The following is a 69,676-nucleotide window of genomic DNA, read 5'->3' as shown; positions in this document are numbered from 1 at the left end:
GGTTTCAGGGACACTGAAATGATCATTAGCAAATGCATTTGAAGACTCCTTCCTCTAATGAGTGGAGGCAGAAGTCGTGTATAATCACTTGGGGGACTGTAGTATAAGCCATAGCTCAGCAAAAGGACACATTCAGAGGAAGATGTTTTTGGTAAATTCTATAATCTGGAAAAATACAGAGTAATTCTCACCAAATGGGAGGACTGGAGAACTAAGTAACCTGAATCTCTGTCTTCCAGGGGTATAGATCAGGTTGTTTGAAATCTGAGTATTGTTTTTTTCCTATAAAAGCATTTCCTTCCCAAAACAGCAACAACAAAAGGTAAGAAATAAATAAAATATAGTCTCTGAGAAAGTTTATGGTATTTAGAAAGAAAAGCACCCAGTTGAGTTAGGAAAATCTGGAAAACTCTGTAAAGGACACAGCCTCACCAAAGTTGCTGGTTATCATAATTCCCTTCCATGAATTTCCAAGAATTGGTTTCTACTAGAGAAATCCCAGGGCTCTAAGGTGAATATTTTTTTGTTTGTTTGTTTTGTTTTTGTTTTTGCATTACGTGGGCCTCTCACTGTTGTGGCCTCTCCCGTCGCGGAGCACTGGCTGCGGATGCGCAGGCTCAGTGGCCATGGCTTATGGGCCCAGCCGCTCCGCGGCATGTGGGATCTTCCCAGAGCGGGGCACGAACCCGTGTCCCCTGCATCGGCAGGCAGACTCTCAACCACTGTGCCACTAGGGAAGCCCTCTAAGGTGAATATTAATTCAGCAGAGAGATCCTTCTCCTGCCTGCTACAGGGGCTGGTGGCCCAGACGCAGCAGAGTCGGTGGAGCCCACTGGTCTCATTTTCTGGATTATAGTTAATAATGAAGCTCACATCTTCTCAACTCCTAGAGCCTTGAGGATAAAAATAGCTCAGGACCAGGGTGAATGATGGCCTCAGCTGACCCTGATTGATGATCTCAGTGCTCAGCACTGTAGGGAGATTCCAGAAAAGGAGAAGCCTCTTGAAAAGAACCTCTGTCCATTTCTGTGCCACCACAAATTCCCCTTTCCCTGCTGAGGAATCCTTTCTGCTCCATGGTTGCTCTGTACTTGATGGTTTGGTGTGTGTGGACAAAGGGTGTGGTTGGTGAGTACTCTTAACTCCAAGTGAAGCTCAGTTAAAATGCTAACTACTTCTCTTCAGTCCTCTCAGAGTTGGTGCAAAGCCCCTAATGCCAGACTTTCCCCTTCATTGTGTACACGTTGTTAGTTATTAAGAACTCAAGAATCAAGGTCAGAGTGGTGCTTCCTGATGGTCTCAACCTGTCGATAGTGATGCTATCAGCCAGGAATGCCCGGGGGCACTCACCTGGGCCTGTATTACAGACATTTCTCCATAGGAACCAATGTTGTGGCTGGACTGGCCTTTGTGGTTCTTATTATGATCGCAAAGTGCACTTCAGCAACAACCATGTTGATGAAAAATTAATCAATAGTAGATCTAAGAAAGAAATGGAAATTTTTATTCAAGCCAACCTGAGGATTATAATCTGGGAGACAGTCTTTGAGAAAGCTCTGAGGTTTGTTCTACCAATTAGAGGTCAAAGCTCGGTTACATACTTTTTTTTGAGACAAATAGTTATGCATCATTTGACAGTTTACAGATCAACATGTACAAAATGAGTAGTGGGTCATGGGTCATAGTGGCCCCTTATGAGGTTAGGAAGGAAGGTTATCTCCTAAGGAGGTCTGGTTAGTACAAATGCATAATACACACTAAAGGGGAGGGAGGAGGCCGAAACAGGCAAAGAAGAATTTTACGTTTTTTTCACCTTGCCATAAAATATGAATTTTATTTCATCAACCATCACAAAACTCTGTAAAAAACAAGATTTATTATTCACAGGTCCTGGAGGATACACACGGCAAGGCTGCAGATAGAGAGCAGAGACCTGGGGCTCTGCCTGTATTGGGGTTGAGGGTGAGGTGCCTAGGGTTTCACGGGTTTACTTTTTATTGGTGAATTTAAACCTAAGAGTGGGAATTTAGGCACATGAAGGAAGAAGTAGGGTCACTCAAGGGGTCAGTTATGTAGGTCACCCAGGGCTTTCCAATAGGGGAACTTCATGGGGGTTGCTGGATCTTTAGGTAGTTGTGTAGCTGGCAACATGTTTATTTGAGATGCATTCTTTGACATGGATGCCTTAACAATCAAAAGATTAATGTTAAGCCTTTACATTACTCTCAGAAAAGCTAATTGTCAGGCACTTACACAGAAGGTGATGAAGCGCAAAGGGCAAGTTGTAACGGAATTCGATGGGTGTTTTAAAAGGGCCACTGGACTTGGGAAAACTACTGGTCCTTGCCCTGACCTGAGATGAGTCACTTTACCTCTGGGACTCAGCTTCTTATCTCCAAATGAGAGAGTGGGACTAGACATTTAAGTTTCTTCTAACTCTGTGACATTTATGAATCTTTCTTGGTCTTTAGGGAGTAGAATGCTAAGCTCAGAGATTTCCTATGATCCAATCAATGTTAATTCTCAGAGAACCCAGACTTCATAGTTCAGAATCCAGTTCCAAATTGTTACGGGAATTGGGAAAGGTATTAAGCAACTTCACTGAATTCTTCCCAGCACAGTACTGCTGCTGTGGCTGTGATCTAAAGAGGTCATCACCTCTAACACACAGAAACCCTCATCATCACCTTAACAGCCAGGCTGGAACTTCCAAGGGATTCAGGCTGGCAAGGACTGTGAGCTTCCTGAACATTTAAGGAGTCCCTTAATGTGGTCCCCAAATTAGGAAAGTTGTGTTGCAGCATATGCTTGTGCTTCAACACAAATTTCCTAATTTGGGGACCAAATGTATCACCTGAAGCTTGGAAACTGGGCAGTCCCTGGGCAGACTTCAGAGACCTTAAATATTAGTACTTCCTTCTAGAAAGCAAAAGGATGGTCCTCCACCCTCCACTCCATGGGTTGATACATGTGCCAAGGAGGCTGGGCGAAGGGGTGGGGTGATTTTAAACAGCTAAAACTGACCCTGGGCAACATTTTCTTTGGCTTTCCTCCTCCCCCATAAGCATCCCTTTCCTCTCTCCCTTTTCTCCTTTCCCTGGCCCCTCTCTCATGAACCATTCTGGCTCACAGATGACTACAACTGATTAGGTATAACTGACATGCTAAAGGTACCACCCTTTCTGAGGACATCTGCAGCACAAAAGGAGATCCTTGAAGAAGGACCATAGGGAACAGCTTGGCAAACCATTTCTGAAAGATTGCTAATCCCTGGAAGCAAGCCTCACTTTCCTTCTCAAAAATGTTAGAGAAAGAGTAAATTCCTCCTGTGGATTTCACCATCATTCTGTTTGTCTCCTTTAGTCCTCTTTTCTATCTTTGGCTCGCCTCTTTTTGTGAATACTCTTTAGAGAAGCCAAATTAGAACAGGGTAGGCAGAGGCAGGAATATACCCAAATTTGGCAAGACTTGATCAAGAATGGCTGAAAGCCTTGAGGTGTGAAGAGAACCATCTAGTCATTCCAGGTCTTAATCCAAGATACTCATTTTCAGGTTATGCTCAAGTTATATGATGATTCCAACATTTATTGTATTTATATTATTTTCTATGTACTTTGCTAGAAACCAGTAATACAAAACTGACATTTTCCAGTACAGATTAGTAGAGAACAGCCATGTACACAGTCAATTATAAGATAGTATATATAATCAATGATGGGGGGGAGAGGTATAAAGAAGGGACCAGGGAGATATAAGTGATGATAGTTCTTCAATCTTCTGGAGACTAGAATTATTACATTGCTCTTCCTGTCAGCCTCGACATGATTTGAACAAGTACCTCATATTGACTCCACTGTCACCAGAGTCAATGGCTTTTGGATACTCACAGTGTAGGTACTTCTTCTCCTGGGAACTTCTTACCTCTCCCGGATTTAAGAAGTTGTCCAGATGTCCATGAAAGGATGGTGGCACTAATATTAATTCATTCATAAACACTACCCCCTTGCTGAAATAAACTAAAATGAACAATAAGCATGAATTTATAGAAGAAAACTTCATCAAGATTGAAACTAGGGAATAGCTTTAATCTCAAAGCATGAACTTTGAGTAATGTGTGTCTACTTACTATCCCCAACTTGGGGAAATTGAGCACTAGGAAAGATAGGAAATACACTTGTAGTCTATTGCTCAGGCGAGGATCAGCTGTAGCTGAGAGGCCAAAGTTAAGTGACATGGCTATGCCCTGCCCTTCGTTCCCTCTAACTTCCTAATTGGAGGAAGGAGGTTTGGAGATAAGGGTATATATATATGCAGGATGGAGTTGGTTTACAGCTAGACTGGAAAAGCTCTGTCTCTGGGGACATAATGGTATCTTTTTCGACTCTTGGCCAAACTAAGGGCAGTGGGATTTATGATGTGCTGTTTAAAGTTTGAAATTACCCCGGGGATCCCCAGGGTTAATTTCTTTAATGATGGTTTCCAACTGGCCTAATAGATTACGAAAACCTGACTGATTAGCTGGCTAGAGAGGCCATGAAAAGCCTGGGAAATTCTACTTTGAGCTCTCCCAAAGTCAAGATTCCTCCCACAGATCTTGGTAGCTCCAGCTGGAGACAGTGGAGACAGTGCGGTCTCTGTGTAATAAGGACCCTGGGGAGCTCAGGCTTCGGCTCTCTTGGAACCCCAGTGTTTACACTCTCCTTTTCTTGCGGCACCATGTCCTTCGCCTTAAATAAAAGTCTTACGTGAGTGTCCTCTGTGGAGTCTGGTGAGTCCTTTCAAATATATGAACATGGGAAATCTTTGCAGCAGGGCAGTGTGTATAAATTTTACATAAAAAACCTTACAGAATATGAAATGTTAAAATATTTTATACAATATGTTAAGTGTCTATAACATATTAAATGTAAGAATATATACAAATATTATATAATTATATATAAGTATACAATAGAAACATTCTAGAAGCAAATTTCACAGTTGTAGAGAAAGTGTGTGCTGCTTTCAAGGCACTTCACTTAGCCTGACTTCTTATCAAAGCAGGGGGCTCAGTCTCAAACAGAGGAACAAACTAAAAGTCAAGTGATACCCTCTCCTCACAACAGGAGACAGTACTACCCCTATCTCTATGGAACTGGCACTTAAAGCAGGCATTTCAACAGAGATAGAGGAAAAGTACACACCCAGAAAGTTACCTCGTTGCAATTTTCTATGGTCCTGCTTCCCTTCCACCTTCTTAAAACACCTTCTAGCTTTAACACAACTTCAAAGATGCCATTCAGGGTCCAGGTAAAGAGCAATTGGGTAAGGGAGATTGCACCTACACCATTTTGTGGGAAATACTGGGACTGATTAAAATTTTGTTTAAAGATGAGTACACAGAAATCTTAAAGAAAAGATCTGTACGGAGGCATCCATGCACCCAGGCTTAGAAATCAGCTCACCTACAAAAATGGGGAAAAAAACCTATATATATATATATATATATATATATGTGCATATACGCATACACACACACCTAGACATACATATACACATACATACGTACATATGTAATAGAGCAGGGAAACAACTTTTTGGCAACACTAAATGATAAAAAAGGAGATTTCTGGGCTTCCCTGGTGGCGCAGTGGTTGAGAGTCCGCCTGCCGATGCAGGGGACACGGGTTCGTGCCCCGGTCCTGGAAGATCCCACATGCCGCGGAGCGGCTGGGCCTGTGAGCCATGGCCGCTGGGCCTGCGTGTCCGGAGCCTGTGCTCCATGGCGGGAGAGGCCACAACAGTGAGAGGCCCGCGTACCAAAAAAAAAAAAAAAAAAAAAAAAAAAAAAAAGGAGATTTCTAAATGGAAAAAAAGGTGACTTAAGAATTATTTTTCAGACAAGCCATTATTTATATTATATTAAATAGCTATAGAAAGTAATAAAAATGCAAAACCTCTGAACAATAATATGACTCGAAAAAACCTGCAGTTAGTAGTTATTAGACACCAAAAAATATTAAAACCTCAGGAAGTGTATCAGTCGAAAACACTTCCGGAAGAGAAAAATCTATTTTAAGACAGCTCCCAGCTGAGAGATGAACTGGCATTTAAAGTTATGAATAAACAAATTATGTCATGAACGAATAAAGTTTAATTCGCTGTGATAATTGGGATTACAAACTAAAAGGCAAACTATTAATTCTTGAAGGAAAAGGTGCATAATAAAACATTTTAAAAAGAACTTCCAGGGCTTCCCTGGTGGCGCAGTGGTTGAGAGTCCGCCTGCCGATGCAGGGTACACGGGTTCGTGCCCCAGTCCAGGAAGATCCCACATGCCGCGGAGCGGCTGGGCCCGTGAGCCATGGCCACTGAGCCTGCGCGTCCGGAGCCTGTGCTCCGCAACGGGAGAGACCACAGCAGTGAGAGGTCCGCTTACCGAAAAAAAAAGAACTTCCAAATTTCATCATATCCATGACAACATCAAATCTAAGAGACACCACTATTTCATGTCCTGCTAAGAAAGTCAATTAAACATATTACTTTCTTGTCATTTAGAATTTTCATTTTATATCTCTTTTTAAAGAGCTTTTAAAGACTTTGCATTTATCATGTAGCATTTTCTGATTACATAAAAAGGGAAACTATAAGTTAAATAAATTAAGCTATTTTTAGAATATCTTCACATTTTGAGCCAGAATCTCTTGAATCACTTTTTGACGCAGAGTCGTAGATGTCTGAGGTTTTCCAGGCAGATAGTTCCCTGCACCACTGGGAGACGTGATGATGATGAAGCATTTTAAGAGAGTTTCTCTGCTGTCTCCAGGGTCTTCTTCCAAGCTATTGACACTTATTCTGTAAAATTTGATGCTGGCATGCTCTTGATCTTACCAGGAGGTACCAATGAAAGATTTTCAGACAACAACCAGAACTCTTATCCTCTCCTCAAATGGTCTTTAAGTGGCTTGTTGACTGAAACATCAAGAAGTTGTATGCCCGTGCCAAATGCCTGCATGTGCAAGCAAAGACAACTTCATTACTGCCAGGAGGCAGCAGCTATATTAACATGCCATTGCTTAACACACCCCAATTTCAGAGATGGTAATGTGAAAACATATGAGTCCTAGAAGAGATGAAATACAGCATAGCAGACCTAGATAAAATTCTCAGAGCTTATTAAGAAAAACGAGGAGTTGGCAGGAAATATAATAACCTAAGTTCCTCATCTTTCAATGAAAGAAGTCAATGACCATATTTTAATTTTTGAGGTTTAAACATTTATAAATAAGGTTCTAAGTTTGCTTTTAAAAATGTAGAAGTAACTACTAGCAGTGAAACAGACTAGACATGAAAGTTGAATAAATCTAAAATATGACAAGAAACTTTCAAACTGGTTCAAAATATCAAACCAACATCAACTTTCTCAAAAAAGTTTTTACACAAAGGATGAGCCAAACTACAATAATAAATTCAATAAAAATATGCAAATAACAACAGGAAGAGCACAGATCTCATTTTCCAACCAAGTGTATAAAAACTAGAAATTAACAAAAGTATGAATAAAATCCTCAATGACACTACTCTTGACTCGAAACAGAATTAGAAAAAATAACAATGATAATGCTATATTTTAAAGTCTTTGGGGACTGGCCTGGAGTCTACTTACTTTAAGGAATTTTTCTACTAGTTATAAACATGTTCATTAACAAACAAGGAAGAAAACAAATACATTTGAAGAAGATGGAAAAAGAACAAAACAAACTTTAGAAAAACAGAACATAATAAATTTTAATAAAGTAAAAATTAGAAGCTGCTCATTAACCTATTTTTTAAAAAACCAGGAGACACCATTCATACACAAAATCAAAAATGAGAAAGAAAACAACTATAGTAAAAGAGGAAATAAGTAAAAGGATTATGAGCATGATTCACGAATTCCTGTGCAAATAAATTTGAAAATCTGGATGGTTAATTTTTTAGCAAAATATTGAATATAAATGATCAAGAGTGAATCAAGAAGAAGAGGAGAGGAGGAAGAAACAAAGACTGTTGTAGGGAAAAAAGTACTCCTCAAAAAAGTGCCAAGCCTAGGCAATTTTATTTGTGAGTTCTTTCAAAGCTTCAGGGAACACATAAAGCTGACGTTTTTAAAATCTTTCCGGGGCATCGCGGCCAATGGGAGCTGGCAGCTTGACGCACACCACATCCGTATGGGATTGTTAGGGACATGGGTTGATAAATCCCAGCAGGATTAAATGCATTACCAGCATTGTCAGCAGGTTTCAGTTATCTTTCTTGGCAGAGACAGGATGGTGCTTGAAGCAAGTAAAATAGCAAGTGAGGACAGAAGTTCTGCAGATCTGTTAGGAAGTTTACTGTGATTCCATTTGAGCAAAATATCACCTTCTCACTAAATTCCTATTTGAATTGAAAATGTACTGCTTTTATAGCTTTATACTTTCATTGTAAATTTGTTTTGGTTTTCATATAAAAACTATAAGAAGTTTATACTTTATGTTCATACGCATTTAAATTACAGTAAAGTGAAGAAAAGGTCAACACTGATCTGTGAGAGGTTTTTTTTGCCTTTAAAGGAGGGACATATATTACTCAGTATTAGAAAGTCTGCTCTCGGCTTTAGAGAAGGAAAACCACTCTCTTTCCTTTGGGTTTGACTTTCTCTGCCCCTTCACCATACTAGAATGGTAAGAGTTCGCAGGAAAAATCAGGACTTAAGTAAAAGGAGAAGTTGCCAAGGAGGACCTGGGCTGTGTCTGGTCAAGGTTGGGCCTGTACAAGAGCAAAAGGTTTCCCTGCAGCCCCACATAGTCTAACCCAGGTCACCAGCAACAGGGCTTCCACATGTGGATTCAGATGCAAAAAGCCTTAGAGTTATAAACAAAGCAACTCTGCGCTGAGTCTCCTCTGCATATAGACCTTGAAAACCTATGGCAGCAGGACACAGATGGCCAAGCATTTGGGATCTGGGTCTAAGCCATCTTTCCCTCTATAACCAACAGCCACATCCTGCTTCCCCTCAGGATTAGGCACATTGCTGGATAGAAGTTTGACCCTAGGATCAGTGACAGAGCTGGAATCAGGTCACTGTAGGCCATACTTGTGGTCTAACCAAAGGCTAGTCAGCTCATTAGTTGTAGGTCAAAACTGCTTAGAAGAGAATCTAAAAATAGGAAGGGACTTTAGAAATCACTTAGTCCAACTTCTATACCAATGATGGAATCTCTTCTAAAACATACTGCTGATACAATCTCTCCTTAACACTTCAGTGATTGAGAATTTACTACTACTCTCTACTACTCTTCAGGAAGGCCTTCTCCATTATTGGAAAGTATCATTTGTTAGGAGAGTCTTCCTTATAAGGAAAGAATAACCATCACCTATAACTTGTTCTTTAGAACAGGAAAGAAGTCTACTTCTTTTTCCACATGACACTCGTTCTCCCCAGATTACACACTTGATCCAAGAGCACCTAAGATGATAGGATATGGTTTCTAGACCTCTCACCTTCCAGTTACTCTCCTATTAAAATAGCAGCGCCCACAAAATACAGTTGTCCCTTGGTATCTGTGGGGGATTTGTTCCAGGACCCACTGCGGACCAAAATCTGAGGATGCTCATGTCCCAGAGCCGGCCCTCCATATCTGCAGTTATGCATCCGAGGATTCAACCAACCGGTGATTGTACAGGACTGTATTTATTGAAAAAAAATATGCACATAAGTGGACCCGTACAGGTCAAACCCGTGTTGAGGGGTCAACTGTAGTCCAGTGCATCCACATCAGAACTTCACATTTCAGTCCCAGCTCCTTCCCTCTCTCTACTTAATTTGTAAATTAAGATGAGTAAACCTTCCTTTGGGCAATAAATGCTTTCCTGAAAAGGAGGGTGAAAAAGCAACTGTAAATGAGAAAATCAATCTCCATGAATTAGTGGGATCTGCTATTTAATATATCCCGTAGGCAATACCTTCACAAGTAATACTGTTGCAATTTTATGTGTTTAATAAGTATGTTTTATATGCTATATTTCCTAAAAGTGAGGTCTTCCTATAGCTGATTTTCTTTACCTTAAAATGAATTGCCATAATAAAGTAATCTTTCTGTTTCACATTACTCTGATGGAACGCCTATGATAAGGTAAAGTTTTGCTATTCTCAGAAGTCAAGATCTACTGAAAAAGAGACAGTTTTAAAAGTTCTTTTGAAATTACGTTTTGAAATTAAAAATACTCTGCATTCCATCTCATATAACAAAGTGGCAACACAAGGTAAGTGTTTAATAGTTATTTTATTTATAAATTTCCACCAACTCTTGCCATTCATATTGTTCTGGATATCACAGATGGATTATGTAATAGTATTATCTTATATTTATCTGTATGAAATTTAGGGGAAAGAAGAGATGTACAGACTGCATGAAAACGACAACTTAAAGCTCACATTTACAGTGTAGTGCTCTATAAACACACAGGTCTATTAGCTGAAGCCAACACTTGTCCCATCACCATCCACCATATGGCCTTGGGCAAGTCATTTCTGTTTTCTCATTTTTAAATTATCTATCACCTGACTTCCTACCTCATAGACTCAAGTGGATGCATGCAAAAATACCTCAAAAAATACCATGCAGTTTAAGGGTGCAATATGGTTACTATAAAGTGCTTTATTTATTACTGGCCTTCCTCTTTTTAGAGTAATACTATTCATATTTCAGTAAAAGTCATTTGTTTGCAAAGTGACTCTTTTAAAAGAACTCTTCGGCAATAGTCTTACTGACAACCTGGCATGATTCTGAAGCCAGTGTCTCAACCTTTAGGAACAGAGTATGATATAAAGATATAAAATAGTCATAAGTTCTATTTAATAACTAATAAAAGTGGCTTATTAGTTCTCCAAAATAGAGTAATTCAAGAGTCATGTGGTCAAACTGAGGAGAAAAAACCCACCATAGCTCGTTTAAGTGATGTAAAATACAAGTGATAACTGTGGGGACTGGAAACCCACTTTCACCTAAATGGAAGCTTATTTGTGTAGAAAAACATCAAAAGACAACCACTAAAAATAAGATTTCCCACAAATTCCTAAAAATTAAAATTCTGAGATTTTTCTTGAAAAATTTGCTTCTTTGGCAAAACATTTAGCACAGACTACACTACTCTCAAATCAATGTTGTGGCCAGTTATTAAGGTCCTTCAACCACATTTTTAGAGTCTCATTGCTTTTTAATTACAAAATGACTATCTCCATGGTCTCAAAATTCAAGGGTCAACCTAGGTGATATTTATAACGATAAAAAAGGGAAGACTATGGCATGCAGAGCAGAACTACACAATTCTGAAAATCTGGCAAACTGATCTCTATTTGTATATTTATAGGGTACAGCTAACATGATTATTACAAGTTTTCTGGAATGGAGGAACAAGGAAAATAATCTGCAAATATATCTTGACCTACTAAGTACCAGGCCATTAATGCAGTCTCCATACTATTATTCTTAGGTCAGTTCCTTAGAACTTTTTAGCCTTTGGGTACTCTAAGCTTTGGTTGGAATTATTTAGGGAGCGGTTAGATATATGCAAAGAGTTTTATGCTTTAGAAATGTTCTTGGTTTATCAAAGTGGAAAGATAAATATCACACATGCTGAAAATGTGAAGATAAGGTTTATGAGAGCTGCCAACTATTTGGGTACCAGTTAGAAAGCATCTTCATCTGATTCAATATCACTCTTGGGTTTGGTAAGTCTCTCCAGTTCTTCTCCATCCTAAACGGAAACATGAAATCAGTAATTAATTAGGACAAAACTAGAAATGTCCCATTTTTAATGATTACTAAGGAGAAACCTTACTAACAAATCATGGATTTTATTTAATTAAACTATAATCTTGTTAAATGAAATTAAATAAATAAGTTCTTGGAAAGTTAACCGCAGGCATACAATGAGATAAAAAATTGGAATGCACTTCAGTACTTTTGAATTTCAAAGTTAACAAGAGCCAAGTAAGGAGCGGCCTCTGCTGGTCTTGGAGGGAAATGACTAAAGGCTGCAGAAATAGGTATAAACTAGGCCTTGTTACCTACATTGATTTTCTTCTACCTAAAAAAGTAGGGCAAGCAGTGTTATTAGACTGTTGGAAAAGAATACAGGATTTCTAAATCTATATTCTAACTGATATCAGAGCAGGCTTCTAATTTTTTCATCTTAAGAATCTGTTGTAAATATCATCACTTCAGAGGCATTACTGAGGGAAGCTTTGCCATGAACTGTATCTAATAAGAAATAGGTTAACTTTCCCGAAGAGTAAAATGTTCATTGTGTGAACTATCTCATATTTTGTGTTGTCATGAAAACTGTAAATTTAAACCTAGATAGAGGACTCCATTTCATGTTTTATTTAAATATATATCTCGTAACTTGAGCCTCCAAGAGATCACTATGCATTTGCAGCGATCCTTTTGGGAACCTTGGGAACCACCGTCTTAGCGAGATAAACAAGGTTGCCCTTCTGGCACACTCTGGTTTACGAAAAGCTACAGCGAAAAGAAAGAAGCCAGGCTTTTGACTTATATTTAACAAGACTTACTAATGTCAAAGATCAACTTTTCTTACGAATGAGGCTTGTTTCCCCAACTACAGTGGGGTGGAAAGAGTAATGAATGGGTTTGGCACCAGTTCTTTCACTTACTATCTGTAACCCAGTTAGCCTCTCTGAGTCTGTTTCCTCACTTGTAAAACTAGGAGACTAGACAAGATAACCTGTGATGCATCTTCTGGTTCTGTGACTGTAATATTCTATGATACAACTAATGCATAAGGTCCTTGAGGCTGTGATTTATACTTTTTCTCAACCCCTGACAGCATTATCATGAGCCCTTATACATAAGGAGTCCAACAAATGTTTGTTGAACGGTAAGTCACAGAGAGATCCAATACGCCCTGTGCCAAATCAGCACTGATCTATTTCTTTTCTTGTATAACTACACTTTGAATTTGGGAAGAACAGGCAAAAATGCGGCATCGTCACAAACTTACCCCACTGGAGCGCTCCCAAAGACTGCCGCTTAGATCTCGGATCCCTTCTTGCCTAGGTGCGTATTCCAGACCTTGAGGCTTGCTGGCATTATAAATAAATATGGAGAGAAGAACTGACGGGGCTTCTATGAAAAACTCCAGGGAGGGCCTGAAGTCAAAGACCAAGACAGACACCGTTGTGATGACGACAGTGGTGACCTGGGCCATCAAGACATGGAACATGTTATCCAGGAACTTCAGAATAAAGGCCACTGAGAGGCCCTGGAATGCAGTTACAAAAATAAGGGCTACTGAAAATGCATTGTGGCCATAAAAAAACCCACAGTTCTTAACCTGATCACGGTTACTGCTCTGAAGGCCCAGGGTCAGCCCATTAAAAAGAATGCCAAAGAAATAGAGTTTGCTGTTCTGTACAAAGATGCTTTCAGTGAGCTGGTTCCCTTCCTTCAGTATCTTTTCATTATAGATATTGGCCATCGAAGAAATAAAACACTGGACTATAATAAGAACATGGCCCAAGCCAAGACGGATATGACTGAAAACCCTGGCCGTGGTGTTCCACTGAGCTTCAGAAAAAGTCCACTCCTTTGCCGTGCAATTGTCTTTTCCGGAGCACTCACTTCTGAAAAGAAGACAGGAATTGGATGGGCTGAAGAAGGCATCGTGATGAAATCCATGTCCTGCCAGGTTATGCTGTGAGGTCTCAGTCCCAGAAGTGAGGGCCACAATAGACAAAAACAAAATCAGGAGGGAAGCCCACTGTATCCAGTTTAGATGCCTCCTGTTCAAAGATGAAAAAAGAGATTTTAATACTGGTCTTTTTTCCTCCTCCCCTATCAACTGTGTCTACTGAAAACTCAAATCACTTGAGTACTTGGTTGCATGAACCATACTGTTTTTGCCTGCATTCCCCACAATTCAAGTTCAAAGGAAACCCGTCAGGGTGTGTCTGCTTCTTGAACTTATTATTATTATTATTTTTGGTACGCGGGCCTCTCACTGTTGTGGCCTCTCCCGTTGCAGAGCACAGGCTCCGGACGCGCAGGCTCAGCGGCCATGGCTCACGGGCCCAGCTGCTCTGCGGCGTGTGGGATCTTCCCGGACCGGGGCATGAACCCGCATCCCCTGCATCGGCAGGCGGACTCTCAACCACTGCGCCACCAGGGAAGCCTTTGAACTTATTTATTTATTTTTTGCAGTACGCGGGCCTCTCACCGCTGTGGCCTCTCCTGTTGCGGGGCACAGGCTCCGGATGCGCAGGCTCAGCGGCCATGGCTCACGGGCCCAGCCGCTCCGTGGCATGTGGGATCTTCCCGGACCGGGGCACGAACCCACGCCCCCTGCATCGGCAGGCGGACTGTCAACCACAGCGCCACCAGGGAAGCCCCTTGAACTTATTTTTTATCTGCTTTTATAGTAGCTGTCCCTTAAGGCCATTCAGTCATTTCTTCTCATTTTAAGTTTCTTTTTAACCTATAGGTTTAACTAAGCCTCCTTCCTACCTTGGGAACTGATCTTAGATGTTTGGTACGATCACTTTTTAATCTCGTGATAAAATAAGTTATAGCAGAGATTCTCAATCTAGTTTCCATGAACCAGAAAAAATGTGACGAGCTTAGGATATCTGTGAATTCTTGCAGTGTGTGCCAAATCTTCTACATAGGTGAATTCCTGGTCTTCCCCACCCCCACCAGGTGATCCTTCAAAGATCCGTCAAATTTTCAAAGGTATTCATGACTCAGAAATGATTTAAGGAGGAAGCTAGTTCCCAGATTCATGGCCTGATCATAAAATATTATACAGCAAACTGTTTGATAAGGCAAGGAAAAAATATTTTCAGTGTTTCAGTTGATGAAGTCCTAACAATGCTTTATTTATTTCTTTATTTTTCCTAACAACAAACTTTTCAGATATGGAGGATGTGATGATTATTATTCCATTTTGCAAATTCATTCAGTTCAACAGACATTTAATAAGCAGCAACTATGTGCCAGGCACGCTGGGAAAAGAAAAAAGACTTGGTCTCCATCCTCAAAGAATTTACACTTTAATACGGAGTGAGCCATGGAACTAAATAATGACAATATAATGTGTGACATATGATACACAGAACAATTGGGGTACACTGAGGAACAACACCTGAGTCTGGAAATAGAGTCAGGTAGTGCTTCAAAGAGGAAATGACACTTAGGCTGAAAGATGAGAAATAAATTGAAGTTTCTCATGTGAAAAGGGAGTTGGCAATATACCCAGGAAGAGGCAAGAGTCTATACAAAGGCTACAAGAAGGTACATTGACTAAGGAAAGAGGGGTATGGGACTCAGGTGGGGGCATCCAGGGAGGCTTTTGGGGGGAACACCTTCAAGTTTGAAGATCGATTAGTCAGGTGGAGAAGAGGCACACCAAGCACAGAGAGTAACATGAGCAAAGGCAGACATGTAAAGCAACAGGTGAGAACTGAAGTTGCAAGAATTTTGGAGCCTTTGTTGAGCACCTACTATGGGTCAGGCAGTTTCCGTTCTAGAGGAGGAAATGGTTCTCAGAGTTTAACTGACTTCTCTAAGGTCATGTATTTATGAAAGAGCAAGGAAGGAGTCTGAGCCATGGTTTTGTAAGTTCTCCTTCTGGACCAATGCACCTCTTAAGTATAATTCTGAGTTCCCAGGATGCCTGTACAGGAATATGTGTCTGATTTCACCAATGCTTCCATAGAGCTTCATGCTGTGAAACTGCTAACTGCACAGATAGCACAGGCAGCAGCACACCTGTGCTCCCTATATGTCTTCTTGTGTATACACTTTCATATAACCAGATCTAGCATGCAGTGATGAGACCAACATAGCCTTATAGTCCATGAGGTCAGAAACTGTCAGCTAGTCACATACATTTCTGAAGGTGCAGGTGGTACACATTAAGTAGTAGAAAGCAAATGGAACAGAAACCGAAAAGACAGAGATGAAAAATGGGTGCTCAATTTATAAAAATCATTATATAACCAAGTACTGTAAGTCAAGATAAATGAGGCAATGATATACTCTACAGGTCCTTTAGAAGTTTTCAATTCTGACGGCTATAGATCTTCCACTAATATTGACATGGAGAAAAAAGAATCCAAGGAAATAAAGCCTTAAATAAGCTAACCAGTAACTACTGCAAATAATTACTCATTCAAGATAATGTTCTAGGAAGGTAAAAATTATTAAGGATTAGGGTGAAAACAGATTTTTAGCAAAGAAAATAAAACAATAAATCATCCTATAAAGGCAGCTGAGGATCTGCACTCTTATAAATGATGACTGATTAGGCACCAAAGAGTTTGAAAAAGTTTGCTCCTTACGGCTTAGGTGATTCAACAGTAGAAACTCACTTAACCGACCTCTCCACTGCCCCAGTAAAACATTCAGATTGATGCGCAGAGCTGAATGCCTCTGGCTGGAACGCTGCTGAACCTGAAGGCCTCTGCTCCCAAGTGAACTGTTTGCTCACAAAGAGTCTCTGTTCCAAAACGTGTTTTTGCCAGGTGACCTCATTATTGTAATTATATATTTTAATGATTACAGAAATCATAAATTATGAGTGAATGAAAAGGATTGCTGTTTTCATGAAAACTAAGTTGAATGCTTTGGGAGGACAAAAGGCAAATCTCAAGACAAAAAACCTGCCTTTGAATTAGGTACAGGTAAGTTAGTTTAAGCTTAGGGAATGAATAATAAAAATCCAGAAGAATCTACTTTAAAAATATACTTAAGGCTTGCTCCACTATAATGAAATTGAAACCAGAAACCACAGACGATGTGTAATGAATGTAGGTTCAAGCAAGAAAGAAGCCAAAGAACTCCAATCAGCAAACCCCACACGTATGCAAAGGAAAGGTTGCACTTTGAACCATGGTTCCACTTTGAACCATCAAAAGAATGATGAATCGACACTTACATACCTTAAGTTAAATTGTCTAAAGTATATATATATATTTTAAATGACATCCCTACTTTGAGTTTTCCTAGTAACTCAACAATTAGGTCCAAATTGTGTCAGATATGAGCATTTCTACCATATCTGGTGGTAAACCAAAGCAGAGCAAGAAAATATTTAAGTGGAAAGACATAACTTTTTACAAGAAACCATGCATCATAACTTTCTAAATAGCACAAAGAGTGACCAAGGGCAGATTTATCAAGGGAAAGTATAAATATTTATCAAGTGAATGAATGGTTTTGGAGAAATGCTTGTTATTACTGAGTGGCACTTTTATTTTTTCTGCTGGTTCAGAAAGTAAAGTTCACCGTAACTTCTAAGACATCCAACATATGTTTCAAAATGTGTTTTTTAATAATTTTTTCCCTTCCCTTTGAAGAAATCACAGAAACTTATATACATTCTTTAGGTAAAAATAAGTGCTGGTCTTGGTTTCGCTCTCTAATCTCCCAAATCTCGATGTTCAGGCTGACATTATTATTCCCTAAAGCCTAGCAAACAAGATTATACAACTTTGCCAAGCCTTAAGAGCAAACCAATAGGGCTTTGAGGCATGCCTGCCACATTTCCACTTTGAACCAGTAACTATACTTCAAGGAGGAAATCTATGCATTCACATGGGGTTTAGAATAAGACATTTGAATGATGATACTTTTCACTTTTTCTCACTTTCAAATTCTTACAAGTAAGTTTTACATTCGTCACTGGACTTATTTTTTTCTACCTGTATAGCCTTATATCCTTTACCTGTATGGGAAAGGTTATTTGATAGCTCTGCTAGAGGCAAGTATAAGACAAGAGCTTTGATATTCTAAATGAGTTATTTATGGCAAACAAATTAAGAACTTGTGATAGAACTCAAGCTATTCTTAGGTCAAAATTTTATTGCCACGGGCAAAAGACCATCAAATGACTCATGAAGAGTAGATTAAATAGGGAAAAACTAACAAACAACATACACTATCACCAACAAAAAGATCAAAATAGAACAAAGTTGATTTTAAAATATAATAATAGGTAATACTTAAAAGGCATTCCCATAAAAGACATTATTAATTACCACATTTTAGCTTCACTATTTAGAGTAGCTTCAAGTGCTGATTTGTGAATTAGTCAAACTAAGACCCATTCTGGGAACTAAGTGCTTGTGGAAATAATAAAAATGGAGTGCTTTTATTGTTTCTTTAATCTAAAGAACTTCTAAGGATTCAAAACAGAGTGGTATTAACAACAAAGCAAACACATGCCTAAGAATCCATATTACTGCTTTGAATATTAAGAGGTAAAATATGTTAAAAAAAAAAAGTTTGAACTGTAGTTCATAACGTTGTTTGCCCCTCTGCCCCCAGCCTATCCACCTACACTCCCTCTTCTACAGCCAAAGGGAGCTGCCTGAGGGCTGCAAAATGCTTAGTGGCTCTGGGTTCCAGGCACAGACTCAGCCTAACTGCACCTATCTCATGGGGTCATTGTGGGGTTAAGTCGAAATAGGGTAGAAAGGCCCTGAGGAGACCTTAGTGTTTTCTAGTCACTGGTGAAGAGCATCCCCGCGCAGCTGCCCACATGGCAGTCGGGCCACCCTGGGCAGGGCTTTTCCAAGTGCCCCTCACCTTGGCCCACAGCCCTGCTCATGCTCTGGGGTCATTAAAAAAAACAAACAACTCTGGGCATAGCTAGAGCCACTAGCCAATTTCAAGTCAGGAAATACCTTTAAACTTCTCTTTGGTAAATTCAGTTATTAATTTAATTTTGACATAATACTTATGTATTATATAATAACTTAAGTATAATACCATGTGTACTCATAAACTGTCACTTCACAGGAAAAAAAATTTTTTTACTTGAAAAAAAAGTGAAAAAAAAAGCCCCAAACAAAACAAAAAAAATACATGTTTTTGAGACCATCACTCCCCTATTAATAGTGAGTATTTTATTGTGTGTCAGAGCCAACAATTATTCCTTTATGGAAGTGCATCCCTAATTTTATCACAGGAATCAATATAAAAATATGATTGCTTATATATGTTTTCTCAGAAGCCAACTTTTATCCTACAAAGTGACTTTCGTGCTGATTTTAAAGACTTTAAAACGTTTTTTTGGATTAGCATTCTTTAACTTGCTAGTTGAATTGAATTATTCTCACAATTCATAAATAAAATGAAGAAAGTGATAGCAAAAGCAAATTTCAGTGACTCTAACATTTAAATTGGATGAAATGCTATGTTCATTTTTTTCCCATCTCTTACATTAACTATTAAATTGAATGTTTCCTCAGGGTAAAAGAAAACCTTTCAAGAATTTCATATAATTTATGTACTGGATGCATCATGGGATTCAACAAATAACTACTGAGTGCCTATGGACCAAGCCCTTCATCCTTCTGTACACATCAATTATGAAAACACACTATGACACAGCACATTGAGAAACAAATTAAAAAGAGAATGTGAATGTAAAATTAAAATAAAAACAATCACAACAAATATAACAGAGAGTTAATTTTATTTTCATCATCATCATCATTAAATAACAAATTAAACTGGAGTTAAGTACCCAGATCCTGTATCACCTTAGGACATTCTGGCCTTTGCTTTGCAGCAGAGCCTATCTAAACTAAAAATGTTTATTTTATTCAAACGTTCTCCTGGAGATGAATTAGTGATAGCACTTGGAAAGTTTAATAAGTTCACTCTTATTAATTGGAATTTTAACTAGATTCCTCATGCAAATCCTCTGCCAGTTAGAGCTTAAATCACGTAGTCACCTCAAGGAGTTTAATAAGGAATTTGCCACTTTTTATCACCTCCAAACTCCAAATAACAAATATATTAATCTTAGGAACTTCTTGGTTCCCTATTAGTGTACAGAGAATCTGCAAAAAAAAAAAAGCTATTGAATTCTTTGTTGAAAATCTGGCACTAAAAATTAAAATAATTAAAACCCAATCATCTCTTGTCTTTTGAGATGCTAAGAAAATACATTTCAAACATTGAATCGCAGAGGATTTAGACAGGCTAACACTGCAGCTGCTTTCCAGATGGGTTAAACAACTTGCCCAACACACAAAGCAAATTAGGAATAAAATCCCGGCCTTGGGATTCAGAGGGTATATCATCTGAAACAAGGCGGTACCATTTTAAAGTATGATATATGCTTTCACAACAAGTTACTTACTTCAGCACTATCCTGAATAGAAGAGCTGTTGTTATAATGCTAAAATTTGAGAAGATAACAGCCATGGCCTAGAAAGAAAGAGAAGATAGAGTTACAATCCAAGCAAAGCACTGACCTCAGAAATCTCCCAGCTTGGTGCAAGTTCACCTGACAAAAAAAGCTTTTTGGTCAAAATCCAGAGGGGTTATTAGGGCAGCTACTTCACTAGAGGATTAAATTCTATTTTTATTGCTTGTTAAACTTACGTAGATATGATCAAATTATTGTACAGGCTTTGAAAATGTGCTGAAATTCAGCAAATGCCTGTGTAATAATCTTTATGTGCAGATCTGGAAATACGTATAAACTCTATAAGTTTAGGTCCAGAAATAATGGTTACAATGATTATAAAGCATACTTTTTCAAGCTCTCAGAGACTTTTAACACTGATTCTGTGGGTAGAGAGAAAGCAAGTACTGTTAGGCCCATTTATACATTAAGAAGATGGAGGTATAGGTTTTTAAGCGTTTTTAATGCTCTAGGAATTAAATCAATTTATACCTGGTTGAACTGTAGTGATTCAATACCAGTGATTCACTACCAAACTTATATTTGACAGTCCTTTGGATTTATTCACATTGTTCTAAACACTTAGAAAGGTGTTAGCCAGATTTTATTAAGGTTTGTTTTTGTGAATTTAGTCAAATTTCACATATGAAAATATTAATCTGAACATATATACATTTTGGCCCAGAAAATATGAAATTTATCACTGCCCCCATAATTGGATCTGACAATATTAATAATTTCTAAAAACAAATCCTACTGCCTTCCTCCTTGCTGTCACTTTAAATTGACCAAGCCTAAAGAGTATCCACAATCTTATGCAACCAGCAAACATGACTAATATGCAGCTGAGTTAAAGAAATAAGAGTAAAATCCAATAACAACTAGCAAAAATTCCAAGAATACAATATTGCTCTTTTCCTACTGACTTTTATGGGAACCATTATTTTAAGGTTTTCTTTGCAGATGAATGCTTGTGAACCCCTGGTTAGGAGACAAGTAAGAGGAGATAAGAAAAGTACGTGGCTGGTTAAGAGTGGGGAAGTGGCGGCTCTGATCAATCAGTTACAGCGCTGCTGCTGGCCTGGGGAATTGTGTCCACTTTGTCCAGGCAATAGTATAGAACAAATAAAATATCACAGCTCTTTGCCCCCAAACTTCCATGCATCTCTATTTAATTCTTTCCAACGAGGTGTGGGCATAGCACTACACAGAATATGTATGCCAAGTAATTTATTTTGTAATATCTGTGGTTGTACACAATCAGGAAGGAAGAGCAAAGCAAGAAGCTGTAAGAACAGGAAGTTGCACTCCTGCTTTGGTACTAGGGGTTTAGCAAAGGGATATAAATTTAGAGGTAGTCTGTTGGATGCAAATAAAACACAACAAATATACACTTCTTGAATGTGAATAATTATGTTGTTGGGAGGAATTCTCAGATCTGAAAAACAAAGTGAAAGAATTTAGGAGAGGACACATTTTAAATGGAATGAACTTTTACTAATAAAATGGATCACAGAGCTGAAAGCAACTTCATGTGATCCCCTGGCCTAGGTCCTTACCTTTGGGCCGGTATGGTAACACTATTCTATTTTACAGAGCGGTTTGGCCTTGCCTGGTTCTAATCTTTTAAATTGTGCAAAAGAATCAAACTCCTGTTTTCTACCTCAGTGCCCTCTTGACCCCTCCTTTTCACCCCACTTTCATACTGATTTGGATATACTTAAGAGGCTTCAAATAGAGGACTAGTGTCAACAGAAATTCTATTTATGATCAAAATGCCTGAACTTGCTCTTTAAAGAAAATTAAAACACATTTTCTTAAATGTGGCAATAGAAACCTTCGTTTTATAAAATGAAAATATAGAGGGGAAAATATACACGTGATCCAAACTGAGTAATAGGTAAAAGCAGAAGAGACCAAACTTTAATTCTGATTACTAACAGCTCTCTAAATTGGCGTAGGGGATGCCAGGGGAGATGAGAAGTATACCTAGTATTATCAGTTATGGATAGCAGTTAGATTGGGAGGATATAATCTCTACCCTTAAAGAACTTGGTTAAATGACAGGACTAACAGAAAACGAAAATCATACCAAAAGAATACATATACACCACATTAAAACAAGTGTAAGAAAGAGCGGTACACTGAGTGTATAATTTTCTGAGTTACTCATGGGAGTCTGCTTGGAGGTCCTGGATGTTGAGATTAATACTAGAGGTGGGTGACCACAGGATGGCTCAGAAAATAGGCAGACTGGTTAAGGTTACACAGAGAGAGATGGCTCTAGATTCAGTGGTCAGGAAGCAGCTCCCACACATCAGTCAGCACAGTTTAATAGTTATCTTTCACAGCGGAAGAGTCTTGCAAGTGGATTGGTAAGTCAGTGCTCAGATAATTCTGCTCAAACCTCAGGAAGGCCAGTGAGGCAATGAGAAACTAACAGTGCCAAGGAAAACGATTAAAAAAAAAAAAGAGAAAGGTTAGTTCCAGGATTCATTTCTCTGTCTTTTCAATGCTATCTTCTTTGTCATTATTTACTTACAGGCTGAAGATAGGAAAGGACATAGAAGACAATCAAATTATCCAGGAAATAAAGAAAGGCAGGAATGGACCACTTCATGAAATTAGAGAATTCCTTCCAGGAACCACATCTCAAGTTTCTATTTTGATGATCTTCTAAAGAAAGAAATACAGCAATAAATATATGAGCTTGATGAGAATGCACATATTTTTAGAGAAAGTAAATTGTATTTAATTTCTGATATAATTCTTTAAAAGAGACTTAATGAACATGCTTTCATAAGTGACTATTAGCCTTGAGAAATCAAGGACTACACAGGATTCCATTATGGTCTTTCTTCACCCCACCACCGTGCTCATCTCTGACAACAGCAACACTTTAGGAATACTGATTTTCTTAGTTCCTGCTAACTTGAGACAGACGTATTACTGAAGAAGGCAACTCAGGACACACTTATGTTTTCTCTTACTACTCTGAGCATAAAGCCAAGAGAGATCAACAAGTTAAAATAAGTGGAACAAAAAATGTAGCGTTCATGCTGGGATTTTTTTTCCTGGGGCCGGGACGGTGGTGCTGTGGTGGGTGAGGGAATCAGGAAAGGGAGATAACTAAGTGAAAGTTTATATACAGGGGAGTAGAGAAAATTAACCTTTGCTCATCCTAGTATGAGTTATTCTCCTATCTCTAGGTTTACAAAAACTTAAGAAGGTACTATAACGGAGAATGTAAAATAAAATGAAAAGATAGAAAACAATTTAAGTCTAACCCCTGTAAATACTTCATGAATTTCACGAGATTAAGAAATGTATTCCACTAACTAGAAACTCTGCAAAGATCGAAACCTCTGAGAATGAAAAGACAACTTCTTGGGCAAGCCCTTTAATAGTGTAAACTCTATGTCTACCTCATGTGGGAAGGTGGATCAAAGTAGTAGAGAGAGCTAAGGTTCAATAACTGGAGAATTAATAGCCACAAAAGGGTACATACTTTTGATCTGAGGAAGGATTAGTACCCTTATTTGATACTATTTGCACCCTTATTTGATACTTATTTGATAGTTGATGAAACTGGAGCTCAGAAAAGTAAAATAATCTGCCCTAGAATACAGTCTCTCTGACTCCAAAGCGCTATGCTGTCCCCCTAAAGGCAATGGGGATTGTTTTGCAGTATGCTACATATCACGTCAGACAGTAGTGATTTAGATAATCCTGAATTTGAACAAAAACTAACTCGCTGTGTGACCCACCACAGGAACAAGTCAAGAGGCAGCACAGTGGACGGGACGCTAGGACATGTGGGTTGGAGTCCAGGCTTTGCCTCCTCCTACCCAGCACTACATTAACACTTACTACTTACTCTCTGAGTCTGCTCCTCACCTGCAAAACATGAGTAATCATATTTCTATTTGTATCTTAGTATCCTCATATATAAAATTAATGGGCTAGACTAACTGATACGAAATGTTCCTTTCAGTTCTAAAATTTTTTGATCCTGTGATTTTTAACCAGTATATAATACCATTTCAAGACTCACCTTTCTTTAGAACCCAGAATGACACAAGCACACAGAAAACCAGCTTCACCAGTTCTGAGCACACATTCACAGTAGTTGGAAGATAATCATATTTGTTCTCTGAAATGTAACAGAAATGTTTTTTAATTATAAATTTTGCTCTATATAATGCTTACATACAGTAAATAATTTAGAGCTGTTTCTAAACTTAAAAGTTGGACTTTAAGACTGGTTATATTGGGCTTCCCTGGTGGCATAGTGGTTGACAGTCCGCCTGCCAATGCAGGGGACACGGGTTCGTGCCCCGGTCCGGGAAGATCCGACATGCTGCGGAGCAGCTGGGCCAGTGAGCCATGGCCGCTGAGCCTGCGCGTCCGGAGCCTGTGCTCCGCAACAGGAGAGGCCACAACAGTGAGAGGCCCGCGTACCGCAAAAGACTGGTTATATTAAACTTCATCCAGTTGGTTTTGGCTCTTTTGGATTTTTGAATCAATTCACCTAACGTGAATTCCCCTTACCTCATTGAGCGTTTTATTATCCTTGAAATTGAGAGATATGCCTCTCATGTTTTCCTTCGAGTTCCTGAAAAATGTGTTGAGGAGGCTAGGGCTACAGGCGAAGAAAGCTTTGTGGCATTAGAGATCACCTTCTAAGTTGACCATTAACTAACAATCAGGGCCTGACTAATCAAACAGCTATCAATCTAGGTGGCTGAATTATTACCCAGCTCATGATTCCTCTTGTGTGACTTGTCTGCCTTGCTTAAATACACTCTGTCTGTGATATTCCCTGAACTCAGAGTTTTCCTATCTGTTTCATATCATGGTACACATGGAAAACAATATTTGTTAGGCACTCTGGGACAAACAGTATGTTGTGGTAACAGAAGGAAGCGGCTTGAGGCAAGAGGCAACTGGCCCAGGGCTCTTCGGTGGACAAACACACTGACACATCCAAACCCACTGACCAATCAGGAAGCTATATCCCAACCTACAAGTCAATCTAATTAGGAAATGAGGTTTGGTTAGTATATCTTGACTTAGCTGTTATTTCTCTCCTTTTTCTAAAATGCTTACAAACAACTTGCTCTATGATTTTGCCAAGGACAAACATAAATTTTATTAGTTACTATTTTGAGGAATGCATTTTCTCAAAAATATTTGCTTGTTTCCCTTGGTTGTCATATGAAAAAACTGGCCAAGTACAAAGGAAAAAAGCCAAGTACAAAGGAAAAAAGCCAACTCGACATTCTTGCTCCCCAGAACACTCTTTCTTCCTCTTTTCTGTGGTTTTCCCTGACCTTCACAACCTATGCATAATCAATCCTTTATTCATCTCTGATCCTGTAGCACTAGTGTAAACAGATAGGGTAGGGGATCCCCAGAGAAAGAGAACCAGGCGTGGCTTTCTGGACATAAGAGAAGCCATTTTTGGCCTAAGCCATCTTGTGACTTAAGCCTGGCCATAATGCTGGTCCTTGAACAGGTCTCAGTAATTAAGGATCTTAAGGGAACAAAAGAATGCAGGAATAAACTGTTATCCAGCAAGAGAAGTGACAATAGCAAAGATAATATATCAGTTGTAAAGACTCCCAGTTCAGTTTCAATGGTAAAGATGAGCCTGCATTGCTCAACCACCAGATCAACTAGAACTGGATGATGATGCTGACCTTTTCTGACCCTCCTGACTTCAATCAACTAAAGCTGGATTCTGTCAACCACCCAAGCCCCTTCATAAAATGCATGTACCCTTTAGCTTAAAATTTCCCCAATTTTGCTGTTTGGGAAGACACTGCTTTGGGAAAGATCCCTGGTGTCCTCCTTACTTGCTACAAGTAATAATAAACCCTTCCTTCTCCCGATCTTTGGCTTGGTTGTGTCTTTTGGCTCAACACCTACCAAGAGGTGAACCCTGCTTTCGGGTAACACTACCTATAAACCTCTATAACAGTACTTGTAACATTGTATAATAGTTATTTTTTATGTTGTATGTCTTACCCTTAAAATGTAAGCTTTGAGGCTTCCCTGGTGGCGCAGTGGTTAAGAATCCGCCTGCCAATGCAGGCGACACGGGTTCGAGCTCTGGTCCGGGAAGATCCCGCATGCCGCGGAGCAACTAAGCCCATGCGCCACAACTACTGAGCCCACGCACCTAGAGCCCGTACTCCGCAACAAGAGAAGCCACCACAATGAGAAACCCGTGCACCGCAACGAAGAGTAGCCCCCGCTCGCTGCAACTAGAGAAAGCCCGCGCGCAGCAACGAAGACCCAACACAGCCAAAAATAAAAACAAACAAACAAATTAAATAAATAAATTTTAAAAAGTAAGCTTCTTACAAGACAGGGATCATGTCTTGTAAGACATCCTAAACCTGGCAGTTAAGTGTTCTGCACTTAGTAGGCACTTAATTGGCTGTTAAACTTTCTCCATTATTCAAAGCTCAGTTAAAAACATCTCTTCCTCCCTCTTCTGAGCTCAAAGTTATACTGAAATCACATTTCCATTATCCTCCAACAATACTTTGCTTTACTTTCTAGCACGATACACATGAGCAAACATGCACGCACACAAATGGGGGGGGGGCTTCATATCACAACTTTCAAACTCTTGTCACTGCTCTTTAACTCATTCTTGCTTTTCATCATTTTTGTTTTTCTCCTTGCATTTCTCTCATGGTTGATCCCGTATCGTATCACAGCATCATGTGTGACCTCTCTCCACTCTTCTGCCCACACTTCAACCTTATCTACGCCACATTCATCCTTATTGGTTTCCCTTCACTCCCAGAGAGAGGAGCCATGGCCCCACTGTTTACCCATTCTCCCCATTAAAACCTTCCATTCTCTTCAGGGGCTTTGCTCCAATAATTATTTCCTCGGGCTTCAGTATATCTCCTTTATCTTTCAATTAACTGGCTTCCTCTCCTCTCCTACAAATATGTTCAAAACTCCCAACCAAAAAAAATAAAATATAAGATCCTCCCTCTCCAGCTACCATACCTCCTCCTAATCTCCATAAAAGTGTCAATATTCATTATCTCCACTGTACCCACTTTCCACTCAGATCTTGCCCCCAAGCAGTTTGGTTTCTAATCCCACCACAGTACTCCAACTACCTAGTTCCTGAGATTACCAAACATCTTCTAATTACTAATTCCCAAGAGTGGGTTTTAATCCTTATCTTATCCTGATGTTGCAATTTCCTCCCAAACTCCCTTCTATAAGTCATGTGCATTTAGCTCTCTCACCTCTCTAATTCCTTCTTAATGTCCTCTGAGTGTCAGCACTCCTGTTAAACGCTGGCATTCCTTGGCTCTTTGTTATTTTCTCATTCTGTGTGGTTACCGTGAATGAGCCCTCCGCTCCTCGGAGGGCTCATTTATATTTAATATAAACGTTTCCAAATCTGTATTCTGGAACATTTAATGCTCACTAAACATGTCCATATGAATGACTATCTCCTATTTATTCACTTAACTGGCATTTCCTTGACATGTGTGAAGTGCTAAACACTGCAGGATACAGCAGTAAACAAGGACACAGCTCCTGGCCTCATGGAAGGTACAAGAGCTAAAACTGTTAATTTCTCTGAGCTCTGTCCAACTGCTCTTCCTTCCTTAGTCTCCATCTCAGTTGAGAACATCATTGATCTACTCAGCATCCAAACCAGAAACCTCTGAACTATCCAATACTTCATCTCCTTTAATCTCCACATTCCACACATTCTCCAGGTCTTTTCTATGTTTAGAATATTTCTTGAATCTATCCTCTCTTCTCAATTCCTACTTCAAAAGCCTTGGTTAGTTTTCATCATCTGTGGCTTGAATTTGTAATAACCCCCTAACTGGCTACTTCTCTTCCCCTTTAATCCATTCTCCATCCAGCTACCATAATAGTCTTTCTCATCTTAACCTGCCGTCTATATTCCTCCAAGTATTCCTTGTCCCCCAGACTCTAGGGCCTAGAGAATAAAGTCCCAGATGCTTAGCATGACATATAAAGTCCTCAGCGCTCTGATCATTACTGCCCTCTCTGGCTAAGCACTCCTTCCCCCCTCGTCCAAGTCCTTAAAACTTTTTGCTCAGTAATTCTGAACTACACATTCTCACAATCCATCCTGCTTTTTTAATACATCTGTTCGTTTTTACAGGCTGTTGCTTCTGTTTTGAATACCTCTGCCCACCTTGTCTTCTTGTGGATCAACTGTCACCTTATCAGGGAAGTGTTCCCTGACTGCTTCACAGTCCACATCATGCTCTCCCAGACAGAATATATCACTTTCTATGTAAAACTACCTCTGTATCTTTGGTATAGAACTGCACTTATTATACTGTATTTTCATGATGCATTTACATGTATTTCTCTTCTAATAAACTGTGAATTCTTGAGAATAAAGTCTATATCTTGTGCACTTTGAACTCTGCTAGTAATATCTAGCCCAGCCCCTGGCAGAGAAATGTTAACTGAAAAAGAGACTTATGTACACATCTGACTCCCCAGGCAGACCATTAACGATCATGATGTCATGATTTTACGTGTACTCAATAACTAGTGAGAGGTTCTCAACACAGTTTTGTGGAATTAAACTGTTTAAATACAAATTCTTACATTAAGAATAATAAAAGATTTCCTGAGTATGTATTTATCAAAGCTAATAACCTGTACTGCTCCACTGATTATGTAGTTAAAATAGTACCTCACAAACCCCAAGTGACCAAATGTATCTCCTATTTCAAAATAAGTTATAATATATATTGCTATAGGCCCAGAAACACCTGTTGATTAAACCAACAGTCAGATGTTATGATCTGTTCTGCAAAGGTTTTGATCCTGTACTTAACTGACCCAAATTTCACTCAGCATCAAAAATTTTTCTTGGTAAGGAATGACAGTTTAAAGAACCAAATTTAAACATGGTTTATCACTGACACGAAGCAGAATACTTTAAAGGGTATTATCCCCATTTTATATACAAGGGAAACTAAAGACAAGAAAGATAAAGTGTGATTAGATGGCAGTGCTCCATACATATTCCAAATCTTAACTTACCTTCATTGGCTGAATATTTTACAAGTAGGATTCGACTGGAGCTTAAAGCAATGAATATGGCCCCCAGCAGGAATGTATACATTGCTGAAGAGGAGCTTAACACGGGATGACCACAATAATTGCTTTCCATTCCACTGTTTTTTAATTGCCTTAAAGAGAAGAACAAGTTCATGAGCAACCCTGCTGGCAGATTAAGCATAATGCAAATACCACTGATTTGTGAAGAACAGAAAAGGAATTTTTTAGATGTCTGGTTATGCCTATACCCAAAGCAAAAAAGTTGGGGAGTACAAGGGAAACTATGGGGAAAGGAAAGAGTCAAAATTTGACAGGAGGGGGAACTCTAGAGATTGAAAAGGCAAGAGCCAGCTTAGAAGTGCTGCCAAAGGTAGGACATTTTAGGACTGCAGGATTCTGCAGAAAAGCAATTCTTTAACTTTCATTCTTATGAGCAACTTTGCTCTAGAAGATAATTTCATACTTGTATTTTTCTCCTCAGTAGCAGTTTTTCCATAGGAGGAAGAAAAAGAGCTTGATGGGAAAGATTTCGTTACAATAATGACCGAAATAGAAATATCTGAAACACTGTGTTAATTTATACTGAACTACTGTTGGAAGTAGAAGACGACTTAGAAATCAATGGCTCTAAGGCCCTCTTTTGATATGTTAAGGCCATTAAACTCCAGGTCGGGTAACTACCCAAAGCAACCCAGAGTAAGGATAGTGCACAGTGCCCGGGGGATTGGTGAGAGATGGGCTGGAAATACCAATGCCCACAGCCCAAGGTGGGCGTAAACCTACCAAGGCCAAAGAGACACCTCCCCTTCTCGGGAAGAGCAGCTTTCCCTCCACGATCTAGGAACGCCTTCTTGTCACACATGCGCAGGAGGCATCTCGTCTGGGGCGCCCTCCCCTCAAACGCACGCGCACTTCCTTGTCCCGTGGGGCGCGGTTACCTCGGTCCCTTGGAAGAGCTTCTAGTGGAAGAGCGTACATCCTAAAGCTAAGACAGTAACTGTCTAGGTCCGCAGCAGCAGCAGCGGTAGCTTTTAGGGTCCATACGCAGAGAATCTATGGGAGGAAAAGAAAGGCGAATAAGCCTTTGGACCCGACCCTCCTATTCCGGAACAAAAAGCACAATAACTACCCGACTGAGCAAAAGCGGACCTGGCGCCCATTGCGCAGGCGCGCTCAGTGTTACGCTTCCGGAGGGAGGGGAGAAGCGACCCGATCCCGCCCCACCGCGGCCTTTGTCGCGTCACGTGCCCGGAGGCTCCTGTGTCACGTGAGGCCCAGGTGGCGGCGGAGCTACGGCGAGAGGGCGAGAGTAAGAAGCGGAAGCCGGAAGGGGCGCGAGTGAAGGGTGGCAGAGAAGACTCCTCCCGAGAGGGCAAGGGGTGCGCGTGCGCCCTCTTCTTCCAGCGCAGCCCCGCCGCCCTCGCTCGCGGCCAGGTGACAGCTGGGCCTGGCCTGCTGCGCGCTGCCTGGGGCGCGAGGAGCGCGCGCCCTGCCCTTGCGCGCCGCGCCGGCCGCCCCTCCCCCTCGTCCCGTCCCTCCCGTCGCGTCCCGTCCCCTTGGGTGCTGCCGGCCGGTGCTGAGGCGAGTCGGCGGCAGCGGGGACATTTTCTGACTCCCGACCACTGTCCCGGCTGCCTTTTCCTCTCCGACGCGGGGCCGGCCGCTACTCCGGCCCCAGGATGCAGAATGTGATTAACACGGTGAAGGGAAAGGCACTGGAAGTGGCTGAGTACCTGACCCCGGTCCTCAAGGTAAGCCGGGCTTGCCGGGGGTTGTCAGGCTCACGCTTGGCTCTGCAGGGACCGAGGACCGGACGCCGGGGGAGTCACGGTGTTGTCCGGTGGGGAGCGGTGTAGGGTGGTACGCGGGAAAATGTGCAGCCCCCTCCCGCGGTCTTATCCAGCTGTTCTCTAGGGTAAACTTGGAGCGACGCTCTGTGCGTACTTCACCCGCCAGAACTCAGCTCGTCTGGGTACATCGGGTTGGAGCGTAGTCCGCACCTAAGTGGGTTTTAGAACATTGAATCCTAACCTCGGAAGTCTTTTGAACTTTTTAAGCAAGGATTTTGCTTATTTTAAAGAAATGAATCTGTTTGGTACTAAAATGACATGTTGCTTTTTTTCTTTCAAATTTAGTAGTAAGTTTTGTAATTAGGAGTTTGAAATAGTAAGTTGTGAATGAGGTCGCAGCTTATTAGATTTCAGTGGAACAAGGTGAAATTTGCAACATTATTTCTTTCAGTACCGTTGAACCCAGTTTACAGGCAAAACCCCCTTTCCCAAGTTTTAAAATAGCTGAAACTAGTTCATCTTGGACGTCAGTGATAATACGGAGCAGCTTGACCCTTCTAGATACATAATTTTTTTTTACATTGGCAATAACAGCGTTTTTAAACTAAAAATTGTGACACATTAGCTATTACAGCAGTGACTGACTTTCTTATTTTCAAAGATAAATTAATAGAATTGCATTCGAGTTTTTCTTTTATAACCCTTTATGGTAAGTTTTTTGTTATTGTATCTTTATTTTTCCTTTCTGAAAAGCGAGCAATGATAATAAATGAATAGCGATTTCTTGCTTAAGTGTTTTTTTTCTTTAAGCTTTTATTAAAATTTTACAAATCTTAGTGTAGGATGAAATATCCATGGAAATGGTTGTTCCTCTCTATTCAAGAAGTTACTCTGGTGTTCTAAGAAGATTTTACTTTGCTCCCTTTCCATGACAAAGTGAAATATTAGTCCTGCAGTTTTTAAATACTTATTTCTAAGAATGGTTTTAAAATGATGTCTTGTTGGGCCAAGTTAAAAAAAAAAGTTTATAAATGAGAACTCCAACACTTGCTACGCTTACATTTGTTTACTGTGAAACCCATCATAATTAAGATTGTTCAGTCAACTTTGAAAATTTTTTTTTGACATTTGAATCGAATGATTCTTTTGCATATTATGTCATCTTATAAGAAACGTCTAATTTACTAGGCATACAGCATTTAAATAATACATAATTATTAAGACTTTTTAGTTTCAGGGAGAGAGGAGCAAGAGAAAAAAACCTCCCACATAAAATATAAAACTGCTATTTTGAACTTATAGGATTATGTATTGAGAAAGCATTCTACTTGTTCACCAAACTGAAAGGATGTGTTAGCTTGTTTATGTATTTTTAGTAATAAGGAAAGCAGAATTAATGACCCTTGCCTTGATCTTCCCTGTACAAACTGTTGGTTTACAGAGTGAATTCTTGTAGTTTCCTACTAGACATGGGAAGGCAAGGAGAAAAAGCTAAATCCCTGGGAAATAGATGATGATTTATCCCAACGAGTAAAAATTAAGAAAAATCATGGTTTGGAAGGCACATGTACAGTAAAAGCCAGAGTCCTTACAATGAACTTCAAGCCTATACTTGTTTGGTAGAAGGTCCTTTCTCATCTACTACTGGATTTTAAGCAAAAGCCCTTGTTCACTTTTGCTTAAAAGCCAGTCTGACCTTCTGTGTTATCCATCAAGCACTCTCTTGCCTTGGGTTTTGCATTTGCTCTTCCCTCTGCCTGAAATGCTCTTCCTCCAGACAGCCTTGTGGCTGGTTCCTTTCCTTAAGGTCTCTACTCTATAGTCACCCATCAGTGTAGTCTTTTTTCTCTTACCATCCTAGTTTAAATAACCATCTCTCTCCCTCCACCCCTGACCAGTTTCCTCTCTGCCCCATTTTTCTTTTTGATATTGATGACCATTTGGTTTTTCTCCCTGAACTAGAGTTTAAACTTCTTATGAGGACAAGGAGGGGTATGGTCTATTTTATTCACTCTATGTCCCTATTACCTTAAATAGTGCTTGGCATATAGTAGTTATTTGGTATGTTTTGAATCAGTAATGTTCATAAGTGAATCTTCATTTTTGTAGATTTCTACCACAAAACCTTATGTATAACTTAAACTTTAGAAAAATTTGGTAAGTTGCATCCTTGCTTTAGAGGAGAGAATATTGTATAATATCTTGGTGGAGATGAGAATAATGGGAAAGTATTAAGTGATTTAGGACTTCTAGATTTGGTTTCTAATATTACTCAAATGAGACATTGGCTGAATTGTAATATGTTTAAACATCTTTAAGACGTTTTTCTGTTCTGTAAAATAATGATATTTCGTCATTTCACAAAATTATTTTGAGGTTTAATGTTTGTATAAATCTTTTTTTTTTTTTTTGGCGGTACGCGGGCCTCTCACTGCTGTGGCCTCTCCCGTGCGGAGCACAGGCTCTGGACGCGCAGGCTCAGCAGCCATGGCTCACGGGGCCCAGCAGCTCCGCGGCATGTGGGATCTTCCTGGACCTGGACCGGGGCACAAACCCGTGCCCCCTGCATCAGCAGGCGGACTCTTAACCACTGCGCCACCAGGGAAGCCCCTGTATAAATCTTTGAATGTTTTTCCAAAGAGCTTTGCTCTAATATAGCACTTATCACATTATATTGTGATTATTTTCATGTCAGTTTCCTGTTATACTTACATATTCCTTGAGGTCAGGTACCAGTGACAGATTGTTTTTTTGCACATGCTCCATTACCTAGATGGGTACCAAGCACATAGTTGCCCACAAACATTTTTCAGTTGAAAGTGAGAGAGAGTGTAATACTGTTATTCTTTTTACTTTCTATAGGAATCAAAGTTTAAGGAAACAGGTGTTATCACCCCAGAAGAGGTGAGTATTGAAGATATCAGTATAAAGCTGTTATTTTCTACAATTACATAAAACTGGGTGGCTTTTGTGTTTTATAAGAGAACATCTTGAAATTTAATCTTGATTTGAGTAAAATTAGATCCTGTTGACTATATTAGCAATTTTGTAATTGTAATTACAATAATAGCAGTTTCTATTTCCCATAAAAGAAAATGTAACTTCCCTCTCAGTTTGCCATTTCTCATATTTTTCTGTAATTTCTTTTTATTTAGAAATGAGGGTGGGAGAGGAAATGGAAAAGATTCCTATAGTGACTTATCCTTCACTAATATTTGTATTATATTGAGCTGTGCAGTGGGCTCTGGCGTTTGTTGTCTTGCTTCTTTCTACCCCAAACATGAGTTTTTATGGCTTTCCATTTGGAAACTTTGTCTCAATGCTTGGATATTAAGTTTTCTATCAGTATTTAGCTTAAATATTTTATTGTTACATATTTAACATTGATTTTTTTTTCCACCATTCTTTCACTTTTTCTACTAACCAGACAATGATGAATCTGCTTAATGCTGAAACAAATGGCTCTTTTATAGGCCAGTTGTGTTTTATATACTTTTAATACAGAATTATGTTTTGAGGAATCATTTTACTTGTTCACTAAATCTATATAATAAAAGTATTGTCTTTCCTTTAGGTAGTTTATTTTGTTGTCTTTAGAGAAATACATTCTGGTCTAAAAATCCTTTTGGACTCCAGTTTTATGAATAGTTATGGTTACAGCAGACTTATTTTTTAGTCTTAATGAATGGTAAATAATTTATTTAAGCTTCACCTTTAACTCTCATTAAAAGTACCAGTCATTGGCAATGGAACTTTATTGAAATGAGGCATGTTGTATGATCTGGTTGTAAATTCCAAGACCTCAAGCCAGGGAATTAACTGATCTTTTAGTTTTCACTTGTGATGGAATCTCTTCAGTCCCAAATCCTTGTAAGTTCAAAGGATGGTGTGCTTAACTGAAAATTTTATCTAAAATTTTATCTAAAATTGTCTTCATGTTTAGTGAAGACACAGAATAGTATGGATAAAACCTAGAAGACCTGCCTTCTAGACCCATTTCTCTAATTTCTCCTATTCTGACTTAGGCAAATCAATTAATCTAGGCACAGGCCTCATGTTTCCTCATCTTTAAAATGAGGGATTTTGACTCGACATTTTCTAAAGAACCCAGTCTGCCTTAGGCATCATGAGTTTAATACCTTGAATGCCAAATAAAACTAAATTTTGAGCTTAATCATTAATGTTCTTGAAACTCAGTATCTAAATAAAGAGCAGAGATGAAAGTGTGCTGTTTTTCTTGTACTCTTCGACTTTATCTCCTCTATGTGAAAATGGCTAATTGGTAAATAGATAGTTGGATTTAGAGATACAAGTCTGTGGTCATTGAATAGAATTAAGCAAACCATTTTAAAACAGCTACTAATCCTACAATGAATAACTCTTACACTTAGTTGTATCATGAAGTGATTTATGAATTTCCTCATTTTTAAACAAATGCAAGGCAAAAACTAGCTCAGCTAGGTACCAACCACATAATGCTGAATTGAGATAGAGTGCAATTATGGGATTTAATTAGATTAGAATGAGTCTAGAGGAAGAAAACCAGAAGACAAAATGCTTTGGATCTGTACTGAGTTGATCTGTTCATTTGTTTTCTCTAACTGTTTCTGGGCTTCTGGCTGTCAGCCTCTAACTACCTTTTTGTTTTCATTGAGAGGTGTGGAAGTATTGTGTTTAAAAATAAGGACAGGCATTATCTAATATAGTACTGTCTGACTAAAAATACTTTAATGTACAACATGTGTATGACTTGAGTAAATAGAGTACTAGTAATAGAGGATAGCTTGAAGAATAAAGTTGTTCATCAGAATGTTAATATTGATTCTACCTTGTTAAAGTTATTCAGTCTTATCCAATATTTAATCACTAAGAGAAAGCCACTGTAAGCAGTATTGAGAATTTAGAAACTTGAATCTTTCTTTTGAACATAGGAAGCATGTAATAATAATAATGGCCACTGCTAATGAGAGCAGATATACACATGTACTAAATATCATTAGTATCATAGCAATTCTATGTTCTTTTATATTTTTCCTTATCTTCTAGTGTTTTTGTTATTTTTTCGATGGATGCCAGCAGAGGTGCTGGGGAATAAAATATTAGAGTCTTGTGATCTCAAGGCAGTATCATTAAAGAATTTTTAAGTTTTTAATTCTTTGTTTTGCTTGCACTTTGTTAAATTAATACTTTTTTGGTGATGATGAATTAGTTCCCAATAGCCGTGGAGTTACGCAGCATCTGGTTGCAAAGACCCAAAATGCTTAAAACCTGGGGGAGAGGGTATTGATTTCATTTGGGTTTTTGTCTTTACCTAATCCCTTTAAGTAGTAAAGAAATTATTCAAATAAAAGAACAGAAACATTTTGTAAAGTTACTGTTGGGAGTATGCTGCTAAATCTTATCTTGTTAATCTATCTTCTTAAAAGAAGTTACTGTCAGAACTCTTATTTTATAGAGTTTTATTCTCTCAAATTAAAGCAGAATATCATACATAGACATACTTTTCTCAGAAAGACATTAGAAGGTTAAAGATAATATAATTTTTTGCTGTATAATAAACCCATGAACAATACATGATTTTAAGTTAGAGCTGTTGTGAAATAGTAATTGGGGACGTATGTGTGCATATAGCTTGAGTTGGGACACTGCAGTTGTGTTTAACAGACTTTCATTTTCTGCTCTCAAGAATAAGCAGGACTTCTGTCTTACGATAAGATCAGTCCATGCTCATGTATAATGGAAATTCTCAGAAGATTAAACTCTTTATTCCTGAGTCTGTTTTTCATTTCTGAAGAAAAACAAAAATTTGTACAACGTTCAGCCTGCCCAGAAAGTCCAAGATGTGTTAGAGGATTCAGTTTTTTAATTGTCTTGGTGTTTTCTGATTCAATCCAAAAGCTTCTAACTTTTTCCCCATTGTTTGGCAGTACATTTCTCACTTTTATTAATGATTCCTTTAATATTGTGAAAAAGCTTTCAAAATAAGATGTTACTTAATTTTTTTTTAAAATGAGGGAGAAAAACTGTGTGCACTGTGATGTAATAAACTATTCTTACATATAGACCTGTAGTTATTTAGTAATTTTTTCAAAGATCTTCATTGACTTTTCAACCATTAGCAAGAATCGCTCTACATTTCATTCATCCATAAAGTGGTGTTTGGCATTTTAAAATCCTGTTGTGTTACCCTTATTCATTTCATGGTACTGTATGCTTTTGGCATTATCTAAATCCAGTGATTACAATTGAATAAAATAATTAACAGCACTCAATATTTTTTCTTCCAAAATTAATATACATTTTCATGGATGTTAAAAATTTTGTAGTTTTAATAAATATTCAAAAATAAATCTTTAGGCTGGTAGAGCAAGTTGGTGCTGTTTGCATTTTAATTGATTATTTTGAATCAAGTTTATACAGGATGATCCCTTTGGTATTTTGCCACCTTATATTCAATGATGTTCAATTTTTCTTTTTTCCTTTTTTCATATTTCTTCTAAATCTTCAATAGTTTGTAGCAGCTGGAGATCACTTAGTCCACCACTGTCCAACATGGCAATGGTAAGTACTCTTGAGTGAGGAATAGAAAGTTTATAAAAGGTGTGACTTCATAATTTTGGCAGTTTACAAAATAGATTAGTGCATGAAAATTAGAATGACCTGTTTAACCCTCCTCTAGTAGATTTTTCTATTAAATAGTGCTCCAGTGTTGCTAAAGTAAAATAAATGAAGAAAAACTGAGCATTATGCCTGTTTTGTTTTGCTCTGTTAGCACGAAAGATGGAGATTTATGAGATAAATGCCTTACTTCCTTTACCAGTATTCTGTTTCTTTATAGTGTCTAAGTCTGTTCTTGTGGTGGGTCTTTAAAAAATAATTTTCAAAAGTTTAATAACTTTGATTAGCTTTTTTCTTCTGTTCATAAGAGTAATATTTAACATCTTTATTGGAGTATAATTGCTTTACAATGTTGTGTTAGTTTCTGCTGTGTAACAGAGTGAATCAGCTGTATGTATACATATATCCCCATATCCCCTCCCTCTTGCATCTCCATCCCACCCTCCCTATCCCACCCCTCTAGGTGGTCATGAAGCACCGAGCTGATCTCCCTGTGCTACACAGCTGCTTCCCACTGGCTATCTATTTTACGTTTCGTAGTGTATATATGTCAGTGCTACTCTCTCACTTTGTCCCAGCTTACCCTTCCCCCTCCCCATTTCCTCAAGTCCATTCTCTACATCTGCATCTTTATTCCTGTCCTGTCCCTGGGTTCATGAGGACCTTTTTTTTTTTTTTTTTAGATTCCATATATATGTGTTAGCATATGGTATTTGTTTTTCTCTTTCTGACTGACTTCACTCTATATGACAGACTCTAGGTCCATCCACCTCACTACAAATAGCTCAATTTCATTTCCTTTTATGGCTGAGTAATATTCCATTGTATATATGTGCCACATCTTCTTTATCCATTCATCCGATGATGGACACTTAGATTGTTTCCATCTCCGGGCTATTGTAAATAGAGCTGCAGTGAACATTGTGATACATGACTCTTTTTGAATTATGGTTTTCTCAGGATATATGTCCAGTAGTGGGATTGCTGGGTCATATGGTAGTTGTATTTTTAGTTTTTTAAGGAACCTGATTAGCTTATTTTTCAAATTCAAATGTATTGAATTTTTTTTTTTTTTTGTGGTACGTGGGCCTCTCACTGTTGTGGCCTCTCCCGTTGCGGAGCACAGGCTCTGGACGCACAGGCTCAGTGGCCATGGCTCACGGGCCTAGCTGCTCCGTGGCATGTGGGACCTTCCTGGACCGGGGCACGAACCTGTGTCCCCTGCATCGGCAGGTGGACTCTCAACCACTGCGCCACCAGTGAAGCCCTGAATTTTTTTATGACATTAATAACTGCAGAATTTTGCAGAATCTTACGGTTCTTTACCATAAGACCTTCTTTAAGGTTCAAAAGTTTCTCCCCTTTTTAGGAATGAGCTCAAAAGTTGAGAGATTCATGATACCAAATAAGGTCTTAATTGGAAATCTACTTGTAACAGACTTTTCAAATTTTTATTTTCCTCATTAACTTTTCTTTTAATTATAAAGTAATTTAAGCAACTAGCAGTTCTTGTAATGTGTTTTTTAAATATCTGAATAATAACAGAATGTTTTAAAACAACTTCAGTTTCATTACTTTGAATACTTAACGATAAAAGCATCTGGCAGTAGCTGCAAAATTGATCCCAATACTGGCAGACTATTTTAATTAGGCTAGAATTGTTTGGAATTATCATCTTGTTTGTATATGAGTGGTTCAACTTGCTACATCCTTTTTTTTCCCTCAGTGACACTTTTTCAATTGTAGTTGAAAGGTAGAGTTTTGATTTGGGAGCAGGGGTTCTAGAATTAACAAGATTCTAATTGATAATGTTTTCCTTAATATCTAAAGAGCTTAAATAATTAAACTATTTAAAATCACAGTTAGAATTCTCTTTCATCTGTGGCCTCTTCTATTACCCTTAATTTTTTTTTTTAACAAGTCCTTGCCCCTCTGTGAGTTTCATGATTCTGTCTGTCCCCTGTTTGGGGACCGTGGGCCTTTTGGGATCTGTAAAATAATAAAGTGGGTTCCTGGACTGTTTTCAGTATTTCAAAAAGTCAAAGAGAAACTGCATTTGTGTCACCGAGCTTTTGGCCAATGCCCAACCTACCCTTAATTTTTATGCTTAACACGTATCCAGAATAGTTCTTACTGCTTTTGATCAATTGCTCTTTATCTTGTAGAACATTGTTTTTTATGTAACAAGGAAGGCCGAAATGTCAGGTTCATTTATTTTTATGTCCTTGTCTTTCCTATGTGTATTTCTGTTCCATATTTTAAATTATGTTCATATTATAGAAGCTTTCTGATTTTAGACTTTTTTCCTCCCTAAATTGTTAAAACTATATTTAGCTATGTTGTGGTCTACAATATATATGTATATTTCAAGTCATATAGATATATAAAATTTAAGGTAATAGTCATTCTATGGAAAAAGAACTAAAGGATTTTCTTCAATACACGTGTGATAGATATACATTTTCTTTATTCAGATTTCTTTGTTGAAGCCCTTAGTTGTCTAGTTAGTTTAGTTGTATAATCTATAGTATTGTTATAGGGGTTGGTATATATAGACAGGATCTTCTTTTAGCAGGTAGTAGTTTATAGTTCCATTTCATAAATTGTGATGGTTTAAATAATTTTATTGTAACTTAGAACTCAATTATATCACACTCCAATGTCTATACTTCGGCTAAATTGTTGGGGCCAAAGGAGCAATTCATTTTAAATCAGTGCTAGAAACAGACCATTTCTGTGCTATATGTTCATGTTTACAGGTGCCATCGTGACTGTATTATATCATCTTCCCACAGAACTTCAGGCATTACCATGATGTTGTTGAATTTGACACTTGGAAATGGTCTAAAGATACTAGAAGCCTGCCAGATGGTTTTAGGACATTTCCTGGCTTTATCTTATGCTCAGATCTATGGTCTGAAGTTTAGACTGAAGCTTAAGACGGCAGCAGAACTCAAAATTTATGCTCATTTATGTTTTTGACAGATACCACATGCCACTCTAGCTCTGACCAATTCCCCTAGGTGACCCACAGAAGAATCTTTGAACAAATTTCTTAGTGAGATATTCCACAGTAGCCCCCCAAAATCAAATAGCTGGCTCTGACCCACAGAGGGAGCAGTGTTCAAGAGCAGGAGCCCTAGAGTCACTTGGCTCCATCCTGGCTCCTCTACCTTCTGGTTTTGTGACTGTGGGCAACCTGACTTCTTTAAGCTTTTTTTTACTCATAAAATGGGAGTATAAATATTACTCAGTATTTAGATATCTGCGGATTATATAAAAATGCTGCATGTTAGAGTTCTAGGTCCTATACTTAATATGCACTCAATAAAAGGATTTTTTGTTTGTTACAACCATTATTCTCAACATTATCATCTTATGATTCAAAGCATCTTTTATCTCTTAGTTCCAATTTTAATACAGTGGTAGGAATGTGGATCTTGTGAACCACCTACTTTGTTATGTAATGTCATGGAGCTATTTTTCTGCCTCTTCTTGGTCTTCAGATGAGCAGTACTTTAAGATTAAAAATCTGAATGAGATTATATTTGGTTAGAGGCAAACACAATAGTTGCATAATATAGTTCTGTATTATTCTACCTTTTTGTCTAATATTTAATCCAAATTCTTTTGGTCTGTCTGCATCTCTTGGTACATTTCACTTACAATAAATATTGCTGTGCTCTTCATTGCCGTGACGTATGTCACTTATGGCATCCTTCCCAAACCAATCCTAAAATAATTTCCTCAGGGGTGTGGATTGTGTAGTGTTGAGATTAACATGTGATACCTTCTGTCTTTGTCTTTTAAAATATTTTTTGTATTTTGGTGCTTTTCACTCTTTTTAAAGGGCTACAGGAGAGGAATTGAAAGTGAAGGCTTACCTACCATCAGGCAAACAATTTTTGGTCACCAAAAATGGTAAGAATTATGTTGTATGTATTAGTTAATTTTGCGCAAAGAGTTAACATTTTTTAAAAAACCTTAGCACTTGCTGATCTTAATTCATGCTTAAAGCGGTACTTGCAGCTTCCCTCATACAGAAATTTGGAAATTTAATGAAACTCTGGATTTTCTATGGGTAGAATATTTTTTCCATACTTGATTTTATCTCCTTCCTTTTCGTTATTTCTTTTTGCCAAAAAAGTCTAGTTTTAAGATATGAAGGAAAAGAGCTTTAAGCAAAATGGACTTTTTTCTCATTGAGCTTTTTAAGCAGACTTCATAATCATAATCTTTTTAGCTATTTTAATCATCTTTAGACTTAAATTTTTCATGGAAAGTATAACTTATACTATCTTTGATATCTAAAATCTCAAAGCTAGAGGTTTTATTGTCCGTTGTGTCATTGAAAGATTGCCTATAGGCACAAAAATGTTTCTGAAACAGGTATTTATGAAGTTAATGAAGTTATTTATGAAGCTAATTTGAAAACAACATCAAAACGTTGTTACAGTCCCTATCTAATCACATAACAATACATTGATTTCTATTCTAATTTGCTCATTATAGGAAAAGGAAAACATGTACAAAACATCAGTTTTTTATTTCCTACAGTATATGTTTTGATAGGATTGGTCATTTATATCTTGCTTGTTTTAAAAAAAAAATCAGGAGATTAATAGCATTTTGTTGACCCCATGTCGTAATGTTGTTATATTATAATTTTTCAATTTTAGGCTTATATGAATTATAATACCTGTTATTCGATACATTTGCTATATGAAAAACTTGGCACCAATTTGTATAAGAGAGTAAAGTTTAGCAGGTTAGTGAACTTTAAACTGGTTTATCCATTATGAATAGCTGGAGCTTAAATATGAATTATGAAATACATGTTGAAAGTTATTTTAGGATTGCAAACCAGAGGTCACCTCTACCGCCTCCGAGTGTGACAGGTGGTGCCTTCATGCCCTGAGAGTAAAGCTGTTAAAATAGTATATTATTCATTAGCCTGAGGTTGAACGATGTCATCTCTGACTTCAGCTTTGTTGATCTTCACAGATCATCAGGGTAGAGAATATATAGAACACTCCCAGTAGAGCCTTTGTATTTGTCTTCTAACAAAGCTATTTAGGGAAAGATAAGTGTGGTCAAATAATTTTGTGGGTTGAATGTAACTCTTAAATTAAGTACTCCTATTAGAAGTAAAATATAATATTTACCTAATATTTTGATGGCAGAAATATATTTTATGGAATACAGTTTCTCTTTTTTTAATGGATTTATAGGAAGCAGATTATGTCCTAGTAACTGTTTTTGCCATTTTTTTTACAGTGCCATGCTACAAGCGGTGCAAACAGATGGAATATTCAGATGAATTGGAAGCTATCATTGAAGAAGATGATGGTGATGGGGGATGGGTAGATACTTATCATAATACAGGTAAGAGGAGATTAGAATGGCATGTATTTAGTTTAAATTGTTTTAAACTCCTTTACAATCTTTTATAACAGCCTTCATTTTTAAAAAAAAGGCTACATAAAGGCATATTATGACTTAGTTTTAATAAAGAAAATACGTTCTGAGTTTAAATCTAGGATACTAAAAACAAGTTTTCTCCCTCTAACTCCTAGAGAATAGGAGGTATATCAAATGTAGTGGTAGAGCAGGGTTTCCCAGTCTTAGTACTATAAACATTTTGGGCAGGATAGTTCTTTGTCATAGCATTTTCTGTGCATTGCAGAATGTTTAGCAGTATCTCTGGGCTCTACCCACTAGATGCCTGTCACATCCTCCCAGTTATGACAACCAGAAAAGCCTCTAGACATTGCCAGATATTCTGCGAGGGGCAAAATTGCTACTCTCAGTTGATACTCACTGCAGTAGTCAGAGGGCTAAATAACTGCACAGGAAAAAGTACCTCATTAAGTCTGTTTCTCCTCTTCTCTGAGTAAAGGATACTGCCATCATTTCCTTATGATGATATAGAAACAGATTTAGGAATTGAGCTCCTTGATTTGAAGCTCTTTTGTTCCTTAATGAGTTGAATGTTGTCATGTCAAGGCCTAGAGAAAATAGATTGAACAACTTCTTAAAATAATTTCAAAAATCATCCTCTCTTCTCCACTGAGTAGTGCTGTTGGACATTTTTTTTTTTCTTTTTTCCCCTGGATCTTTCCAGAATCTTTTAGCTGCTCTGCTTTAGTCTTCACATGACTGGGAAGTATGAGTAGCACATCTGTAGGAAATTGCCTGTTGACTGAATAGAGCCATTGGTTATAGCACTGTATTTCTGATATCAAGTTAGTGAGTTTCTCAAGTTGTCTAGTTGTATTTTATTCCATAACCCCTACCCCAAAATCCAGGTACATATTTACAGAGGCATTCATCACAGAGATAAGCAGGTGCCGGAATGATTGGATTGACAGAAATCTATTACAGAAATTCTACAACTAAAGAAATGTTTGCCATGTTGACAGAAGACAAGTAGCATCATTTTCTTACATAGAAAGCAACATAGCATTATACTTCATTTGATGTGGTGTACATAAATTCTAAGTAATGTTTATGAGAGATACCCTTAGAATTTTAGGTTTAAACTATATTCTGATTGGCTTAAAGCAGTGCTTCCAGCTGACTCATGAGGCTAGGTGCCTGGTTCTTTATTCACCTCAGTTCCCTTTGCTTCATTACCGCTTTTCTTCTCTCAGGTTTCTTTTATTTCTGTTAGCCCTTGTGTTAGTCATGATTCTCCAGAGAAACCATGGATATAAATACAGACAGGTTTGTTTTGAGGAATTGGCATATGTGATTGTGGAAGCTAACAGTTCTGAAATGTACAGGTCAGGCCGGCCAGCAGCCTGAAGACTCAGGGAACAGTTGATTGCTGCAGCTGGAGTCTAAGGGCAGTCTGGAGGCAGAATTAATTCTTCTTCTTGAGCACTCAGTCTTTTTCTCTTAAGGCCTTTGACTGATTGAATGAGGCTCACCCATATCATGGAGGGTAATCTGCTTTACTCTAAGTATACTGATTTAAATGTTAAGCACATCTAAAAAATACCTTCACAGCAACATCTAGACTGCTGTTTGATCAAACTATGGGACACAATAACCTACCCAAGTTGAGTTGACATATGAAATCAACCATCACAGCCTTATAGAGTATTACCTTCATTAGAATCATTTGAGCTGTCTTTTTCTTTGCCAGGATGTCCTACTTTTAGGAGAGTCTGGTTTAATGGGATACTACTACATTACATTTAAACAGATTGAAGAGATTTATTTTCTTTTGTTTCTATGTAGTAGATTCAGTGAATTGTTTTGTAATAGCAATTTATTACGTTAATATTTGGGCTTTACTGTTATAATCATACCTATCATAAAATAATTTCTAGAAAAACTACTGTGAAGTAAAAGTTTTATGCTAGAGCTGTGGATTGTGACATTTTCCATTTGTGAAAATGAGTCATTCTTTGGTTTGGATATATTGAGCAGATACATCAAAGCTTTAGAAGATTAACAAGGGAGCAAAGCATATTTGTATTTAGGGGTTTTTTTTCTTTAATATTTCCCGTCCTTGTTGAACTATTTAATTGAGAACACTGATGGGTATTTTGAATTAGAAATATTGTTTAACTGACTTACGATGCTGCCATCTGCTTAATGTCCCTTTCATTGAGATAAGTAGGTTCCAAGGTAGTTGCTTAATGAGGTGCACTGGACAGAGCATTGAACCAAAAAGGTATGGGTTGAGTCCCAGATTATTCATGTAACTGTCTGTGAGATTCATGCAAATTACTTTCTTTTTCTGGAGACTTCATTTCTTTATAGGGAGAAATCATTACCTTACAGAATAGTGTTTGTAAGGATTATATAAGATATAGAAACAGTAAAATAAAAAGTCCTATATAAATCTGATATGATATTACTACCTCTGAATGTCCAGGATTTCTGAAGCAAATAGCATATATTTTTTTAATTTTTAAAAATTAATTTATTTTATTTATTTTATTTTTGGCTGTGTTGGGTCTTTGTTGCTGCACGTGGGCTTTCTCTAGTTACGGCAAGCAGGGGCTACTCTTTGTGGCAGTGCACGGGCTTCTCATTGCGGTGGCTGCTCTTGTTGCACAGCAGGGGCTCTAGGCACGCGGGCTTCAATAGTTGTGGCATGTGGGCTCAGTAGTTGTGGCTCACGGGCTTAGTTGCTCCGCGGCATGTGGGATTTTCCTGGACCAGGGCTCGAACCCGTATCCCCTGCATTGGCAAGCAGATTCTTAGCCACTGTGCCACAAGGGAAGCCCCTAAATAGCATATTTAGTATAACCAGTATCTTGTTGAAAAAATTTCAGTGCAGGTTTAAATATAAATACTGGGTTGGCCAAAAAGAGCATTCGGTTTTTAAATAAAAATAAAAGACACATTTTTCATTTTCACCAAGAACTTTCCTGAACAACGTATGCACCCTTCTGTTCCACTACCTTCTGCCATTTTTCAGGCAACTTCATAATTTCATCTTCCCAAAACTTTATATCTTTTTTTTTTTTTTGCGGTACACGGGCCTCTCACCGTTGTGGCCTCTCAGGCTGCAGAGCACAGACTCCGGACGCGCAGGCTCAGCAGCCATGGCTCACGGGCGCAGCCGCTCCGTGGCATGTGGGATCCTCCCGGACCAGGGCACGAACCCATGTCCCCCGCATCGGCAGGCGGACTCCCAACCACGGCGCCACCAGGGAAGCTCAAAACTTTATATCTTTTTGAGCAAAGAACTGTTCCAGGTGCCTTTTACAGTCTTCCAGGGAATTTGAATTTTTTCCATTAAGAGAATTTTGTAAAGACTGAAATCATTGGAAATTCGAAGGTGCAATGTCTGGTGAATATGGCAGATGAATCAGAACTTCCCAGCCAAGCTGTAGCAGTTTTTGCCTGATCATCAAATAAACATGTGGTCTTGTGGTATCCTGATGGAAGATTATGTGTTTTCTGTTGACTAATTCTGGACGCTTTTCACTGAGTGCTGCTTTCAGTTCGTCTAATTGGGAGCATTACTTGTTGGAATTAATCGTTTGGTTTTCCAGAAGGCGCTCATAATAGAGGACTCCCTTCCAATCCCACTATATACACAACATCACCTTCTTTGGATGAAGACCGGCTTTTGGTGTGGTTGGTGGCGGTTCATTTTGCTTGCCCCACAGTCTTTGCCATTCCACGTTATTGTACAGTATCCACTTTTCACTGCCCGTCACTGCTTGTTTTAAAAACGGAACGTTTTCATTATGTTTCAGTACAGAATCGCATGCGGAAATACAGTCAAGAAGGTTTTTTCCAGGGACTTCGCAGTGGTTAAGAATCCACCTACCATTGCAGGGGACTTGGGTTCGATCCCTGGTCCAGGAAGATCCCACATGACGTGGAGCAACTAAGCCTGTGCGCCGCAACTACGGAGCCTGCACTCCAGAGCCTACGTGCCACGAATTTGAAACCCGTGTGCTCTAGGGCCTCCATGCTGCAACTACTGAAGCCCGTGCACCTAGAGCCCATGTTCCACAACAAGAGAAGCCAACACAGTGAGAAGCCCGCACACTGCAAGAAAGAGTAGCCTCTGCTCGCCGCAACTAGAGAAAAAAAAAAGCCTGCACACAGCAACAAAGACCCAATGCAGCCAAAAAAAAAAAAAAAAAAAAGGTTTTTTCTGCTTATCTTATGTGGAACCCAAACATCAAAGTGATTAACATAACCAAGCTGGTGCAAATGATTTTCAACGCTTGATTTGGATATTTTGCGTATGTTGGCTATCTCCCATGTGGTGTAACGTTGATTGTTCTTAATTAATGTCTCAAATTGATCAGTATCAACCTCAACTGGTCTACCTGACCGTGGAGCATTGTCCAGAGAGAAATCTCCAGCACGAAACTTCACAAACCACTTTTGACATGTTCGATCAGTCACAGCACCTTCTCCATACACTACACAAATCTTTTTTTTGCATTTCTGTTATGTTTTTACCTTTCTTGAAATAATAAAACATAATATGCCGAAAATGTTGTTTTTCTTCCATCCTCAACAGTAAAATGGCTACACAAAAATTCACCAATTTTGATGTTTTTTTTTTAAATGCATGCTGATATGACAGCTGTCACGTACAATCTAAAAAAATTGTTTGGAATGAAGTTAGATAACTAAATGCTATTAGAGCCATCTTACGGAAAACACCGAATGAACCTTTTGACCAACCCTGTATGATTCCTGTAATCTCTTAATCTGTTCATTTTATGAGGATGAATATTTATTTAGATAGACTCACACAAGGAAAGTAAATAAGTGAAGAATAGTAAATGAGGAATGATAGAGTAGGATAATTTATGGTAAAATATTAAATTGGTATTTAAAATTTTTTATTTTTAATATGAAAGGACCCTTTGGGATTATTTATTCCTATTAAGAGTTCATTTGTGAAAGTGCTGCTAACATTGCCTCCTTGTTTCAGAGAACTTTGAGAATTTAGGTAATAAGTATTTTTATATTTCTTAAATCAGGTAAATGGAGGAAGTTTACAACTTAATTTTAGTTATATTCTGCTGAATTTTAAACAGGTATTGCAGGAATAACCGAAGCAGTTAAGGAGATTACACTGGAAAGCAAGGTACTGGTTGTTTACTTATGTTTCTAAATTCAGTGACCTAGTTATTTGCATGTATATTTATTTTGAGATTATTCATATCATTTTTATGCAAACTCTAATTATTTATTATCAAGCTCTTTTAAATTCCAGCTATTTTATTCCCTCTCATTTTTCTACATCAACATACCAAAACACTGCTGTTTCCTAGTGCTTCTCTTTTCTTTAATCTGTCAAATGGTTAAGAACATTTTTTGAGATTGTAACTGGTTAAAATCTACAAATTTTTTTACTAATTGGGAAGATTTCTAGACCATTTTAAAAGAAACGGCTTTTTTTTTTTGTGGTATGTGGGCCTCTCACTATTGTGGCCTCTCCCGTTGCGGAGCACAGGCTCCGGACGCACAGCCTCAGCGGCCATGGCTCACGGGCCCAGCCGCTCCGCAGCACGTGGGATCTTCCCGGACCGGGGCACGAACCTGCGTCCCCTGCATCGGCAGGCGGACTCTCAACCACTGCACCACCAGGGAAGCCCTAAAAGAAACGGCTTTTTTAAGTATAAGTACAAAATGGTCTTCAAGTGGAGGTTTTGAGGGGATTTATTTACTTGCTGATCAGTAGCTGCTGATGGTATCGTGTTTAAATTTGTAGTTTAAACATTAAGTAATTTACTCATTTCTTCTGTAGTTTCTTAATTTACTGCTAATTTGAAGGATTCTTGTTTTTTTGTTTTATTTTATTTTTTTTGAAAATTTAAAGGAAACTTTAGTTTATGTCATCCAAAATCATGACGTTTTGGATGAGTGGAAGCTAAATGGGTTTCATTGTACAGTTTATTTGAAGGAAGGGTAAAAATATATAATTGGGTAGAAATTTTCTGCTTGAAAGTTTTCAGTTAATTTAGACTATCTGTATTACATTAGCTTTTCCATTTCTAGAGAAAGAATGATTACAGTTGTCTTCATATTTTTGATATAGTTGTTTGAAATAATATAGAAAAAAATACGAAATGCCTTCACCCTTATCTTTTCTTAACTATTTTGTTCACAGTCAAATCTCTTAGAAGATAGAATATTTGGACAGAATAATTGTGTTCCTTTTGTCCTTATGAAACGTTCAACTACAACAGTTCCTAGTTTAAGATAGTTTTCTTTATGTGTTTTCGTCATTTGGATCTTTTGGGATTTGTTACCTGGGGCTTAACAGAAGGTGTTAGAAACCAAAACAATATTTTTTTCCCTGTGTACAGTTTTATGCTTGCTAGGGATTTAAGGTTCAGTTCAGCCTGAGAATTCATCCTTTTGAAGTTTTACTTTTTGGAGAATTTGAATGATAAAGGAAAAATTACATAAATGGCTTTGCTGCTTCAGAAGCTCCTGTTTACTCCAGCCATTAGTATGTATGCTTCACACTTTGGGAATGATAAATGGCAGAGGAGTGTGGATAGCATTATTTGATAAGTTTATGGTAATTCTTTTAAGAATTTTTAATAAATGCAATAATGGTTAATATGGTACTTTGTATCACACTTAACATTCTTATGTCCTAGTAAAGGTTGAATATTTAGAATAATTTACAACTGGAATATATCTTCCCTGTCACTTCCTGTTTAATATAGAATTTACATGATTATTTATAATTTAGTGCTTAGAATACTTGCTATCCAGAGTAAAATTATAAATTAGGTGAAACTAAATGTCCAATTTTTTTACCTACTACATTGACTTCAGATTTGTAGAATATTAATTTCGTGAAAATGATAATTGTATATTAGGCTTGGCTTTGATTAGCATTATTTCATTCTAGTGCAAATGTAGTTAAGAACTGAAATCTTATGTGTTCTAGTAACTGTAATTGCTTAATTCAGTCAGGAATGTTAACAAATTAGAAAATATGATATTTATAATAATAAATTTAACTTATAAATGTATTGTGATTTATAGATATATAGCTTTTTCTCCTTTAAGTGTGCAAGTTAACTTTGAATTGGTTTTCTAATACTAATGAATTGCTTAACTAGAAGTATTGTTTTGTTGGAAGTGCAGCTGGCAACTTTTTTAGATGACTTGGTGCTTCTATGATACTTTTATATTTTTCAGTCACAGCACTTAGCACATCACTCTTAAAGATTGGCTTATGGGTTTGTCATCTGATGGAGGAGTTTCTTGAGCATAAGAACTATCTTATCACTCTTATTTTTACAGTGGTTAGTTAGCACTGCCGGCATGTGGGTGCTCAGTATTTGAACTAATGAACATATTTAAGTGACTTTAAATATAATCAATTTCAAAGGACAGTATAAAACTCCAGGATTGCTCAGCATTATGTGAGGAGGAGGAAGAGGAAGATGAAGGAGAAGCTGCAGATATGGAAGGTATTGTGTTCCGGATTTGCTTTACTCACAATAGAATATTGCTTTTAGAATTGGTGTAATGGATGTGAGTTAAGAATTCTACTCCATTGAGTTCTAAATTTAACATTTAACAGCCTAGAGAGGATTTGTTTAGTTTAAATTTAATCAGCACAGAACTTATCTTGGTCTTAGACTCTTCTACTTCACCCAGAGCATAGCTGTGATAGCATTATTTCTGCTGAGATCAGTACTGATCATAAATCTTTAATGCTGGGTACAGCCGTAAGACACAGATTCTTAAGCTAATTCTTAAATTCTTTCAGAACAGAACAAAATTTGTTCTGGCATTTAGTATTTTCTTTTTCCTTTTTGATAACATCTTACTACTAAAACCTTATGATAGTGATTCTTAATGGGGCCTTTTGAACTACATGGAATCCCCCCACTGCTCCCTGAAAATCTGAAGTGCCTTCCTAGGATTGCTAGCTGAGACTCACTGCATTAGTGAATCATTGTTACAAGAGACTGAAACCCACTGTACTAACAGAACACGGTAATACGGGTCTAAAAGTATACGGCTTTGATCCTGTTAACCATTTCCTCCTCTTTTTTTTCCTCCCTTGATTTTTTTTTTTTTTTTTTTTGCATTACATGGGCCTCTCACTGTTGTGGCCTCTCCTGTTGCGGAGCACAGGCTCCGGACGCGCAGGCTCAGCGGCCATGGCTCATGGACCCAGCCGCTCCGCGGCATGTGGGATCTTCCCAGACCGGGGCACGAACCCATGTCCCAAACCCGTGTCCCCTGCATCGGCAGGCAGACTCTCAACCACTGCGCCACCAGGGAAGCCCCTCCCTTGATTTTTTGACACAGGGTTTTCCTCCTCTTTCCTTGACTGTTTCTTGTAAAAAGTCATCTTGCTGGGCTCTTTTACTTCTGCTTCACTGTTAAATGTTACTATTTCATGGGGTTTCACTTTTTTTTTTTTCTGCTCACTCCCAGGTAGATTTTTATCTACTCTTATGACTTCTGTAATTGAATACTGTGGTCTGGCACAGAATTGTTTACATCAGGAAAAATGGTATATAAATTACATTAGATTCTCTATGAGAGTTTAAATATGAATATGTGTGTGTATAGAGAGAGGGTTAGTTGGAAAAAGGAAGAGGATTTAAAAAAGACAGGGCAGATATTTTGGAGGCTGTAAGGTGGCTAAATCCTCCCAATACATAGGATTTAGTGAGAGAGAATGCAAATGTAGAAGGTAGTGTCAGTAGAGTTGAAGCACCATAATGGCAAGTGGTGTTCGATGATGAGGAGGTGACAGCATAGCCTAATCAACCAGCATAGCCTTTACTTAAAAGTACCTTTTTTAGTTTTGTTTCCTAAATTACTTTGAGTTTCTGTGAAACCTAGCTGTATATCTGTTCCTGAATTCTAGTAAGAGTCTTGTCCTTATTTCCACTGTGTACTCCTATTCTTTGAGGAAATCCAAATGAGTTACTTGTAACCGAAATTGCTCACAGCAACCTCATATACCATTTCTGTGCTCAAGACATCCATGTCAACTCCCAACCCAGATCTCCTGAATTTCATATCTACTTGTTTAGTTTCATTTCTACGTGGATGTCTCATAATTGTCAGAACCACCTTCTGTACAAATACTCTTTCTGGGTTCCATTTGTCTCTGAATGGCACACAGTTGTCCCGGTTGGAGTGGGGAACCTTATGAATAAAATACTGTTTTTAGAGTACAAGCTGTGGGACTGCCTTAAATATCTGGCAGCCTTTTAGTATGTTTGTTACATTTCCCTTGGATAGAGTTAAAGAAACAATTGCTATATATGGAATTTTGCTTAAAAACAGTGTTGTTGGTATCTAATATAACAGTTAATTTTCATCCATCATTCATCAAATATTTATCAAGCAATACAGTATCTATGTATCAGATACTTACTGTATTTGGTGCTGGAGACAAAGCAGTAGACATGATCTCACGGAGCTAATATTTGATTTAGGGGACACAGACAAAAAACAGTAGATAAGCAAAATATATACTGTCTTAGATGGTTATAAGTGTTAGGGAGAAAAATAAAGGTGGGAGGGGATAGGGAGTCTTGTAGTACGATGAGTGTTGTAATTTTTAAATAGGTTAGTCAAGGAAGAACCTCATTGAGGATATACCTTTTAAGTAAAGTCTGGCAGGAAGTGAACGGACAAGCTGTTTGGATATCTGAGGAAGAGTGCAAAGGCCCTGAAGTGGGAGCATGTGTGCCTTGTATAAAATACTGCAAGGAGGCTCCTATGTCTAGAGAGGAGAGAGGGGAGAGTAATAAGGCATGGAATCAGAGAGGTAACCCGGGGACCAGATCTTGTAGGGCCCTGGCTTTAACTCAGAGTGAGACAAGAAGCCATTGGAGGGTTTTTCTAAGTAGAGGAACAGCTGAGAACGAGATTTAACATCTCAACAGAATCACTGTGACTTCAGTGTTGAGAATAGAGTGAAGGGATAGGGACAACAGTTGGGTGGCTATTTTGATAATCTAGGCAAGAAATGACTGTGGCATGGCCTCGAGTAGGAATTGGAAGTGATGAGAAGCTGCAGATTCTGGACATATTTTGAGGGTAGGGCCAAAAAAGGATTTGTTGCTGGATTGGATGTGACATGAGGGGGAGAGAGTACTCAAGTGTGACTCCAAGGTTTTTGACCCAAATGTCTGGAAAGATGTCATTATTGAGATGGGGAAAACTGTAGGAGTGAATGGCTTTGGAGGGGGAGTCAGGAGCTCAGTTTTTGACATGTGATATTTGCTGTGCTCCTTAGTCACTCATTGTAGTCCTAAGTAAACAATTAGGTATCCATGTTTGCAGTCAGGGAATAAATTTAAGAGTCATCAGCATTTAAAGCCCTTGGGACTAGATGAAATCATCAAGGGAGTAAGTGTGGATAAAGAAGAGACAAGGTCCAAAAACTGAGCCCATAGTTACTATAGATGATGAAGGGGAACCAGCATAGGAGATAGTGAAGGAGAAGCTAGTGAGGTGGGAGGAAAGCCAGGAAAATGTAGTATCTTAAAGGCTGAGGAAAGAAAACGTTCCAAGGAAGAGTGAATAAATCATGCCAGATGTTCCTGAGAGGTCAATTAAGATGAAAACTGGGAATTGACCACTGGATTCAGCCAAGTGGAAGTCAGTGATGACTTTAACGAGCACATTTTATGCAATTCTATAAATAGCCTTGTGCACCCTATGGAGTCACCTAGGGCTCTGCAGTATTATTGTGCCAGTTGGTATTAGTAATAGACTGTTGTAGCACAGGCCAAGCCTTAAGCCTGCTAACTTTCTCTGGCTTTGTCAGGTAAAGTGTCTGCTGCTTTAGAAGTATAGAATTAGCTCCCTCATGTTTATTCAATATCTTCAGTCAGAACAAAAGCAAAAACCCAGGTTTTGAATGATACTCTGAAGTAATATGTAATTTGGTTTAGGAAATTACTTCGAACTTGATTAATCTTTTGTTGCTTTTTTAAACAGAATATGAAGAGAGTGGATTGTTGGAAACAGATGAGGTTTGTAAATCAAGTTTTTTCTTTAGTTAATTTTTAATGAGTAAACTTGGGGATTAGTGTTCTTAATATCTTGATCTATCAAATGAGTTTTTAATATGTGTACATTGTTTACAGTATATAACATTTTAGCTTTAAATTTTGTTATATCTGCTGTTGAATAAAAAATATATGGGATGGGAAAAATAGATTTTCTAAAACAAGACATTCATAGTGATTTTAATGGTTGTAAATTTTTCTCCACTATTACCAGGCTACTCTAGATACAAGGAAACTAGTAGAAGCTTGTAAAGCTAAAACTGATGCTGGAGGTGAAGATGCTATTTTGCAAACCAGAACTTATGACCTTTACATCACTTATGATAAATACTACCAGACACCACGACTATGGTTGTTCGGCTATGATGAGGTAAAAATAAAGAAAGACATTTTAATGTAAATATTTTAAATTTTTGTGTTGAATTCTTTTGTCGTTAGGCCCATGGATATATACTTTTGCCTTTTAAATTTTACAAATCATTTGTTTTATAATTTTGTGATTTATGTTGAGTTTGATTCTTATTTTGAAGAAACTGAATTATCCATTGTAACACCACCACTGCTAAGAATTAAACAGAAATAATCTGTTACATTTATTTCTTGGTCCCTGAGCTTATTTATCCCTTCAAAATGTGAGGAAAATTGAAGTTGGTTTGTTGTATTAAATTTTGTTTGAGATTATATCTATTGGATATATAGGCATTTGTAGAATGATCATATTGCATGTAGTTTTTTTCCTTAAGAATTTCACTTAATTGAATTAAAGGATAACTGAAATAAAAGTAACTTGTTTAACCTGTCATTCCAATGACTATAAATGGGAAACAAGAAAATAAAACAAAATCGGCCTAAAAGATGTTAGAAAGTTATAAAATGTTTTGATAGCCATGAACCTGCCTTTTTGTAGGATCTTTTCTGTATTAGATGGTGGCTGATGTCACATAACCTTGATGGACAGACTCTCTCCTCCCTCCCTCCCTACTTGGTGTAAATAAATCCTTGGCCCAAAATAATCTGGTGATTCTAAATAGTATAGAATTCAGAACTGCAAGTGATGTGGGAGGTGGGGATAAGTATAAACCCTGAAGTTTAGGCCTAAAAGTTTTTAAACAATAATTTCAAATGAAGCACTTTTTATGGTTTTAGCAACGGCAGCCTTTAACAGTTGAGCACATGTATGAAGACATCAGTCAAGATCATGTGAAGAAAACAGTGACCATTGAAAATCACCCTCATCTTCCACCACCTCCTATGTGTTCAGTTCACCCATGCAGGTGTGTCTGTGTGTGTGTGTATTTGTGTGCGTGTGTGTGTATTTGTGTGCATGTGTGTGTGTGTATACTTCATGGATTTACTACTTGGGAGTCTGTATAAACATGGTGCCCGAACAGAAAAAATTTACTTAATAAATAAAATTCTCTTTTATCTTCCTTAGGAATGTTTTTGTGCTTAAATAATATATAAGACAAAGAAAAAAAACCTTACCAATTTCCTTTAAGTTTAAATTCATTAAGAATAATTTTTGTCCTTTGTGTATGTTTAGTTATAGTATAGATCTTTGTGATTTCACTCCTGTTATTAGCTCCAAGAATACTTTGGAAGATCCTTTTTAGATTAAAAAATACTAATCATTTAGACATGGTTTGCTCTATTGTGATATATCTTTCTGCGAATGTGCAATGTAAAGTTAACTTTGTGCTTTTTCTAGGTGACCATTTATCTCTTTTTATTGGTTAGTGAAGGGAGATGTGTGTAGAATTTCTATTCCTTTACTTTTCAATTAAGAGGTTTTCAGCCCTACCAAATCAAGTACATTTTATAATTTGGGATTTCTTTGTATTAATGTGTTTTCACAGGGCCAAATGAGTGAAACTGAATCTATATATATGATCTGCTTAGAATTTTCCTTAAAAAAAAATTACATGCTAAATTCTTTCAGTTATTTCTAATGGGTAACTTCTACAAATCATTGAGCAATTTTGGTAACAGTATTTTTCAGATGAAAACGCTGATATTCCATTGAATAATTAGAGGCAACAGTCTTGTTTTAAAAAATCCTTTAATATTTTCTTCTCATTTTTAACAACCTTTTTATTCCAAAAATCTATCCCATAGGAAGTCTAGTTCATTTTTCAAGTTTATTTATATTAAGAGTGTTAATAATGCTAACTATGAAAAGTATTTCAAGAGTCATTGGTTTAAAACTAAAACTATCTAAAATTACCTAATCTAAAAGGTTTTCATTTTTGAGAGTTATTTTTTTGGATCCTCTTATGGCTTGAGAGTTTAGGACAGAGCTTATCAAACTGAGGCAGGTCTCTTTCTGAAGTATAAACTTTACTCAATGGGAAAAAGAGATAAATAATTTAACTGGTGATGTTAAACATTTTAGTAAATGACTGTATTATGGAATATAATGTAAATAAGGCAAAAAAAAGCTGGGGCCCTGTAAAATGAGACTGCAAGGGCATTTTAGGCCTTGCCGTTGGCTGCCTCAGATTATGTCTTCATATTCTCAGGGCCAATACATTTATTCTCATCTTCTAAGTTGACTGCCTCTTTCATGAAGGTTGTACTCATAAAAATTGAAGTGGTGTTATTTAAGCCAGGATATGTGTAAAAGTTCATTTCTTTTGTACAGTGCCCTTTTCTCAATTATATGCTCAGGCAATTACTTTGATGCCACCTTTTTCTATAGCATAGGAGATTCACCAGTTGGCCACAAAAAAATTTGTGGAAAACTTCAGATAAATATCCTTCTTTATATAAAGCCAAAAAAATTTTTCTAAATAGAATCAGATAATTTTAATCTGAAAAAAAATATATATAAACCTCTTAACTCTGACCAGTTGGCTTTTCTTTAACTCAGTTTTGGTTTACTCTCTGTTAAACATTGAAACAGTCAAAATCACAGCCTTATAAATATCTTTGTGTTTTTTTTGACCAGCTGTTAACCATGTAGCTTTTTTGAATTTGCCTGTTTAGGTTCTTTTTTGTTTCTCAGAGCGGAAAGCCCTTGCTCTGTATTTATGCCCTGGCATGATTTCCCTTTCTCTGATTTTCTGCCCTGCCTCCCTTCCACCCCCATTATAGGAAAGCTAACTAGTCCCATTGTGTTCATTTGTGACTACCGTGGCTACAATAAAACTGTCTGCATGACTCAACAATCTGGCTTGTTGGGGAGTAGGGAGGAGAATATTTTACAATAGTACTATTATATATTAAAATTAATTCACAGGCGGTAATAACATAGGTGTAATAATGTAGGTTTCTTCGCAAACAAAAACTTGCTTTTCCTACTTTGATCCAATTGATCTATACTAATAAGATGTGTTCTTTTGCTTTTAGGCATGCTGAGGTGATGAAGAAAATCATTGAGACTGTTGCAGAAGGAGGGGGAGAACTTGGTGTTCATATGTATCCTTACCTGTGTATGCGACTAGAGGAAAATTGCTTCTGGGATTTTTTTTCCCCCTTTTTGGGAAATTTAGTATAAACTTTAAGGCACAGTAGTATAACTTATTTTAGCCCCACACATCTGGAAGTCTTAGTGGGAGTCCTTAATTTATTTAGAAAATGTTACATTGTGATAGTTCTGGCCTTGTTCAGTTGATAAGCACATGTCCCTGTGTGCACCAGTTAGCTCTGCCTTGATACAGAGCTTCAGAGCAATATGTACTTCTAGGTGGCATATTGCCAGTGCTTTTGTTTGTTGAGGCAGTGGCTGAGAGTATGCACAACTGTGAACTCTTTATGGAAAAGAAACTCAAAGTGCTTAATCTGTTGATGAAAGATGAATAACCTGTGAATTTAGAGGATAACACATGAATATCTTTTCAAGTATATTTCTGATTTAACATATTATCAAAAACGTACTTTTCTATCAGGTAAAAGTAAAGTTGGGTTTTGTCAGTCTGAGGTCTCTGAAGCAAAGAAAGAATTCAGATTAAATAAATAGGTTAATTAAAAAGTAAAGCACCTGAAATCTATTTCAGGTTGTCTTCAAATGTAGTATTTTCATTTTTCTCCAGATAAGAGCACCTCTTTATTTCTCTGGGGTTAGCAAGAGGAATTAAGTAAACTACTGGATCCTGAAATACACGTACCCATAGCATGGATTCATCAAAAGCAGTCAAGAGTCAATGATTTAAATACCAAATAGCTTGAATTAGTTTGATGCTAGATTGACATTCGACTTGGTGGTTCCTGCCACTCAGTGTTAGATGTAGACTGAGGGGTCACCACTGTGTTGGAACTACAGATAAACTAAGCATTGCTAATAGAATGTGTGCCTCAGAGAAACATTGGGCTGATTTGATACTGAAACAAACCAAGAACTTTTGGTCCAAACCAGAATTACTCTTAAAATTCTATTATGCATAATTTGAGCATTTATCTCTGTTTTGGAAGCTGTGTAGCAACTTGGAAGACTCTATATATAATTCATAATTGTCATCAATTCCCCTGAGAAAAATTAATCTCTTAATGTTTCTAAGTACAGTGGAACATAGAAAAAAATTCAGGAATTTATTAAAGACAGTCCAGTATAGCAGATTTATTAAAGACTATTCCAGTATAGTATATGGCAAGTACATATACTAACCAAGAATCATTCCTTATGGAGGGTTTTTACTTATTTTTTGTTCTTTTACTTCAGTATTTTTATATTCTTTACACTGTCCCATTTTCTAACATACTCTAGCAAACTTGTAGGCAATAAAAAGACCATCTCCCAATCATTTAAACATGTACAACCTTGTCCTTATTTTTATATTAAAATATTTGGGCTAATATGAACTTGTACTCATTAAGAAGTCTTACATGCAAATATTAAATGCGGCCGGGTCAGTCATTCTTATAGAGAGCCTCATGCTGAATAGACACCAATTGCATGAATGAATTTTTTTAATATAATATACTTGATTTAAGATTTTGTCTTCTGTATTTTTTCTGAGGAGTTATTGCTTAATAAAATGGATACTTACAATGTTAGCTTAAATCATAGAAGTATTTACCAATCTGTTTTCCTTAGCTAAAGACCTTTAGGTATCTTCTAATTTTCTTGAAATTTGTACAAGCTGTCATTCCAACAATAGAATATGACTACACAAGACACTTCACAATGTAACAAAGAGAGCATAGAATCTATCCTAATTATTGATTCTGATTTTTAAAGAATTAACCCATAGATGTGACCATTGACCATATTCACCGATATGTACAATTTCTCTAATAAAGAGAATTATATGTTTATGCATTAAATAAAAGTTCCTCTACCAGCCTTATTTGTTTAATAAAATGAGTGTAAAGAGACCGTTTTTCTTGCTTCTTATCAAAAGATGATAATTCTTCAAGTGTAGAAGTATCTCATACAGAATGATGGTAAGAGTATTTTTGGTTCACACTTATGAGGAAGATATTTAAATGTGTAATAATGTGAGAGCTGGGGCTAGAAAATACTTCATGCTAGACTCACCTTCCCTTCTTCTTTCTGTTCCTTTTGTTTCCCCTCTCTGACCATCTCCCTAAGTCTCCTATCTGCTAGTAGTTAATATTGATGAAGTACTTACTGTGTGCCAGGAAATGCGTTAAGTGCTGTTACTTATTTTCTTTCTGGATTGTTTTACTAAGTTTGTATCACCAAAGTTATTTTTTTATTAAAGATTCAGGAATATTTTTCCTATGGTGATTGCCTGATAGAATATTAGAATTTAAAGGGATCCCTTTGTTGTATCACATCAGTTTATAGATATGGGTCTGGGAGTTCAGAAAGGTTAAGTGAGGTTCTACTCAGGGACACCCGCTGAGAGCCGAGGAGTAGAACCCAGGCCCTTTGAGGATTCCTCTTACATTCTCTTCGTACCCCACATTGCCCCCTCGTCCCCTTTCTTTCCATCTTGCACATAGTGGGAGTGGCTAACCCGGCCTCTAAGGAACCTTCGTTTCTTGGTTGGTTTTTGTATTCCTCATCATTCAAGAATACTTGCCTTACCTTCAATGCCCCTTCATTTTTACCCCTTTTCCAATTGTAACCCAATTTTTGTGTTTTAAGGAGCTCTCCATAATGAAAATCTTGATAGAATTAAGGTGGTGTTTGATACGGCATAATAGAGAGATGTAAACATGGGTGTCATCTTAGAATACACATCAGATATCCTGCTTGCTCATGTAGGCAGCAAGCTACTCTTCTGGCTTTATTTGAATTAATCTTCCCAACTGATTTTACTGAAATATCCTATTTTTGAATACCTGTAATCTAAATGATATGTAGTAATAGATGTTATCACATTGTCAACATTTTTCTCCCAGTTAAGCCTTATTTATAGTACAGATACCTTCAAATCATTTTTTTTTAAGCTGGCAGTCATATTTATCACAATCACCACTAGGTGGCATAAATCAGAAGATCTTTTTTTCCAATTGAAATCTTTACATGGGTGCCTAATGCATAAAACAAAAGTGGATTTTTTTAACATCTTTATTGGAATATAATTGCTTTACAATATTGTGTTAGTTTCTGCTGTATAACAAAGTGAATCAGCTGTATGTATACAGACATACCCATATCCCCTCCCTCCCAACCTTCCTATCCCACCCCTCTAGGTGGTCACAAAGCACTGAGCTGATCTCCTTGTGCGATGCAGCTGCTTCCCAGTATCTATCTGTTTTACATTTGATAGTGTATATATGTCAGTGCTACTCTCTCACTTCATCCCAACTTACCCTTCCCCCTCCCCGTGTCCTCAAGTCCATTCTCTACATCTGCGTCTTTATTCCTGTCCTGGGTTTGTCAGAACCTTTTTTTTTTTTTTTTAAGATTCCATATATATGTGTTAGCATACGGTATTTGTTTTTCTCTTTCTGACTTACTTCACTCTGTATTACAGACTCTAGGTCCATCCACCTCATTACAAATAACTCAATTTTGTTCCATTTTATGGCCGAGTAATATTCCATTGTATATATGTGCCACATCTTCTTTATCCATTCATCTGTCGATGGACACTTAGGTTGCTTCCATGTCCTGGCTTTTGTAAATAGTGCTGCAGTGAACATTGTGGTACATGACTCTAAAAGTGGATATGTTAATGGTATAAATGTGTTTTTATGAGTTCAGATTTCTAGCACTCATTAAGAAAAATGGGGTTGGTTTGATAAAGTTGTTTTAACGAACTTAGAATTGGGTTTCAGATTACGCATGGCAATCTTACAAGTCTTTGCACCTAGTTTATTTTTTATATTAGCTTTGTGGCATTTTTAAACATTCAATTTGCATAAGTAGTAGCAAATGGTAATGGTTTTTTCTTTTGTTTTATAACTTTTTATTTTGAAATAATATTAGATTTACAGAAAAATTGCAAGTCCTATACACCCTTCATCTGGCTTCCTCTAATGTTAATATTTTATATAACCATGATACATTTATCAAAACTAAGAAATTAACATTGATACAATACTACAAAACTACAGATTTTTTTTGAGCTGTTTGTGCATTTTATTTTTGTTCTTGCCTCTTTTTTTTATTGAAGTATAGTTGATTTACAATATTAGTTTCAGGTATACAACATAGTGATTCAGTATTTTTATAGGTTATATGCCAATTAAAGTTGTTATATTCGCCATATTCCCTGTTCTGTACAGTATATCCTTGTAGCTTATTTATTTCATACATAGTAGTTTGTGCCTCTAAATCACCTAACCCTGACTTGCCCCTCCTCCCTCCCCTCTCTCCACTGGTAACCACTAGTTGGTTCTCTATATCTGTGAGTCTCTTTCTGTTTTGTTATATTCGTTCTTTTTAAAAATTTTTTAGATTCCACATATAAGTGATATCATATAGTATTTGTCTTTTCGCTGACTTATTTCACTTAGCATAATATCCTCCAGGTCCATCTGTGTTGTTGCAAATGACAAAATTTCTTTTTTATGGCTGAGTAGTATTCCATTGTGTATATATACTATATCTTCTTTACCTGTTCATCTGTTGAGGGACACTTAGGTTGCTTCCGTATTTGGCTATTGTAAATAATGCTGCTATGAACATTGGGGTGCATGTATCTTTTTGAGTTATTTTCATTTTCTTTGGATATATACTCAGGAGTGGAATTGCTGAGTCATATGGTAGCTCTATTTTTAGTTTTTTGGGAAACCTCCATACTGTTTTCCACAGTGACTGCACTAGTTTACATACCAGCCAACAGTGTGAGAGAGTTCCCTTTTCTCCACATCCTTGCCAACATTTGTTGTGTTTTTTGTTTTTTTTTTTTGCGGTACGCGGGCCTCACTGTTGTGGCCTCTCCCGCTGCAGAGCACAGGCTCCGGATGCGCAGGCTCAGCGGCCATGGCTCACGGGCCCAGCCGCTCCGTGGCATGTGAGATCTTCCCAGACCAGGGCACGAACCCGTGTCCCCTGCATCGGCAGGTGGACTCTCAACCACTGCGCCACCAGGGAAGCCCTGTTGTGTTCTTCTTGGTGATAGCCATCCTGACAGGTGTGAGGTGATGTCTCATTGTAGTTTTGGTTTACATTTCCCTGATGATTAGTGATATTGAACATCTTTTCATGTGCCTGTTGGCCATCTGCACTTCCTCTTTGGAAAAATGTCTATTCTGTTCTACCCAGTTTTAAATTGGGTTGTTTGTTTTTTTGATGTTTAGTTGTATGGGCTATTTGTATCTGTTGGATATTAACCCCTTATCAGTCATATCATTTGCAAATATTTTCTCCCATTTAGTAGGTTGTCTTTTCATTTTGTCAATGGTTTCCTTTGTGGTACATCATTTTAGAGAGGAATCTGGTAGTACCTGGTCACATTAAGTATGTCTCCTCAGATTCAATTATCTTGCTGAAGTGGCTAACAGAACTCAGGGAAACACAACATTTATCAGTTATTAAAGGACATGAAGGATACAGATGAACAGCTAGATGAAGGGTGAGGTCTAGGAAGGTCCTGGGTCCAGAAGCTTCTGTTGCTGCGCAGTGCGGGGACATCACCCTCTCAGAGTGGATGTGTTCGCCAAACTGAAAGCTCTCCAAACACCATACTATTGGGATTTTATAGAGGATTCCTCACATAGGCATGATTGATGATTAACTGTTTCTAGCCCTTCTTCCCTCTCTGGAGGATGGGGAGGTGGGGCTGAAAATTCTAAGCTTCTAATCACGGCTTTGTCTTTCTGGTTATGAGCCCCGATTAAAGAGTCCACCTAGAATTACCTTGACAGAACAAAAGATGTTCTTTTTTTTAACTTTATTTACTTTATTTTTTAAAATATATTTTATTTTTTAAAATATATTTATTTTATTTATTTAGTTTTGGCTGCAATGGGTCTTCGTTGCTGCGTGCGGGCTTTCTCTAGTTGTGGCGAGCGGGGGCTACTCTTCGTTGAAGTGTGCAGGCTGTCATCGCGGTGGCTTCTTTTTGTTGGGGAGCACGGGCTCTAGGCACACGGGCTTCAGTAGTTGTGACACACGGGCTCAGTAGTTGTGGCCTGCAGGCTCTAGAGCGCAGACTCAGTAGTTGGGGTGCACAGGCTTAGTTGCTCCGCGGCATGTGGCATCTTCCCGGACCAGGGCTCGAACCCATGTCCCCTGCATTGGCAGGAGGATTCTTAACCACTGCACCACCAGGGAAGTCCAAAGATATTCTTAGTGCTCTTATCACTTAGGAATTTTTAAGGATCTTAGGAGCCCTGTATTAGGAACTGGAGACAGAGACCAACATATATATTTATTATTATATTACAGGGAACCTATAGAATGTTCATTGCTGTTTTGTTTATGGTGACAGGAGTTGGAAGCAATCTGGGGATTAATCATTGGTAGGGATACCAGGTACTGTACAGCAATTGGATACATAATAGATACACATGAAACAACATGGATAGATCTTAAACATATTGTAAGTTTTAAAAGTTAGTTATTTCCTTTGTAGTTTCCTGTTTTCCATTTTTATTTGGTTATCCTATTTGACATCTCAAACATAACATGTCTAAGCCAAAACTCCTGATTTTATATTCACTGCCAAACAGCAACTACCACAACTGAACTGCTAACAATAAAAAACCACTCACTTCTTCCAATTTTCCACACTTGACGTCACTACCAGCCCCCCAGTTACTGAGCCAAAATTCCTGGAGTCATACTCTTTCTCTCTGTCCACCCCTCTCCCACTAATACATATCACATCTCTTAGTGGCAAGTCCTGTCCTCTCTACTTCCGTGACACATCCTGGTGCCTGGGGTTCTGTGTATTGAACCAGCAACTCACAAGATTTTAATGAAGGAGGTTGATTCATGGATCACACTTTGAGAAATTCTTGAGAAACACTCTCTTGCCCGTAGTTGAGGAGTAAACTTCCTTTTTGATAACTTTTGGGGCTTCTTAAGGAAAAATTAGAGGAGGATATTTTGGGGGAGCTTTTTAAAATAAAAATCATTTTTGTGATTCCATTGTTAATAGTGAATCAGCTGGTCTCAGAAAGTAATACCTTTTCAGATTTGTCTCCCAGTACAGCTGATAGCATGAAGTTTATATTTAGGGAAGAGGAAGTAGCTAAGAGCTGTCTCTAGAGCCAATATTGAATTCCCAGTTCCCTTTAATTGTGTGACCTTGGTTCTGAACCTCCAGATACCTCACCTACAAAGAGAGGCTAACATTTTCTAGCCATAGAATTGTTAGGAGGGTTGAAGATGATGATGCATGTAAAGCACTTAGCACAGTGCTTGACATTCATGCTGTAGCTAGTGTGATGACGATAATGATTACAATTGCTGCCACTCTAGAACTTCTGGTTTTGAGGTCAGAATTATCACATCCAGCAGAGGGCAGTGGAATAGCACAAGATTAAGCATTTAAGCATTCTGGATATGGCAGAGTTATCAAAAACTGCTGCTCCCACTTTCTCTTTGCGTTTTTTATCTTAATGGGGGAAGGAGGTGGATGATATTGGTCAACATCCTTTATGTTTGAGATCCTCACCCCTTCATTTATTGAAGAACAGTGAGATCCAGTTTACCCAGTGTTTGCTTGCAGTTATTTGCTGTTTCAATCACCTGACATTTTCCCTGAGCTATGTCCTTCATATCTACTTTTCTAAAATGAGAATGGATTAATTTTTTTGTTTTATTGATGTATAATTGATAAAATTTTAATGTACTTAGAGTATACAATGTGATGGTTTGATATATGAATAATTTGTAAAGGATTCTCACAACACACCCATCATCTCACATATTTACTTTTTTTTTTCCTTTTTTTGGTGAGGATGCTTAAGATTTATTTTCTTGCCTAAATTTCAACTGTACAATGCACTGTTATCAACTGTAGTCACCGTGCTATCCTTAGATCCTCATACCTTATTCATTTAATAACAAAGTTTATATAACCTTTCACCAACCTCTCCCCTTTTCTCCCAGCCCCTGGAAACCACCATTCTACTCTTTATTTCTATGAGTTTGCCTTTTTTTTTTTTTTAAAGATTCCACATATAAAGGATAACCTGAGGTATTTGTCTTCTATCTGGCTTATTTCTGGTGAAATGCCCTCCTGATTAATCCATGTTGTTGCAAATGACAGGGTTTCCTATTTTTTTAAAGGCTGAATAATATTGCAGTGTATATATTAACAGTAGTCGAGGAGAGACCATGATGCAGGTGAAACAGCTGTGAAAAGAGAAAGAGAAGAAAGGACACTTGGGGAGAAAGAGTCTCATCTTGCAGTGCAGCTCCAAGAAAGTGTCAGACAGATTAATGGGGATCCAGGAGCACAGATTGCCTATTAGAGAAGCACCCCATCTGCCAGGAATGTCCTGGTTCTACTGCTGTGTGCAGATCCCAAAGGTGTGGCAGGTGGAAGCCATCAGCTTATTACACTCCTTGCAGGAGGCTCTCTCCAGAAGGGAGATTTGAGTGGCATGCCTCCATGACAACCACAGTGAACACATTTTGAAAATGCTAAAGAAAATTGTTGTTGTTATGATTATTATTATTCCCCTTGATATTGCTGCTGCTACAACTACCACTACAGAGCCCAAATACGTTCATTCACTAAATAGAGGTCAAAAGCCTATGCTGGGTTAGATACCAGTGGACTCCAGAATTCCAATCCCCATATACCACATCCCTTTCAAAGAACATTTGGGTTGTTTTGAAATCTTGGCTATTGTGAATAATGCTGCAACAAATATGAGAGTACATATATCTCCTTGAGATAATGATTTTATTTCCTTTGGATATATCCCAAAGACATGGGATTGCTGGATCATACGGTAGTTCTATTTAATTTGTTGAGGAATCTCCATACTGTTTTCCATAGTGACTGTACCAGTTTACATTCCCTAACAATGTACAAGTGTTTCCTTTTCTCTGTATCTTCACCATCCTTTGTTTTCTCTGGTTTTTTCGATAATAGCCATCCTAACAGATGTGAGTTGATACTTCATTGTGGTTTTGATTTGCATTTCCCTGATGATTAGTGATGTTGAGCATCTTTTCATGTACCTGTTAGCGATATGGATGTCTTCTTTGGAAAAATATCTATTCAAGTACTTTGCTTATTTTTCAATTGGGTTGTGTTTTTGTTTTTGTTGTTTTTTGCTGTTGAATTTTCTATCAGTGGTGATAATGGGCATCCTTGTCTTGTTCCTGATCTTAGCTTTTTGCCACTGAGTATGATGTTAGCTGTGGGCTTATCCATAAATGGGTTTTATTATGTTGAGATACCTTCTATCTGTACCTAATTTGTTGAGAGTTTTTATCATGAAAGGATGTTGAATTTCACCAAATGCTTTTTCTGCAATATATATTGGGATGATCATGTGATTTTTATCCTTCATTTTGTTAATGCGATGTAACATTTATTGAATTGCATATGTTGAACCATCCTTGCATCCCAGGAATAAATCTCACTTGATCATGGTGTATGATTCCTTTAATGTATTGTTGAAATTGGTTTGCTAATATTTTGAGGATTTTTGCATCTATGTTCATTGGGGATATTGCCCTATAATATTCTTTTCTTGTAGTGTTCTTGTCTGGTTTTGATGTCAGGATATTGCTAACCTTATAAAGTAAGTTTGGAAGTGTTCCTTCCTCTTCAAATTTTTGGAAGACTTTGAGAAGGATTGGTATTAATTCTACTTTAAATGTTTGGTAGAATTCACTAGTGAAACCAGACAGTCCTGGATTTTTCTCTGTTGGGAGGTTTTGATTATTGATTCAGTCTCCTTACACATTATTGTTCTGTTCAGATTTTCTGTTTCTTCATGATTCAATGTTGATAGTTTATGTGTTTCTAGTAATTCATCCATTTCTTCTAGTTTATCTAATTTATTGGCATATAATCATTCATAGTAGTTTCCTATGATCCTTAGTATTTCTGTGTTATCAGTTGTAATGTCTCTTTTATTTCTGATTTTGTGTCTTCTCTCTTTTTTTCTTAGTCTAGCTAAAGTTTCTTTGATCTTTGCTATTGTCTTGCTAGTCTGTATTTTTTTTTTTTTTTCTGCTCTGGTCTTTGTTATTTCCTTCCTTTTGCTGAATTTGGGCTTAGTTCTTTTTCTAGTTTGTTGAGGTGTAAATTTAGGTTGTTTATTTGTGCCCTTCTTTTTAACGTAGCCATTTATCACTAAAAATTCCTTCTTATTATTGCTTTTCCTGCATCCCATAGTTTTTGGCATGCTGTGTTTTCATTTTTGTTTGTCCGGTGGTACTTTTAAACTTTTCTTCTGATTTTGTCTTTGACCCAATCGTTGTTCAAGAGTGTGTTGTTTAATTTCCATGTATTTGTGAGTTTTCCAGTTTCCTTGCCTGTTATTGATCTGGTTTTATTCCAAGTGGTTATAAAAAAATACTTGGAATGGTTTCAGTTTTCTTAAATTTGTTGACTTGTGATCTCTCCTGGGGAATGTGTTCCATGTGCACTTGAGAAGGATGTATATTCTTCTGCTGTTGTGTAGAAAGTCCTGTATATGAACTTCCATTGATCTATAGTGTTCAAGTCAGCTGTTTCTTTATTGATTTTCTGGATGGATGTTCTATCCATTATTGTAAACAGAATATTGAAGTTCCCTACTATTATTACATTGCTGTCAGTTTCTGCCTTCAGATCTGTCAGTATTTACTTTTGATACTCTGATGTTGACTGTGTTATGTATTTATAATTTTTATATCTTCCAGTTGAATTGATTCTTTTTTTTTTTTTTTTTTGCGGTACACGGGCCTCTCACTGTTGTGGCCTCTCCTGTTGCAGAGCACAGGCTCCGACGCGCAGGCTCAGCGGCCATGGCTCACGGGCCCAGCCGCTCCGTGGCATGTGGGATCCTCCCGGACCGGGGCATGAACCCGTGTCCCCTGCATCGGCAGGCAGACTCTCAACCACTGCGCCATCAGGGAAGCCCTGAATTGATTCTTTTATCATTATATAATGACCTTTTTTGTCTCTTGAGACAGATTTAGACTTAAAGTATATTTTATCTGATATGAGTATAGTGAATCTGCTTTCTTTGGTTACCATTTGTATGAAATATCTTTTACCATTTCTTCACTTTCAGTCTACATGTATCTTTAATTTAAAAGCAAGTCTCTGCAGACAATATATAGATAGATCTTGGTGTTTTAAATTCATTTGGCCACTTTGTGCCTTTTGATTGGTGAGTTTAATATTTTAAGTTAAATTATTGATAAGTGATGACTTAACATTGCCATTTTGTTGTTTTCTGTTTGTCTTTCAGTTGTTTTGTCCCTCTGTTCCTCTCATGATTTTTTATAGTGATTTGCTTTGATTTATTTTGCATCTTTTGTGTATCTGTTATATGTTTTCTTGTTGGTTAGCTCAAGACTTGCATAAAATATCTTGTAGTTATAACCTTCTATTTTAAATTGATAACAAAACTTCAGTTTCGTACAAAACCCTGTCCTTTTACTCTTCCCACCTCCAGCACTTTGTGTTCTTGTAGACATTTGGTTTCCTTTTATATTGTATACCCACAAACAAATGTTTAAGCTTTATATTAGGGTTAAAAATAATTTATACACCACCTTTACTGTGTTATAGACAGCTCTACATATGTCTATATATTTACCTTTGTGAGATTTGTGATTTCACATGCTTTTGTGTTGCTGTTTACTGTGTGATTTCATTTGAGCAAGTCACAGCCAGGACACCTCTGGGTGTGGGTCCAGCATGCATGTGCATTTGCTGCAGCAGTAGTGCAGCAGAAGTCTCAGGCACAGGCTCATGTGTAGCAGTTGCAGAGATAGGGTCCAGGACGAGTGCATGTTTGTGGAAGAAGGGTGTCTACTCTGGCACTGGGAACTGAGGGATCCAGCAGTGTACATACGGCTCTGGCCCTGGAGAGGGGGCAGCATTGCACAGAGGCAGCTCTGGCCCTTGCGGGGAGGATGCAGCTGCTGCTTGGGGCCCAGCAGGG

The 69,676-nt window shown here is 37.8% G+C and overlaps 2 protein-coding genes across 4 annotated transcripts; one reads left to right on the top strand and one right to left on the bottom strand.

The window, feature by feature from the left end:
• Positions 1-10,271: 10,271 nt before the first annotated feature.
• Positions 10,272-30,525, bottom strand: SLC35A5 (solute carrier family 35 member A5). Of its 3 annotated transcripts, none has more exons than XM_060298053.2 (7): positions 30,109-30,525; positions 29,308-29,456; positions 24,281-24,379; positions 22,769-22,899; positions 20,179-20,246; positions 13,030-13,810; positions 10,272-11,760 (listed from the first exon to the last, which is right to left on the bottom strand). In XM_060298053.2, the coding sequence occupies exons 2-7, from the start codon at positions 29,435-29,437 to the stop codon at positions 11,692-11,694; spliced, it is 1,278 nt and encodes a 425-aa protein (XP_060154036.1). In that variant the 5' UTR covers positions 29,438-29,456; positions 30,109-30,525; the 3' UTR covers positions 10,272-11,691. The 3 variants fall into 3 exon arrangements, with proteins under 3 accessions (XP_060154036.1, XP_030692636.1, XP_030692637.1); XM_030836776.3 differs by having other exon boundaries at positions 22,769-22,902; positions 30,264-30,524; XM_030836777.3 differs by having other exon boundaries at positions 22,769-22,902; positions 30,109-30,523.
• On the top strand, positions 30,350-59,557 carry ATG3 (autophagy related 3). Its single transcript, XM_030836783.3, has 12 exons — positions 30,350-31,076; positions 33,978-34,019; positions 37,627-37,676; positions 41,584-41,654; positions 43,011-43,118; positions 48,266-48,315; positions 50,584-50,665; positions 54,174-54,208; positions 54,459-54,614; positions 55,391-55,518; positions 57,593-57,661; positions 59,291-59,557. The coding sequence occupies exons 1-12, from the start codon at positions 31,005-31,007 to the stop codon at positions 59,370-59,372; spliced, it is 945 nt and encodes a 314-aa protein (XP_030692643.1). The 5' UTR covers positions 30,350-31,004; the 3' UTR covers positions 59,373-59,557.
• Positions 59,558-69,676: the final 10,119 nt, after the last annotated feature.

This window comes from Globicephala melas, chromosome 4, assembly GCF_963455315.2.
Source record: "Globicephala melas chromosome 4, mGloMel1.2, whole genome shotgun sequence".
NCBI lineage: Eukaryota > Metazoa > Chordata > Mammalia > Artiodactyla > Delphinidae > Globicephala > Globicephala melas.
Note: the sequence above shows the minus strand (reverse complement) of the source record. Positions and strands in the feature narration are given on the sequence as shown.

Excerpts from the sequence above, each read along its gene's own strand:
- SLC35A5 (XM_030836776.3), bottom strand. The coding sequence starts at position 29,437 with ATGGAAAGCAATTATTGTGGTCATCCCGTGTTAAGCTCCTCTTCAGCA. Across the intron at positions 22,903-24,280 it reads ATTCTGGGTTCTAAAGAAAG|AAGATCATCAAAATAGAAAC; the intron begins GTGAGTCTTGAA and ends TTCTTTCTTTAG. Across the intron at positions 13,811-20,178 it reads CTATTCAGGATAGTGCTGAA|GAGGCATCTAAACTGGATAC; the intron begins GTAAGTAACTTG and ends ATCTTTGAACAG.
- ATG3 (XM_030836783.3), top strand. The coding sequence starts at position 31,005 with ATGCAGAATGTGATTAACACGGTGAAGGGAAAGGCACTGGAAGTGGCT. Across the intron at positions 50,666-54,173 it reads AGAAGCTGCAGATATGGAAG|AATATGAAGAGAGTGGATTG; the intron begins GTATTGTGTTCC and ends TTTTTTAAACAG. Across the intron at positions 57,662-59,290 it reads GGAGAACTTGGTGTTCATAT|GTATCTTCTAATTTTCTTGA; the intron begins GTATCCTTACCT and ends AAAGACCTTTAG.